At 42.9% G+C, this 64,141-nt stretch overlaps 4 protein-coding genes across 4 annotated transcripts; 3 read left to right on the top strand and 1 right to left on the bottom strand.

Moving 5' to 3' along the window:
• Positions 1-4,635: 4,635 nt before the first annotated feature.
• LOC135171768 (uncharacterized) lies at positions 4,636-5,366 on the bottom strand. Its single transcript, XM_064138341.1, has 2 exons — positions 5,025-5,366; positions 4,636-4,854 (listed from the first exon to the last, which is right to left on the bottom strand). The coding sequence occupies exons 1-2, from the start codon at positions 5,211-5,213 to the stop codon at positions 4,636-4,638; spliced, it is 408 nt and encodes a 135-aa protein (XP_063994411.1). The 5' UTR covers positions 5,214-5,366.
• A 22,680-nt stretch (positions 5,367-28,046) lies between these two features.
• Positions 28,047-31,037, top strand: LOC135171769 (uncharacterized). The gene is made up of 3 exons (XM_064138343.1): positions 28,047-30,451; positions 30,744-30,825; positions 30,945-31,037. Exons 1-3 carry the CDS (start codon positions 28,242-28,244, stop codon positions 31,035-31,037), a joined length of 2,385 nt encoding a protein of 794 aa, XP_063994413.1. The 5' UTR covers positions 28,047-28,241.
• A 4,519-nt stretch (positions 31,038-35,556) lies between these two features.
• LOC135171770 (uncharacterized) lies at positions 35,557-39,375 on the top strand. The gene is made up of 3 exons (XM_064138344.1): positions 35,557-36,795; positions 36,844-39,150; positions 39,205-39,375. The coding sequence occupies exons 1-3, from the start codon at positions 35,557-35,559 to the stop codon at positions 39,373-39,375; spliced, it is 3,717 nt and encodes a 1,238-aa protein (XP_063994414.1).
• A 5,647-nt stretch (positions 39,376-45,022) lies between these two features.
• Positions 45,023-47,772, top strand: LOC135171771 (uncharacterized). Its single transcript, XM_064138345.1, has 3 exons — positions 45,023-45,852; positions 45,895-47,389; positions 47,698-47,772. Exons 1-3 carry the CDS (start codon positions 45,023-45,025, stop codon positions 47,770-47,772), a joined length of 2,400 nt encoding a protein of 799 aa, XP_063994415.1.
• The last annotated feature ends 16,369 nt before the right edge of the window (positions 47,773-64,141 follow it).

The following is a 64,141-nucleotide window of genomic DNA, read 5'->3' on the forward strand; positions in this document are numbered from 1 at the left end:
TAGCTCCATCGCGCAGAGCGCAAACGGTTTCGGATGTGCCGATAAGTTTTGGATCAAACTTCACGTGGCTGAAGCCCCGGTAGGTCAAGGTTTCCTTGAAAACGGCATGAAAAGAGGGTTTAGTAGAAAATGTATCCTTCAGATTTCGAATGAAGATGGCTTGTGTCTAGCCCGATCACTTGTTGTGGCCAAAGCACATGCAGAAAAATTAAAAACCAGAGCTGATAAGGGCAAGATCCACGAGGTATGGCAGGCAATCCGGCAATGCAAGGGAAAAATGCAACGTAAGGAGGCCGAAAGACTAACTCGAAGGGCAGGAGTCATTGCTCCTGACGAAGGCTGTGGTCTACAGGAAGTTGCTCAATATCAGCGATACTTGGCTGAAGAAGGATGCCTTATCAAGGTCTATTCCCTCATGAGAAACGGAAAAGATCACCCTGTGCTCTACGATGGTACACCTGAATTGATTAGCAGAAAGATGACCGTCCGATATACCTTACCGATTGTGTATTATCCTGAAGAGAACCACTATGAGCCAATCCAAAATTTACCTTCATTCTTTGGCGTGAAGTATTATTGCGAGCATTGTAACAAACCTTACACTACGCAAGGACATGTTTGTGATAGGACTTGTGATAGGTGTTTGAAGAATCCTCCGTGTGACTCTACGATTGTTGATAAAATAGTGTGTGACGATTGTAATCGAGAGTTTCACGGGCAATTGTGCTTCGATCAACATAAGAAACCAGGATCTTTCAGTGGAAATAACCCCACCGTCTGTGACTATATAAAATTGTGTGGTCAATGTAATACGAAAATTGATCATCGCAAAGCTCAGAATCATGTGTGTCATAAATATTATTGCAACGTATGTCAAAAGGACGAAGATATTTCTCATCTCTGCTATATGCCCACCTTAAAGAGCAAGAAAAAATTGACTTTGAAACGTGTGGCGTTTGTTTTCTACGACTTTGAAACCAGACAGGATGAGCTTCTGCAAGGAACTACAGATGTCAACGTACACATTCCTAATCTTTGCGTTGCCCAAACTGTGTGTGATCGTTGTGCAGATATGACCGACGATGACATTGTGAACGCCAACGATAATCACGGAAATCCGTGTGGCGTGTGTAAACATCGGGAAAATGTTTTCGATGGTGAGGATCCTGTGCGAGGATTTGTTGATTACATCACGTCGATGGGTAAGACGTATAAAAAAGTAGTTTGTATTGCACATAACGCGAAAGGCTATGATTCACAATTCGTTTTGAGAGACGTCATGAAACGCATTAACAGTCAAATTAAAGCGATAATTAACGGAACAAACATTATCTTGATGGATTTTGGGGATAATAAATTTATAGACAGTTTAAATTATTTTCACATGGCTCTTGCAAGTTTACCGAAAGCTTTTGGATTGGGGAATATAGCGAAAGGCTATTTTCCACATTTTTTCAATACAAAAGACAATCAAAACTACGTAGGGCCTATACCTGATAGAAAATATTATGGTGCTGACACTATGGGAGTACAAGATCGTGAAAAATTCTTATCCTGGTATAATGATCGTGTCGAAGAAGATTATGAATTTGATTTTCGTAAAGAAATTCTTCATTATTGCAGACTTGATGTTACAATTTTGAGACGAGCCTGTGTTGAATTTCGAAAACTGATTATGAATGCTGGAAATGTCTGTCCTTTTACAGAATGTGTAACGATTGCGTCTACATGCATGCGTATTTTTCAAACAAATTTCTTAAAAGACAAGCAGATAGGCATTATTCCTCAGGGAGGATATCGGTTAGGGAAAACGCAGTCGAAAATCGCAATTGAATGGCTCTTGTGGCGCGAACATTGCGAGAATCATCGAATAATACATGCCGGACGAACTCGTGAACACAGAACCACTTCAGGCCTGCGTCTAGATGGTTTTTGGGAGGATACCGCGAATAATAATAAGAAATATGCATATCAGTTCCACGGATGTTATTGGCACGGATGCCCACGGTGTTTCAAATTCAATAGAGATAAAGAGTTAAGTCACAAGGATACACTAGAGAGCCGATATGAGAGAACAGGGGCGATTACACGGGAATTGCGACACTCGGGTTATGAAGTCGTTGAAATGTGGGAATGCGATTTTATTCGTCAAAAAAAGACAGATCATGTGTTGGCGAATTTTGTAGAAAACGTTGATCAGCAAATGTTTATAGCGCTGGATCCGCGCGATGCATTTTTCGGGGGACGAACAGGAAATACCGTAACACATTATGATGTAAAAGATAATGAAAAAATTCGCTATGTTGACGTTTGTTCGTTATACCCATACGTTTTAAAGACAGGGATTTTCCCGATTGGCCATCCCACTGTCCATGTGGGGCGTGATTGTCAGCTTATATGCCCTAATAATAATATTTCGCGGATAGAAGGTCTCGTGAAATGTCGCGTTTTACCCCCTCGTCAATTATTTCACCCTGTTTTACCAGTAAAAGCCCATGGAAAGTTACTGTTCCCTCTCTGTCGATCATGCTGCGATGATCTTGTACAAGACAATTGCCCTCATGATGATCCCGCTGATCGCGAATTTTTGGGAACTTGGGTCGCTCCAGAACTTCGTAAAGCCGTAGAAATGGGGTACAAAATATTAGAAATCAGTGAGCTTTGGGAGTATAAGAGTACTACGCGTTATAATCCTGTGACGCGAACAGGTGGATTATTTGCCGAATACATTAACACTTTTTTGAAAATAAAACAAGAGGCTTCGGATTGGCCTGCTGAGTGTGTAGATGATGAATCAAAGAATAGATATATTGCTGAATATGAGACGCGAGAAGGTATAAAACTTGACAAAGATAAAATTCAAAAGAATGCCGGATTAAGAGCCGTAGCAAAACTTTGTTTAAACTGTCTCTGGGGTAAATTTGGGGAGAGGGAGAACTTGACAAAAAAAGCTATTATTCGAACACATGAGGAATTTGCAAATATAATGTTTAATCCTGAAATTGAAGTAACAGGACTTGTTCCTGTCGATAACGACACTCTCTTCATGTCCTGGAAACATTTAAACGAAGCCGCGGAAATGTCCACTAAGGCTAATGTTGTTATTGCGGCTTATACAACCGCTCACGCGCGTCTAAAGTTATATTCTTATCTAGAAAAACAACAAGAACGTGTTTTATATTATGATACAGATTCGGTAATTTACGTCAGCGATGGATCAAATGAATTACCGCTAGGGAATTTTCTAGGGGATTTGACCGACGAAGTAGAGGGCTACGGAGAAGGAAGTTTCATTACTTCTTTTGTCTCTGGGGGGCCTAAATTTTACACTTATCGCGTAAAAAAACCGGACGGCAGTATCGCGGAAGTTAGTAAAATAAAAGGGGTTAGACTGAATTATGAATCGCGTAAACAAATTCATTACGACTCGATTCGCGCGCTCGTTGTCGATAAAGCAGATCCCTACCAGATCGACTATCATGGTATTCGTCGGACAGTGTATCATGACGTCATCACGAAACCTGAGAGTAAGATCGTACGTGCGACAGGCCCAAAACGGCGGCTTGATGGTTTTGCGACTCTGCCCTATGGTTTCAAAAAACCGCGATTTAACCGCTGCTAGTTGGCGCGCACTGTTTATTTGAAAATTAAGTATTTTATCAATTTAGATTGATTGTAGTAGTTTTGTATAATATTGTTATGCACGAAAAACGTTTGTAGGCCTGCATTATTTAATAATTAATTAAACAATTTAATGAGTAGGGGCTATTCCTCCACTCGCTTAATATTTATTTGTAGACTCGAATAGTTATTATTAATGGATAGGGAATCGTTTGTTGATAATTAATATCCAAATTACATATTTTTAAGTTTGTTTGTTCATTAGATATTAATTTTTTAAAAAATGGGCCCTACAATGTTTACATTTGAGCAGAGCCTCCTGGTGTCAGGAGGCGGCCCTACGTTTTTACCGACACTGTGGAATTCTGGGAATGTACGTTTGTGGGAGGGGTTACCGACTGTCAGGGGGGCGCCACCGTCAACTTTGACGGGGCGGGTTTTCAGCCGTTCGTATTTCGAATTGAAATACGAAGTTTCAAAAACCCGCGGCCCGCGAAAATGAAAATTATCTGTAAGAAAAATGTATGTTATAGAATGAAAAATAAATAAATGAATGAATAAAAATTGAAAAAATTCTCTTTACGCTTATTCCCACCACCCATTTCCTATTTAATAATAATTTAAAAATAAAAGAAGTAAGTGTTTAAAAAAGAAAGACAACAAATATTTATTTAAAAAAAAAAAAACTTTTTATTAAAAAACTTGAAACTAAAATACAATTAATAATAATAATAAATCTAACTCTAAAATACTTTTTTTCTTAATATTTAAACTTAAAACTAAGGGAAAGAAATCGAGGGAAATAAATAAAAATAGAAAAAAGAAAATATTTATATTAAAAAAAATTTTATTAAAAAATAAAACTTAAAACTAAAATACAAATTTTTTTTTTAATAAATAAATAAACAAGTAAATATTGATTTTTAAATTTAATTTTATTCAAAAACTTAATCCTAGAATACATTTTTTTCAATTTAAAATTAAATGGGAAGGAGGGGGGGGGGGGCAGTGGCCTCAGTCCCACTGCTCCAGGGACCAGTCCTCCTCCGTCAGGTCGGGCTGGGTGGGCTCCTCCCCGAAGAGGATCCTGAGGGCCCAGGCATCCTCGACGTCGTATAGGGCGAGCACCTGCTCACCCTCGGCCTCGAACTGGCGCGACTCGCGCCTCAGAGCGCGGATCCACCGCGCTCTCGGGGTGTCTGGGCCGACACCTCCCTCCCAGCGAGCTCCGCGCTGTAACAGAAAAAAAATTAATATTAAATATTTATAAGAAAATGAGGAAAAAAGGGGGTATTTCAGGAAAGGAATGACAGGAAGGGGTTAGAGGGGATAAAGGGTTTACAGAGCGAGGGAGAGAGAGAGAGAGAGAGAGAGAGAGAGAGAGAGAGAGAGACAAAACTCACCATGTAGGCCTCGTCCTCGGAATCCGCCAACCATTTGGCGGCCCTGGCGTGCAAATCCTGGATGGCGAAAATATTTTCGCCTTCCAGGGTTTCACCCTCTGCGTCCTCCCAGCGCAGCCACGCATTGGCCTCCCTCAGGTAGGTCCGCTTCCTCCGGATGGCCTGCATCTGAAAAATAAAAAAAACCATGAATTAAAAACAAAATCAACTAAAAACAAAACAAACACAAGCAGAATGAATGTAAAAACTGAAACAAAAGAAAAAAGAAAAATCAAAAAACTAAAACAATACCGAAAAGAATATGAAAAAAAAAATACGCGAAACGTATACCCCGCGACGGGTAGGTATTTAAACAATATAAAAAAACACACGAGAAAACAGAAAATGAAGCGCGGACGCGAAAAACTGAAAATTAAAAAACGCGAAACACATATCAAAAACCGCGAGAAAACGACATAAACCAAAAACCGCGAAACCCAACGAAAAACATGCAAAAAATATGTAAAGAACTTACCTCGAGGACAAAGTGCTCCTGGCACGCTCCTTGGCAGGTTACAACAACCATTTTTCAATTTTTAAAAAACAAAAAACACACAAAAAACACTAAAACTTGAAGATCACTGTGGTCTTCGGGATGTCGGTGGTGAAAGAGGGCGAATAGTGGGACCTCACGGTTTATATAACTTTTGCCCCACTATTTCGCCCTCAACCCTCTAAGCTGTAAGTTAGAAGGAGATGAGGGTAAGGATATATGCGGGAAAGACGAGGAAAAAGTCAAAATTGTTCTCTAAAACCCTCTAAACAACGAGAAGGAAAGAGACAATAAACGAAAGCCTACAGGATGCCGACGAAGAAGAAGCGAGAGAAATTTCTCCTAGCTTCTACGTGAAAAAAAAGGGCTGGGGACAGGAGAGGGAATATTGGGTCTTGCCTAGCAATAAAAAAAAGTCAAGACTCACAGGTAATGCAATAAAATGTATGACTTTTATTTCAGGTATTCAAAAAAAATACAGACATGTTTAATGAATTTTTAACCCGAACGGTTACTGGGTGATAACGGGGTGAAATCAAGACTCTGGATGACCAATCCTTCATCATCATCATCCCCGCTTTGATCCAATTGCATCGCAATTTGATCAAGCTCTTTTTGGCGCTGCGTTGGAGCCCATCGCCCTTCGTAATCGTCCTCGCGATTCCTTTGTTCTAGATTCGCGCCCAACGCGACTAGAACGGCCTCGATTTCCTCGATAGATTTTCGCGGTTCTGAAACAAAAAAACAATACAAGATTAGCTTAAGTCAATCTAATCTAAAAATTCGTATGATTGATTGATTAAGTACTTACTTGTAGGGGTTGAGGCCGCGAAGTTCAATGGTCCAACCTGAGCATCTTCACCCTCGCGTTCCAGGATTAAATTAATTACCGATGGAGTGCTGGGAATGATCTCGATCGATGAATCCAATTCCATCATGGGCTCAGGGATGATATCCTTCGATGTGTTGTCCTTGGATCGATTTTTTTCTGATTCGCGAGCTCTAAATTGTCTTTGTTTTTCCTTAGCTAGTTCGCGACGTTTTTCGCGAGCGATAAAGTCGGCCTTCTTTTTTTCCGCGAGTTTTAAACGTTTTTCGCGAGCCTGTATTTTTTTCAGATCCTTTTTCTTATCAATGTAGTTCACTTGATTGAATAAATCAAGATCTTTTTCTAACATATTAATCCATAACTTTTTTTCTTCTGTACTCACTTGCATGATTTCACTTGTTTTTTTATTATTGACTTTCAGGATTTTAGAGCCACTTTGAGTGCTACCGGCTGATTTATGCCCCAATCGTCTGGTTGAGTTTTTTTTCTTCATCTTTTCAACCGTTTGGAGGTCAAAGTCAATATTTATGACAGGGGCTGTCTTGGAAATTTCACGTCGTTGGAGTTTCACTTTTTTCACTATTTTTTCAATTGATCTTTTCTCATCACTGTTATATTGCACTACACGATCACTAATTATCTTAATTCCGTTTTGATTGGCCTTGTTTCCACCATATTTAGATTTTTTAGGTTTAAAAGTTCCAGGCTGATAACCTGATTGATAACTGGATTTTGGAGATGAGTTCATTTGACTTGATGTCATTTTGACGTAAAAAACGTAAATGCAGTAAAATGATCTCACTGGGGTCCTTGATGCATCCCTAGTTTAGAGGAGGAGGGGCTAAGTTTTCCACACTTTTTGAAGATTTGCCCTTGGTGGGGGGTCCTTTGCATACCTGATGGGGGCGGATGCTCGAGTTTTCCTTTTTTTTCGCCCCCCCACTTGTTTTGCATTTGTTGGCTATTGAAAGGAAAGGTCAATGATTGGCCCATTTCCTTTCTTGTAGACCAATGTCTCCTCCCCCGCAGGGAGATAATATTCTTCCTCGCACGCCCTAAAAAAGTAGTACCAATAGAGTTTTTCCCCCACTCCTGCTTTGCATAATCTTGTGTGTTCTATGCAGTCGAAAAAACCATTTGACTTCGACATTTTATATAATAATACATCACTATTATGCACAATTGCTTTAGTAACCACAGCCAAAGTTTTTGCATTTTTCGCAAATTTCCTTTCATTTAATAAATTCGCGATTGCAATGCTTCTCAGTGATGGAGGATTATATCTCATTTGAAAATTCGATTCGATTTCTTTATTAGATTCTGCAGGTTCTTCATTGTAACATACTTTAAAAGTCGTACACATGTCTATGCCCTCATCTTGAGAGTGTAATTTATCCCTGCGATATCTGATATGGATTTTATTCCATATTTCACCGAGAAATTTATATTTGCATACACAAGAAGGATCAACAAGGAAATCTTCCACTTCGCATTCCAATCCTGACCCTATCGCGATTTTCCGCGCTTTTGCTGGAATGCACATGTCATCACTGTCTAGGTAATCATCATCGGTATATTTATCAACACATACGCGTACTCTTTTCTGGCGAAATTGAGGCTTTTGTCGTCCCTCATACGATTCGCGACCCGCGAGATATTTTTTAAGGGACTCTAAATCGTAACTTTCAAAGTTTTTAGACATTTTTACTATTGCAATGCCTTTTAACGAATGACAACAAACGCGTCACTCGATTTAACAAAAAAAATCGGTATAGGAAGGTTCCATGGTAAGAGTGGGGGTACCGCGCAACATACAAAAACCGCGAAAGTGGGGCGCATGTGTGACGCCGCCGCCGCAGAACTCCCTGCGGTGGGGGATAATGTGTGACGGTTATAGGTCTGTCATGCGTATAGTGGGGGATTCTGTCCCCTCCACTCTCATACGTAGCGCTATAAAACGCGGGTGCTCGCGGTGGATTTGATTCAGTCGTCCTGATTTCATCCATTCATTTTTTCAACATGGAAAGTACCCAACAAAAGGGATTCAGTGATGCTGAACAGCATGTGGTCTTGTCTCAAGTTATATCTTTGAATAGATCAGAGACAAAACAAATTCGTGTCGGCTTAAAAGTTACGTGTTTCGGTCAATTCGTCCCGGTTGTGCAATTTATGGGCGTACGCCCGAAACGCGCCATATTGTCAATGACACGAGAAGAATGGACCCTTTTTTTCAACGATTTGGATGCTGTAACCGATTACTTTGACCCTGAGAAGTTCCACCCAAAGATCAACCACAATCTACCTGCAAAGGAATTTGGGGCCATAAACGTGAAATTCCACCGCAGTTTTGAAAATCCCTGCGTGACCTTTGTTCGCAATGATGATGCAAATCCGACTCCCATAATGATGATGGGGCAGAGCATCATTACATTGAAAAACAAGGCTGCATGGATTAATCAGTGGCTGGATTTCTTGGAGACATTGCCTCTCAAGGAATATAAGGAATCGCTTGTACAATCAATTAAAGGAATTGCTATGAATTATATGGAATACAATAGAATGCCTGCCACGGAGGATCTTCATCATCGCATACGCGTAAATTTCGAGGAAATTTATCTCTTGGCTCGCGATGATCTTCGACGTACAATACCCCACGAAAATCTTGGTTATTTGTATCAATTATTTGGAGAATTATTCCATAATTGTTACAATTATTTGGATAAATTCGCGGGAGGGGCTTACAGAATGCCCTCATATTGAAAAACCATACACATATGATTTTATGTAACTCATTTGTAAAATGGAACCTACGATTTTATGAAATATAAAAAAAAAGATGAAATTTAAACCCTATGTTTAATTATTTATTACAAAAACCCTCAACATCTTTTCAGGTATAAAAAAGACGGAAGGCAAAAAACATTTTTTATCTTTAAATAAAAAAAAAACCTTTTAAAAGGAACCAACATGCACTAAAAGAGAGAGAAAAACATAGTCAAAAAAAAAGGAGACATCGTTGAGAATTTTTCCAACGGTCTTCCATAGAAAGGGAAAATTTATTACCCTAAAAAACCTGTAAAAAAAAAAGCATTCATATACTGCGCCATTCATGCCAGGGCATTGCGCAATCCTCCATCTAAAAAAAAAAATAATGGGCCAGTTTCCCTTAACACGTGAACGACATTCCATTGCATAACAATGGAATGCTTTCAGGCGTTTTGGGACCTGCCCGCATTCCTTGCCACCCACCCACCACCCACTTCCTGTCGAACAATGACATTTTTTGGGGACCCTCACCCCAGGGGGCCCTAGAGCGGCGACGTCCTCCTCAAAGGACAATGGGGAAAACGTGTTCGGACACGTCTGGAAAAAGGGGGAAGGGGGGCGATTCCTGGAAGAAAATTCGCCAATCGTGCCCACTTACTACTTATATATATATACATTGTAACGTGACATTTTCTATGGGGGTCGGAAAATGCCCGTCACCTTCGCCCTATTTCCCCTTTATCTAATTAGACTCAAAAATTTTAACCAATGGGCGCCAGATACTTTTTGAGCCGGAAGTATCAAACCGGAAGCTGTACAAACCCTCAACCATCAAATCCTAGAATTAACCAGAAAACGAAAAACGTAATCGAAACTTATAGTAAAAACAAAAAAAAAGAGTCAATCAAATTCGGGGGAAAGGTAACGGTCCTCGGGTCGCTCAGTGTGCTAGGTTGTGGAGAGAGGGGTGGGTTTCAGGTGGAACTAGAGGCATTGGCCACAAAAAAGAAAGGTTCAAGGAGAGAAAAATAATTAAAAAAAAAAAGTTACAAAGAATAGTTTAATTATTTATATTTTTCCAAATTCTCCGTCCTCCTAATGATCTCTAAACATTATACAAAACCTCCCAAACTCTATCTTTTCCTCAACATCCCCTTTGAATTTCCTCTATTTTTCACCAGGGAAATACCCTGAATAGTTCTTAACAAACCCCCAAGTTATTACCAAAACTTCGGGGCATATTCCCAATTAACTCGGCATAATTCCCTGAATATACATTCCCAAAAAAAATCTCAGTTCCGATAACGTAAAAGGACCAGAAATTGCTGAAGATCGTGTAACCGAACGTGTGCGAGAGAGAGAGAGATAGAGGGCGAGAGAGACGGACGCGAAACCCACCACGTGTGGGGGAGATTTTCAAAGGCCGGAAATCACGTTTCCGGAAATCCGCGAAAAACGCCTAATCCGCAGAGGCGAAACTCGAAATTTTTAATGCATTAAATAGGGACACCCTCGTAGAGTCTTCCCACAAAAATTCAGAATTTTCTAATCATTTCCACCCGTCACAGGATCACCGTAATCCCGCCGGAAGCTTGAACACACCTCATGCGTCAGACAATGGGCCCACCCACGGTACTACACCAAGGAGGGAATTAACCGGTAAACCGGTGTTTTAACATATCTCGAAAACGGCTGAGTGGATTTCCGAAATCCAACAGCCTATTTCAAGAGAATACTTCTCCGAACATTCTCACAAAATGTGAGAGATTTCGCATCATTACTGGCCGACCGGGAACCATTAGAAGTTCCGGCGGAATTTCGATCCGGACATCGAACGGGTGGATGATGTAATCACCCCTCCCTGTCCTTCACATTATCACGCAGTATCACAACAACCATTTTAACCCTTCGTTTTATTTGCCACACACCAATAAAATATATCACAATATATCAAAATATGTCAAAGGGCCCGATGAAGGGAATTTCGGCCAGGTAAAACCTGGAGAACACCCGTTATTCAGTAACGGGAGACGTATAACACATCGGGAAAATTGTTACTATTTTATCATTATTAACCACCCGGAAGTGGAGAAAGGCGCTTTGGGGTTAGCCCCAAGCGAATAATTTAAACAATTAAACCATTAACTCACCATGCAATCCAAGCGTCTTCGCCTGCCTTTCCCTTTCATTGTCACTCGTCAAAACTATCTTTCACTAATTATCGACCTATCCTTTCGATTCCCAGATCGCGACTGATGGATCACGTCGATGTGATCGAATGGGGGAAGGACCGGGAGGCTCCGCCCTATTTCCCGAGGTCCTCCCGAAATTTTCCGAGGGCACCGGGTAGTGTCACCCTCTCTAGCCTAACCGTGGTCCTTGCTCTCCCCTTTACCGACCGGGTTCTAATCGGGTGATTGCTCACGGGTAATTCTAGGGTTTTGGCGCTTCCTACGGGGTGATTCTCCGGGATCTAGGGGGTTAATTAAATAATAAATATACTCGAAACCTGAAAATAATAATAGAAATCTTAAACAGCCTGGCAATTCGTCAAAGGCAGGGGCTGTACCTGCTTTGCACGACCTTCCACCAAAAATCAAAAACGTAACTAATTAATCCCCTTAAAATCCGCGTATTGGAGCGCCGGTATTTCAGCCGGGCTTATTCAAATGCCCGCAAGATTAACTGAGGGAGAATCCCAAAAAAAACTATCGGATGGCTCGTATTTTGGCCCTTCTTCACAATAATCTTTAGTGGGCCCACAAAACTCGTGCTTGGGTCGGTAAGGGGCGAGCAACTCACTAATTAACCACCTGAGGGTGGAGAATAAGGTATCCTAATGCCTATTTTCCGGTTGTAGCCACCCCGGGGTGGAAAATTACGCGAATCGGGTTTAGCCACACCGTGGTGGAATATTATGCGATTAATATAAAAATATTCTCTCCCTGTTCTCTCTCACTCACGCTTTTCTCTATTTGGTGGTATTCCTCCCGCCTTTGATGGTTCCTAACAGACATCCCCACATGTCTGTTACAACATTTAATACATTCCGCGAGTGAGATTATTAAGTGTTGTTCCCAACCCGTCACCAAGACGCCCCTCCTAGAAGAGTGAACCCGAAGGGCTCACCGAGATCTAGCCGGACGGGGCACGACGGCCCAGCAGAAGGGGACAAGACACAGGAGTGTCCCATCACCATCAGTCCCAAGAGGGAATATATATATACACCAGCTACTAGCAACCGCTAGTAGCATCCAGAAATATATATATAACCCCTTAGTGAGTACACTGGGAAGTAATTGAGTATCAGCTTGGCTATCCAAAGCACCAAAAGAGGGGGTAGCCAAACACCAAACGTCACATTGGCGCCCAACTAGTTTTTGGCACTCATCAGGAGATAGTGCAGAAGAATTATGTGACACTAGAAGTGGGAACACACTGAATTACGCGTACAGAGCCGACGGTCGACGAAGGAAGGAGATTAATAAATAAAAACACAGAACCCCAACCAACACCAGAGAAAATTGAACCGACAACGCAGACCGATAGCCGAGACGGGAAGTATAGCAGTGACAACGCTTGACACCAGCACCAGGAACAACCCAACGCCAAGCCAGGAGCAGCAGGAGAAATTTGGGACAGGACAACTCGCCAACAGCGGTACCGGAGACAACTCAGCGCCAAACCTGAAAAATAAAATCATCATTAGCAGAGACAACAAACGAGATCCGGGACGACAGGATGAATATCGGACTACTGACAATCGTCATGGGACTCACGTAAGTACTGAACAAGCTTAAAAATTCCTCCTATTCGCACACCGCGATCTTTGGCCAGTCGGACCCAACGACGCGACCGACGGAACCGAGACTCGCGACCATATTTAACACACACAGAATTAAATACAATAGACATGGACGGCGCGTCAAACGAAACCACCACGGGAGGACCGACGGAACCGGTCAACCGCGAGACGACAACAAGTAACCCGACGGCAATATCATGCGTAGCAAACACGACAACCACATTCACAACCCTACAGTCGAGAATAACAGCAAGTACGGTCGCACCAACATCAGTCGGTATTCCCCAACCTTTCGCGTTCAGTTCCCCAATACCAGGGAACATTAGACCAGAAATGGGACAGATGGGTCCGCCCTACAGAAATAATCGATCGGATTTGGGATTAGGACCATTTAGCCCTATGCTAGGAATGAATTACGCGATGGGGAGACAAGAGTTGGGACAACAATTTCACAGGGGCAATGGAATCGGTAGATCGGAAAGGGTACCCGGAAGCCCTATGTCGGAATTGAGTGCGAGATTTGGAAGGGCCAATTTCGGTCTCGGAGGACCGAATACGGTCCCTCAAAATACCTTCGAAGACGGGAATGTAGGACAGGGAGCTTTCTAAGGTCACGCACCACAAGCTCACGGATTGGGCTTGGGATACAATCCATGGGCAGATCATGGCTACGGAGAAGATCAACGAGTGAGGAATGCAATAAGACCATTGCCGAAATATGAGGTAGGGGATGATGTAGAAAGATTCATCACCAGCCTGAATATGTCACGAAGACTTTTGAGGCCGGGAGATGAGCTAAATTTTCTGCATCAGTGCCTGCCAAAATTCGGCCCGAAAGCAAGATTGGCGGTAGAAAGCGCGCTAACAAGCATAAACTCGCTCGATGACCTTGTCACAAAGCTTCGCCTATCATTCGGAACTAGGGAAAACCTACGTCAAATTCTGGGAAAAATGTCACGTCTGTATCAACAATACGGAGAATCGGTCACAGATTACGAAGCGCGATTCAGGGCTCTTCAATTAAAAGCACAAAGTCGACTTGACACGGATCCGACGGCAGATTACGGGATCACGATCCACGGTATTAAATTAAATATGAGGGAAGCCTTTCTCGCCGGACTCAGAAGAGACATCAAGACCATGATGTTTCCCCTGACTCCGGCATCTTTTGACGAGGCCGTCGGACTCGCGGTCACGATCGAGTCGAAAATAAAAGAAACCGAGGATTTTGAGCAGCTACGGAGGCTGCATGCAAAACCAAAGCAGTCTCCAGGGCAAGGGAAGATTCGAAGAATCGAATCAATCGATGATGATGCGATTGAGGCTGATTTGAGAGCAATGAACATCAGGTTCACAAACTCCACAAAATCCGACGGACAGAAACGCGCAGTCCGAAACGAAAAGAACAAACCCGAGTACAGAGGGGGAAAACAGTCAGACAAACGGGTGACGAAACCTAACACCAACGATAACGTTTGCTACAGATGTGCCAAACCGGGGCACTATGCACGGGATTGTAGAACCCCCGCTCACCTAATAAAAAAACAACAACGTCCAATGAATAAAATCGCGACTGAAGAAAAAAGAGAAGACCCAAAGAATGACCAAGAGGCGGTCGCGAGTACCAGCCAAAATTTAAACTAAAAACGAGTCCAGAAGAGCTGCGCGATCTAGGACTCGAAGACATGGGCGAGTCAAAAGCGCAGAAAAAGACAATATATAAAACGGCCCATGTAAATTTCCGCGTAATGGACATACCTCCCACCCAAGTACATCTAAAGGTAGATCGAATGAAGGGAAGGGAGGGGAAATTCTTTGTAGACACGGGAGCTGATGTCAATCTAGTACGATCAGACAAACTCAGTCCGGAATTAAGGATAAATCGTGAAGAAATAATAATTATCAAAGGGGTTACACCGGGGAAATCGAGAACGATAGGGTACGTAACTCTGAACGTAGAAGGAATCGAAGACAAATTCCATGTCGTCGATTCGAGTTTTCCCCTTTCAGAAGATGGAATGCTGGGCAGGCCATTTCTGAAAAGCAGGGCAGTCAAAATTGACTACGGGGAAGACACCCTTACAATAGGGGAGGGGATACACACGTTTTTAAATACGGAATCAATTTCCCTTCCGCCTAGGACAATTAAATTAGTCTACGTCAGAGTAGGTAAATTCGACGCAGAAGTCGGTTACCTCCCGCGAAGGGACATCAAATCAGGGGTGTACTTCGGGGATGCGATAGTGAAACCTAGGGAAGGTGTAGCTTTTTCATACGCGTACAATACCCGGGAAACCGAAGAACGATTTAAAATTCCATTTGTCGACTTAGAAGAATAAGAGTCAATTGCAACGGAAGCGGAAATTAAAGCATTCAGCGAATCAGAGAGTTCGGAAAACCGGTCGGAGAGAACCAACAAAATAATGGAAATACTCCGGCTGGAAGGTCTGGATGAGGAAGAGCAGGAAGAGGCAGAAAACTTAATAAAATATAATCCTTGGGTATATAAGCTTGATCACGAAAAACTAAAAGAAGCCAAAATACCGGGATATCAATTTAAACTAAAAGACGACGAACCCGTCGTAGTCCGACAATTCCGCCTGCCCTTCCACATCAGAGACAAATCTAAAGAAGAAATAGATACCATGCTGAAAGCCGGTATCATCGAACCCTCTGACTCACCGTATAACTCGCCAGCGTGGATGGTTGCGAAAAAACCACGCCCCGACGGAGAGAAACGGTGGCGTATGGTAGTCGATTTTCGTCGACTAAACGAAAAAATGGTCGCGGACGCATACCCACTACCCAATATCACGGATATACTCGACCAATTAGGGGGCATGAGATACTTCTCAACATTCGATTTGGTATCCGGATTCCACCAAATCCCTCTAGCCCCGGAGAGTCGCCCCAAAACAGCCTTCTCAACCACGGGAGGACACTATCATTATACCCGAATACCAATGGGCATTGCGAACGGTCCACCAGCCTTCCAGAGGTCAATAGACGTAGTATTATCCGGACTACAGGGGGCAGGCTTATTTGTCTACATGGATGATACAGTCGTCTATGGAAAAACTTTACAAGATCATAGAGAAAAATATAAATCGTTCGTGGACAGACTCCATGATGCACAAATGAGCCTGCAGCCCTCTAAATGTGAATTTTTAAGGGAAGAGGTAGCCTTTTTGGGGCATTGCGTCAGCCACGAGGGAATAAAACCTAACCCCAAAACAATAGAACCCATCCTAAAATATCGAAAACCTAAGGATAGGAAGGGAATTAGACAATTTATCGGATTGGCGGGGTACTATCGGAAATTCATGGAGAATTTTGCGACAAAAGCACGCCCCCTCACTGAACTATTAAAAGAAGAGGTCCCCTTTGAATGGGGAGAAAAACAAGAAAATGCATTCACAGGAATAGCCCGAGAAATAACGTCATACCCCATACTACGACATCCAGATTTTTCTCGACCGTTCATCGTCACGACCGACGCATCAGATTATGCGGTCGGGGCAATCCTCCGCCAAGGCAAGATAGGCGAAGATCTGCCTATAAGCTATGCCTCGCGAGTAATGACAAAACCAGAAAAAAACTATACAACTACAAAAAGGAACTCCTAGCGATAATATTCGCTATTAGGCAATTCCGACCATATTTATACGGAAGAAAATTCACCCTGATAACCGATCACCAACCACTAGTGTGGCTGAGGTCAACAAAAGACCCAGGGGCCCAATTACGTCGTTGGGCAAATGAATTAGAAGAATACGATTATGAAATCAAATATAAACCGGGAAAGTTAAATTTAAACGCGGACGCGCTATCGCGAAACCCGATACCTGAGGAGACAGAAGAAGTCACTCAGGAGAAAACCGTCGCAGTCATAGCCGGAATGAACGCGCATATTTGGGACGTAGAGGTCGGGGACGCGATATGGTACACTATCAGACCAAGTGGCCAAAGAATAGGACCATGTGTGATCGAAGAAATATGGTCAGATCACAAAGTACTGATCATGCGCGGCGATAGACCAGATATCGCTCGGGGGGAAAACATTGTTGCAGTGAATACTCCCCCGACAGATTGGAACACAAGCGAGACCGGGATTGAAGCGGTCTCAGCTTACGTCGACATAAAGGTTGGTGATATGGTATGGCACAAGAAATTCTCACCATATCACACGGTGGGACCACACGAAGTTATCGCACTCCTTTCGCCCGACGTAATTAAAGTCAGAACAGGGAATGTCGATACACACGTGTCAAAATGCCGAGTCGTCTCAGTAAACGAAGAACCATATAAGGGTCCTAGAACGACTTCACACGGAAGCCAAGACGCCGGTCAACCAATAGAAACCCAAGAAAACCGCCCGACAAAAAGGAAGCGAGGACGCCCACGAAAAATTCCTGTTAAATCAGGGATACGAAAACGGCCCTCGAAATTACCAGCAGGTAAAAGAAAAAGAGGACGACCGCGAAAAATCCGACTCGAAGAAATATCTTGTTGGAGGTTTAGGAAATAATGAGAGCAGAAACAATCACTCCAATAAATGATAAATATATTTAAGATTATTAATATAATATCGGATTATGTATCGAGCACGTTATCACATTTATCTATACATTCGCCATGTTGTATCAACCAGGCCGACAAACCGCGTAACGGTAGGACATAGATTTAATTCGTTGTGCGTAAAATCGATTACCGATAAAGGTCGGTAATTAGGCTGTCTTTGACACCATATAACGACACCTCCCCTTCAAAGCAGACTGCGGTAATACGATTCCTGTAACATACAACTTGATTAAACAATTTCAATGCCCAACAACGTTAAACAGTTTAAATGACTTGAATACGTCAATCCCTTGGTAAGAATGTCAGCCGGCATCTGATCTGTCGACATATATTCCAATGACAAGGAACCGTTATCTAAATTCTTCCTGACGAAATTGTGACGAACGTCCATATGCTTTGACCTAGAGTGCGTCGTAGAACCCTTGATTCTGCTTTGAGCACTCTGTGAATCATTCCAAAGTCTGATCTGATCACATTGTAGGCCGATGGATTGCATCCAGTTTCGAAGGTAGAGTGCTTCTCGTGTAGCTTCCGAAATCGCCATCAGTTCTGCGTCCGTTGTGGATAACGCAACGGTACGTTGCTTTCTGGCCTCCCAACTAATCGGACTCGATGCGTAAATAAAAGCATATCCCGAAAAAGATCGACGATCCATACGATTAGCTGCCCAATCTGCGTCAACGAAGCCATGAAGCTCCTGATCGCTCTTGACGTAACAAATTTGGTAGTCCTTGGTACCCTTGAGATACCTTAGAACTCGTTTCGCAGCTTTCCAATGCGTTTGATTATAACATGAATTAAACTGGCTTAGGAAACTCACCGCGAAAGCGATATCTGGTCGTGTCGAGATAGCTAGGTATAGTAACCCTCCGATCAGACTCTGGTACGGCAACTCTGTCATCAACTGTTCATCAAGTACATCAGGCCGCGTTAAAACGCAACCAGTTTCAATTGGAGTATTGGTGGGTTTACAATCAACCATACCAAATCTCTCCAGTAGTTTGTCCACATAATCACCTTGCGATAAACTGACACAGTGATTTTTATTATCTTGATGAAACTCGATCCCCAAACACTTATTGACTCTACCTAGGTCTTTCATTCGGAAACATCGTGATAATTCCGTCTTGATATGCTGAATCCACCCTAAATTATCTGAAGCGATCAGTATGTCGTCAACCTAAATTGTAACCAACAGTAAGCCCTTCACGTTATTGAGGTAGAAGAGACACGGGTCACACGGTGACGAACTTAGTTCCATCCCTAGCAAAACATCCCTCAGACGCCGATACCATTGACGACCTGACTGCTTCAGTCCATAGAGTGCTTTTTCCAATAAACAAACACAATCCTCTTTAACACTCAATGCCTGTCGCCACTGTTTAGCTATTTGAATTATTTTCTCGTTTGTAACCACCTTTTTATTAAGACCAACTGGTTTACCAACGACTATTTTTTCAACTACCTCCCTTAGCTGTACAGGAGTGTCCATGTAGACCGTCTCTTCAAGACGACCATTTAAATATGCAGTAACAACATCCATTTGATGCATCTCCAAATCTTTTTCCGCTGCTAGAGCTGCCATGAGACGAATAGAAGTAGCCTTCACTACCGGAGAATATGTCTCCGTGAAATCTAAACCAGGAAGTTGTGAGCACCCTTTCGCTACCAAACGAACTTTCTTCTTTTCTCTCTCCCCATCCTGTTTGGTGCGAAACACCAATCGATTTTTTATGATTTTACGATTGGCAGGACGATCGACAAGCTTCCATGTCTCATTAAAAATTAGCGACAAGAACTCATCTTCCAACGCTGCCTGCCACGAAACTGCGTCATCCGACTTCACTGCTTCTTCCCAGGTCTCGGGCTCTGATAATACTGAATAATTAACAAACTCGTCGGTATTAGTTTCATTTATTGGTGCTGCTGAATCGTCGTCGAAAACTCCATCGACGATATCACCTGGTACTTGCAAATCCTCAGCTTCTCCTTCATCCTCCTCGTAATGAGAATACACTTTTCTGGGTCTTCCTACTAAACCAGTACGTTGAACTCTTGGTCTACCCGGTTTACGACGAGATGAAGCACTCGGAATTCTCTGTCGAGGGCTCGCAACTCTGTCGTGTGGATTATTCTTTTGCTCCAAAATAGAAGTTACTTTAACCGTTGATGTATCCATAGGTAAATTCTCGATCTCATTCTTCTGCTCGTTATAAAAATCCTGGAAAAAATCTGAAAAATAGAACGTATCCATAAATTTAACGTCTCGACTCACAATTAATTTGCGGCTCCTTGGATTCCATAGGCGATACGCTTTAGATACCGTTGAATAGCCGACGAAAACGCACTCTTCGGCTCGGGAATCAAATTTTCCCTTCTGTGTTTTGTCCAGTACAAAAGCTTTGCATCCGAAAACCCTAAAATGCGCGATAGTAGGTTTCTTCTTTTTCCACATTCCGTAAGACGTCTCTCCTTTCAACGATCTGCTTACACAACGATTTCTAATATAAGCTGCGGTATTAACAGCTTCAGCCCAAAAAATCGGCGACATCCTCCCCTGTCGCAATAAACATCGTGCCATCTCAACAAGGGTACGGTTCATTCTCTCAGCAACACCATTTTGTTCCGGTGTACGTGGTACTGTCAAACGTCGCTGAATTCCATGTTCATCCAAGTATTTATCGAAAGCTCCGTTACAGTACTCTCTTCCGTTATCCGATTGTAAAAATTTGATCTTCTTTCCAGTTTCATTCTCTACTCTTGCTTTATATCTTTTGAAACTTTCTAACACTTCCGACTTCTCCTTCAAAAAATCTACCGTGATCCACCTAGATTTATCGTCTACGTAAACTGCGAAATATCTAGCCCCGGAAATGGAGGCACATCTCATCGGACCGCAAATATCCGTATGCACGATCTCTAAAACATCTCTCGTGCGAACATTCTCAGTCGACGAAAAAGGTAAACGTGTTAACTTCTCACTAGCACAAACCTCGCAACTTTCCATCTCATCTCCACCGTTGAAGTTCAAACCGTGAACAATGTTTTCCTTTACCATCTTCTTCATATCACCCACGTTCAAATGTCCAAGTCGATAATGCCATAATTCCATCGATCCTTCAGGTTTCCAAGTATCAGTCACATCGGCCCCACCAACAGTCTCAACTTCATCTTCAACATAATATAAATTTCCTCTTCTTTCTGCTACAATAAGGGTCCTTCCATTTCTGTCTTTTACTTTTGCCTCATTTTTTCTAAAAATGACTTCGCAATCCCTATCAGTGATTTTGGAAACTGACAGCAAATTAGTTCTTAAATCTTCAACATGATACACCTTCTCTAATTTAATTCTCTGATCGTTATTGCCATTGTTTACTATCATTTTCACTTCTCCTACACCGCTGATATTCGTAATATCATTATTGGCTAAGTTTAAATGTTTGTTCACAGTAGAATATGAATCAAAAATGTTTTTGGATGATACCATATGAGATGTACACCCACTATCCAAGCACCAGTAATTTTTCACGCTGTTAGGTTGAGTGTAGAAGGCAATTTCTTCAATCAAATCCGCATGACTGCCCGTCCCAGAACAATTTTCCCTTCTCTGCTCCTCTTCCACTATTTGTCTTGCTGAATGGCGTGACTGTTGGACCGACTGTGACTGTGGAAACCTGGAATAACAAAAACGAGCTCTATGGCCAAGTTTTCCACAAATAAAGCAACCATTGACTGAGTTCGACCCACCTGATACCTGGCTCTGCGGTTGTGACCGCCTAAAAATCTGTTGCTGTCCTCCTCTATCTTGACCAGTTTGCTGTCCTCCTCTATTTTGACCTCGATAATGTCGGAAAACCGATCCTCTTCGTGAGTTTCGCGCCCCTCTGGCGAACATAACATCCTGCGTTTCCTCCTCTCCTGTGATGTATTTCCTCGACTCGTAGTCCTCTTGGATTTTGATTTTTACCACCTCCGGCGACGGTATTTCATCCCTCGTTGTCATTGCCCGACGAAAAGAATCGAATGACATCGGTAAACTCCATAGCATCAAAAATGTAACTAAATCGTTATCTACTTGCATCCCAATTTCGCTTAATTTATCTACAGTGTCTATAAAACCGTCCAGATGCTTTCTCAGATCTTCACCTTCTTTCATTTTTTGTGACACTAACTGCATTAACAACAACCCTTTTCGGGCCGGTCTGCTTGATTGAAACTCGTCCTTGAGTTTAAGCCACGCTTCTCTGGCCGTTATACACTTTTTCACGTGTTTTAATACCGCTTTGTCTATACTTAGAATAATTTCCGAAAATGCCTTTTCATCTGCTATAGTCCAGGTGGCGAATGATGGTTCAGTCTCTGCTGGTCGACCTCTGGATCCATTCACATAACTCCATAATTCACACTTAATTAGTGTTGCCTTCATTTGCAACTCCCATGTATCGTAATTGTCTTTCGTTAATTTTTCAAATTTTCTCGTAGTGCTCGACATCTTAATTGAAATGATTTCCCTCTTCGGTACGCCAAAAAAACAAAAAAAAATGTATCGTTAACGGTTTTCCCGTGATACGAAATCACACCACGCTGCTCACTTTTACAAGTCGTCTTTTAAACACTAACAACTCGTTTTTCTGGGCCCATAACCTGTTGGAGGTTTAGGAAATAATGAGAGCAGAAACAATCACTCCAATAAATGATAAATATATTTAAGATTATTAATATAATATCGGATTATATATCGAGCACGTTATCACATTTATCTATACATTCGCCATGTTGTATCAACCAGGCCGACAAACCGCGTAACGATAGGACATAGATTTAATTCGTTGTGCGTAAAATCGATTACCGATAAAGGTCGGTAATTAGGCTGTCGTTGACACCATATAACGACATATCTACAGAAGAGGAAAATATTGCAAAACGCCCAAAAAGAAACAGGCAACCTCCTCAGCCAAATGAAGAACCGGAAACAGAAAGAGAGAGCTCTAACCCCGGAAGCGAACCCGGAAGTATATTCGACCCCACACAAGAGCCAATACCAACGTCAGATGAAGATATGGGTCGACAAAACTACCAAGAAGATAACGCAACAGCTGACGAGGGAAACGAGACGACACTCGACAACCGAAACGAGATCGACAATAGTCAAGACAGAGAACCACTGGATGACGCAAATTACGATGCATGGGTGCCGCCGACGGACGCTGATAACAGCGAGGGAGAAGACCCCCCTTTCGTCGACAACGAAGAGCCACCAGAGTATCAACTTTCTGAAGAAGAAGACAACGAGAATGTCCGACACTCTCGAATGCACGTGACGGAAGAAAAACAAAACTTCGCATTTTTTCTCCCAGCATCCGGAGAGCCAGATAACGCATGCCTTAGGGTATTAATCGAAAAGGAATGGATACAGGCGGAAGAACTGACGTCACAACGGTGTCAAACGGGAGAGGTAATTAAAATAAGGAAATCCGACAAATGGGGATTTGGCCTGGTCATTAAAGATGACTCAGAGGCAGAAGTCCTCGAGGATAACATTGAACGAACCCTAGAAATATGTCTCGAACTAATAACAGCCGAAAATATAGAAATAATAAGAATGGCACACGACTATGATTGCCTATCGGGACGATCACGAAGAACAATCAGAACGACCCTGAAGGAAAAATTACGCGGAACCAACATACAAGTAATATTATGCGCAAGATTACTCGAAGTACCGACTACGGAAGATCGCATTTCCATCGTTGAAGAAAAACATACATCAACGATAGGAGGACATAAAGGTATCACCAAAACCCTACACGGAGTGAAACTCCTATACTATTGGAAAAACATGTCCCAAACGGTCCGAGAATACGTGAACCTCTGCCAAACCTGCCAACGCAAGAAACTAACGAGGGAGAAGGCCCGCCACCCCATGATCATTACTGATACACCAATCGACGCGTTCGAGAAGGTGTCTATGGACATCTATGAGCCCTCCGGCAGGAGCTACAGGGGATATGCATACCTATTGACAATGCAGGATTGTCTAACGAAATACGCCTTAGCCGTGCCATTGAGAACGGAACGAGCGGAAGACGTAGCACGGGCTCTCGCACGCAGATTAATATGTACATTCGGCGCGCCACAGGCCCTCTTGTCGGACAGAGGCACAAATTTTACAAATCAGATCACCGCGGAATTTCGTAAATTATTTAGAATTCGCCACTGTCTGACTACCGCGTACCACCCCCAATCAAACGGATCCCTCGAACGCAGTCACCATGTCCTAACCGAATTTCTGAAAACCCAAATTGGAGATAGCGGAGACTGGGACAAATGGATAGATATGGCGATGTTTGCGTATAATACGAGCATACACGAAAGCACGGCATTCACCCCTCACGAGCTAGTTTTCGGAGTAAAACCACGCGTACCCTCAGCAAGGTCGATCGAGGGAATCGGAGGCAAACCCTATCGCGTATTATTCCAAGAATTAACCGAAGGACTAAAAAGAGTACGCGAACAAGCCCGGATAAACCTCATTAAATCGAAACAAAGATCAAAAAAATATTATGACCGAAAAGTGAGGGAAATACCGCTTCAAGTAGGAGAATATGTTTGGCTCTTAAAAGAGCCCAGAACCGGAAAAAGGGACGATGATTGGAAAGGACCATACCGTATTCTAGAAATTTTAGATCACAACAACGTGAATATCCAAATGGAAAAAAAATCAAAAATTGTACACCGCGACAAACTAAAGAAAGCGCGTCTCAGGGAAACCGAAAACCGCCCCGATAACCGAAATTAGAAAAAAAAAACGAAACGACGAAATATTACCCGTTGTTCGAAAATTTCCGGTATAAAAAAAAGGGGGATATAAAATAAAATAATAACTCACCAAAATTGAAGAAGGGGCATCATCTAATTTGGCAGCAGTTGACTCCGGAAACCGAACTGGAGACGAGCTGGATGGGGAAAGAAAAAAAAACAACAATGAAATTTTTAGAAAATAAAAAAAACATATATTAAAATATTTTTAGAAAAAAATTAAAGAAAAAAATAAATCCTGGACGCAGTAAAACCGGGTACGATGGCCGCATCAGGAGAAAAGAGGATTCCCTCAGCCTTAGACACCGCGAAGACGATCCTAGAAAAAAAAAACAAAGTATAAAAGATTGGCAAAAACGAGGATCATGATCAGGAGAGACAAATAAAAAAGGAAAATAAACACATACAAAAGCATCCCCACGAACATACTCGAAGAAAGCAAACCAGTCGTACTCGTCGACAATCTCCTCCCCGAGAGTAGGATCCCCGGACAAATATCGTAGATATTCCAGAGGATCATCCCCGTATTGATACATACGGGGAGCCTAAGAAAAAAATATATCACAAATTTAGCATCAGCCAAGAAAAAAAAGGAGGATAACTCACCACCGGGCAAGGACCCTCAATAAAGAGACGGGGGAGACAAAAATCACCCGATAACCATAGGCGCAGATTATTTTGTCGCCGAACCTCACGAGTAATCCCCATCCTGAGGATACTCTCCACACGATCCCAACAAGCATCGTAGAGAAGGTTAAACAGGAGACACGGGGCAGAATGGGAGAACAGAGGGACGCGATAGTAATCCTCCACCGTCAGGGTAAGCCAGAGTTCAGTAACCTCTTGCACGGTTTCCCAGGGAAAGGACTCCTGAACAACAAAGGGGAATATATATTAAACATAAAAAAAAAAGAGAAAAAAAAAAACTTACCAAAGATACCGGGAGAACTACGTCAAAATCCCCAACCTCAAAACCTGGAATCCAGAAAGGATGGCCCGTCATCTCAGTAGAATGTCGCTGGCTATTGAGGAGATCGATCAACCCCAACCCAAAATATTGGCCAGACCGGATGGCGGGGAGAGTAAGAGCTACGCGGTACTCAAAAATTTCCCGTGGAACCCAAGAGGGAAGAGGCTCTAATAACAACTCGGGGAAATCATAAAATCGCGAACCACCACGAATCAGGGACCCAACGAAGGGAACTGTCTCTATAAGATCCTCCAACACCCGCACAATCGGATCGCCAGCGGATAACACCATTATATAACAATAAAACAAACCACAAACGAACGACGTAACAGACGGACAACGACTGAATGACCACACGTCAACGAAGAACAAAAAGGGAGAAGAAAAGGAAAGATTCCTAGAAAAGAGATTATAAACACCCCACACAGCATAGAGGGTAATGATAAAAAAAAAAAAAGGGGGATCAACTGACCAACTATGGAGCAACACCTGAGTCAGACGGAATCACCGACGACTGTCGGGATTCTGGGAGACGACGTCCGGATCCACGACGACGTCCGGATCCTCGTCGACGACCGGAACCTCGAGGACGCCCGGCACCTGGGCGAGATCAGGACAAATGGATAATCGACTTATCCAGTCCCCGGGCGTGAATCGACGGGACCGACGAGCCGTCTGTCGACCCGATCCATACCCCGATTCGGGGCGAATCCCTAAGAAAACAAAAAAATAAATTAAAAACGAAGGGGAATAAATTATCGTGAGTGATAAATTAAACAAAATTTGACGAGATAATTAATGGTAAAAAGAGTAAATATTTGAGACTTGTCCAGTTTTTTTGCACTGGACTGGCAATATAAAACAAAAATTTTTTAACGAACAATTCAAACGGCATTTGAACACAAAAATCACTCTTTTACATTTGTTATCCCACGAGAAAGTGATAAACAATGAATACTCACTCACGACCCAACTGAGCCCCAGTGTTTAATTTAGAAAAAAAAAACCACCAATTATCGTTTCTTTTTACTTTCAACAAATAAAATAACAAGAAAAATCATCAGTAAGGAAATAAGGGATTGAATGCCAGAAACTCTTCGACTTCGTTGCTCGCAATAACAAAAATAATAATAATAAAAAAAAATCAGATTTATTTCTTTCTCAACTAAGCGGAAGAGAACCCCGGTCCATAAAGCCTTCCCCAAGAAGCACCACTGGAGGAGGAAGAAGCGGGTGACGTAGGCCGTCCCCCTCCTTCCCGCGCTCCCATACTCACGACGCTCCCACTTGAAGGAAGAAGCGGGTGACGTAGGCCGTCCCCCTCCTTCCCGCGGTCCCCTACTCGACACGCTCCCGCTTAAAGAAAGAAGTGGATGACGTAGCGCCCCCCCCGCAGTCCCCTGTTCGCCAGTCTTATTATAAATGGACCCCTCAATTCCCCCAAAAATTAGAGCCGCCCCTTTTTAACCACAATCGGAAATCAACATTGAGCATATATCACCGTAAATACGTTTAATGTTAAATTGACCCGTCCTAATAATTAATAACTAGAAAAAAAAAGGGGAAAATAAACTCACAAAAAAAAATTTTTTGTTAATCATAAATCTACCAGGCTTGGATATAGCCAAATCAAAATATTTAAATTATTACGCCATAAATAGACGAGCCAATTTATCACAAAAAAAAAAACATTTTTCTTTTTCTCTCAAATACCCCACGGCCAAAATTATATATATTTAATGCAATTTAATAATCAAAAAAAAAAGGACTTACCGGTAAAAGCACCGCCGGTGGAAATAGGCTCATCCCCATTTGGTGATCGGGACACCTTGCTTAGTAATCCGTGCTGAGACATCCTTCACCAATCGAAAGAAAAAAATCCTCACAAAAATATTTATACACGCACTCACAAAAATATTTAGATACGCATTCACAAAAATATTTATAAAAACTTCAATGTTCGTCAAGTGTCAGCAAGCGACTGGTGACACACGCCCCGCAATTGCGACCCGATAATCCGACACCCCCCCACCGGAAGAGCATACTCTTGGGCACCAAGAAAGACGTCGGGCGGCGACCGATATCGATACCGAGAAAAATTACCAATCAATCTCGGAGGCGCACCAACGACGATTATTTAAATTTCGAAATTCCCTAGGGACACCCTCGTTCATTGTAAATTTACACTAATTTGTAAAACATTAATCTATTTAGAATTGTGAATTAGGGTAGCGAGAAGATGAATGGAATTGGGCCCAGAAATGATAATACGGATGATTATCGGGTGCTGAGAGAAATTTTACGGTTTTGGGGTAAAGGTTATACATTGATGCATGAAAAAAATATTGCGTATTTTACTGGAATGTAATTCCAGAAATTAGAGGGAATAAAGAGATGGGGTGAATATATGCGCGGGATGTTAGAAATTTTTTTTATTTACTTTGGTGATTACGGAGATATCTGAGACTCATTTTTAAAAAAAAATATAGCGGTTTTGGGAACATTAATTACCACTCTCAGGGTATTTTTAATGGATCAATAGTTCTAGTAACTATTGCACTTGAAAATTTGGTCACCTGAACTTGTTAAAATTTTAAAAAAATTAAAATTTATCAAAAAAAAGAAAATACTTACGTCATTGAATTGAGAATAATAAATTATAGTTTTTGGGATAATGAAATAATTATTTCGAACTGATCACAGCTCCTTTAGTTGTAAAATGTTATACAAATATGTTACCAGGAAATTTAATAGAGGATCCCGCATAATCCCTACCTCTGTCAGGAATATATTTTAATGTTTTCACATTTCGCCCGAAAAATATTCTTATTTCTGACTGATGAACTGTAGAGTACAATCAGCCAGGAATAAGAAGGGGAGTGAAGGACGAAACGTAAACAACAAAATAGCCGTGTATGATTGGATGTTTCAGGCTCGCAGGGAGCCCGGAAACTCCAGGCGTGGAAATCACACGATTAGAGGGAGGAAACGGAATCCTAACCACTAAATATGCGAACCTGCGAATCTATCACACGGTGTGGAATATGATTACACATATCGACATAACAAAATTCCTAGAGAAAAAACAAATCCTCACACGACACTGGTTGGGAATGAAAGGGATCTGTACCCAACTACGAGGCAATTGTAATTTTGAAGACCAATTAGACCAGGTAATTAATCGGCTCGATATATTAGACGGTACTCATCGACACATGAGAGAATTGTTAGCAGAAACACCGGAGAGATCGAAACGAGCGGTCCTCGGATTTGTCGGGAAAATAAGCAAGATTCTTTTCGGGACAATGGACGAAGATGACGCGGACTATTACGACCAATACATAGAATCCCTACAGAACACAACTAGGGAAACCCTAGCCCTTCTGGCGAATCAAACGCACATTATTCGATCCGAATTCGAATCAATCCACCAAACTATTCAAGGTCTAACTAAAGAAATTAAGACCTTGAACGCGACAGTCTACGTAGCCATCGGAAACATCCTCGAACGTATCGACACTATAGGGATTAATGGGAAAATGGCGAGCCTTATATCAGCTTTCGATGCGGAACTGAGCGAATATGAGCTCGACACCCAAATGCTGATTAACGCCATCCTATTCGCGAAAAGAGGACAATTGCACCCGTCAATTATGTCGCCAGAAAATATCCTGGACGCGGCTAACGAAGTAATTCAACATAATCGGGGGGCCGAGTTCCCGGTCCCCCTAGAAATCCCATATATCACCGAATTATTAAAACTCGCGGATCTGACGGCCTATTTTCATAAGGAAAAGGTCGTATTCGTCATCACGATACCGATACTTGAGCTAACAAAATATATCGCGTATAGACACTTGACATTGCCGACAAAAATTAACAATACCTCAACGTCTCTAGTGGCCTTTATAACGCCAAGTTATCCCTACACCGCTATTTCGGAGGAAGCCAATACGTATCTCAAGCTTGACAGTGAAGACATCAACCACTGTAAAACGGGAATGATCGGCCTTATATGCAAGACCGCACGACCCCTATACGAGGTCAATGGGAACAAGGATTGTGAGGTACAAATGATCTCCAATCCCCGTTTTTCGAGCTCCGAAATATGCGATGTACGGGTAAAATCAATGGACCGAACATATTGGGCCCGAATAGGAAATTCCAACACATGGGTTTTTTCCGTCGTCACGGAAGACGAAATACGGGTAAAATGCACAAGACGCGAACCCGCCACGATCATCATTACGGGAACCGGAACAGTCACCCTAGCGCCGGACTGCGAGATTCGATCGCGATCCGTCACCCCCACCCCATTCCAAGAACTGACGTCGAAGTTCGACCTAAAATTCGTGGACCGAGCCATCTTCGACATCCCGACCCTACTAAACAAGACAATACGCGGACTCGGACGGAACAATTTGACGGAAATCTTAGGCGATATAGGCCTACTACAAACGGTACAGGTTGGACAGAACGACGAGGACAGCGTCACAAGGGACAGTCTCGGGCTGCAAGTCATTATCGATAAAGCGCGAGCGCTGTCCAGACAAGGTGATACAAACAGAAGACTGAGGAGGGTTGAACACGGGTTAGGATACGCGGGGATTTCGCTAGGAATTCTTGGGGTGATTACCGCGGCATGTTGGAAATTCTCCCTATGGTCGAAGGTCGCGACGCTATGTGGGGGAGTTGGGGTTTGTTCAGGTACTCGAAGCAGGGAGAACGAGCCCCACCGACCGAGAACCAGGACCCCATCGCCGCAGGCGCCACCACGACGATCACGCGCGAGAAAAACAAACCAAGAAGTACACCTTCCGATGAAGACGCTCGCTCGAGGAGTACGACCGGGGCCTACAGCCACCATCACGGAGATTGTGGAGCTGGACGAACACTTGGAGCCTGTCGAACCAAGTCGCCCAGTCGAGACAGCCGCCCCCCTCACCACTCAGCTTGCGCTGATTCCCCAAAATCGAGTCACGCACACCCAACAATATCAGGCCCTTCCGATGATCAGCGGGCCGCCGGAACGAACAGGAGCCCAGGGTTGGCAGATCGTCAGCCCATACTGGAACGGGGAGATGTCTTACTCCAGACCACCCCTCCAACACTACGTGGGAGGATGGTAACCAGCAGAACCAACCTCGAAAGCACCTATCAACGACCTCGCTAACTTGTTCTTACGCTTATCCGAAAGGAGTTAAATACTGTTCTTGATAAGGATTTTAGCAATAAGAAAAACTGTAAGGGTCCGGTCGATAGGGATAGTTTTAAATTTGCTCATATAGCAGGGATTTTGGCCCTTATGGCAGGGAAGTTGATAGCCCTTTTGGCATAAGCCGAGGCCCTTAAGGCACAGACTATATTAAAATTCGTTTCTCTTAGTTTAGTACTATTGCCACCTGATTGTGAACCAGGGTAGCAATAGTTTTATCAGGGGAGTGTGACGTATTGGCCTCCGCCAATGCGTCGTGTTTGAAAATCGATGCCCAGACATTGGTCAGCAGTCCCACGGTGTCTTGGAGACGCTGTGGTCAGCTGCCCCAGTGTTTGGAGGATCGGTTTACTCCCTGCAACGCCATTTGGACAAAGGACTGAACAATCCAACGGATGTTTAGACCATTGTCATCACCCAAGTGACGTCACAGCAGGGATCAAATCAAGCAGTTTCAGGGCTTTTGGCACGTCCAGTATACTGTGTGACTGTATGAGTCTTGCGTCAATGATGACACAAGACAATATTGGTGCAAAAAGCCGTGGAACTGCTTAGATCAGCGATTTGGACTTGGAGGAGATTTAGAGACTCGCAGAGAGCACAGATACCTTCCAGCAGCAGACCAGACAGGGTCTTCCACTGCTCGTAACCGCGCTCCAAGTCCAACTCATAAACACCTAATAACGCGATACCGACCCACTCGCGCAAGGAGTGTATACCATTAAGATCAAATATATATATATATACATTTAATACATTCCGCGAGTGAGATTATTAAGTGTTGTTCCCAACCCGTCACCAAGACACCCCTCCTAGAAGAGTGAACCCGAAGGGCTCACCGAGATCTAGCCGGACGGGGCACGACGGCCCGGCAGAAGGGGACAAGACACAGGAGTGTCCCATCACCATCAGTCCCAAGAGGGGATATACATATATACACCAGCTACTAGCAACCGCTAGTAGCATCCAGAAATATATATATAACCCCTTAGTGAGTACACTGGGAAGTAATTGAGTATCAGCTTGTCTATCCAAAGCACCAAAAGAGGGGGTAGCCAAACACCAAACGTCACACATTCATTTTTTGTTTTTTTTTTGTTATTTTTAACATTATTATAAGTTTTTAACATTTTTTTATATAATAACTAACTAAATTTAAAGTATTTAAGTTTCAAGTATGCAAAAGAATCCATTCGCTCAGCCATTTAATTTACAATACTGGTGAGGCGCTTTAATATATAGATATGAAAACCTGAAAGAGAGAAATAAAGTTAAAAATATTGATTATTAATTCAATTTCAAGGAAATGGGGCAATTGAGACTTACTTGGATTTAGGAAAATATGAAAAATATGCTATGATATCAGAGAGGGTAGGAACTAATAAAAGCAAGACTCAGTATTTTATCCACAATTCAAATAAAACACTGAGCCTTTGCCAAACATGCCTTGACCTGCTCCAGGAGGAGGTGGAGGACCTCGACGATCATTCCTGGATTGAAAATATTGTGATTTCCAATAGCTGAAGGAGAAAGGTTATTACAATTAACAAGCAGGCAACAGATATTACATAAATCATGTAGCCGGGAAAAATGAATGTGTGTGCCTGTGTGTGTGTGTAAACACCACTTACGCCGCATCCCGCTTCTCCTTTTTTTTCCTTCTCGATTCTTCCTCTCTGGTCCCCTGCTTCCTCGCCCTGCCGCTTGTCCTCTTCCTCGACCTGCTCCTTGTTCTCTTCCTCGTCCTGCCCATTGATCTCTTGCTCGTCCGATCTCTTGTTGTCCTGCTCCTCGTCCTTCCTCTTTATCGGCTTCTTCAGCCTGCCTTTGCAGAACATCCATTTGTTGCTGTAAATTCTCCATCAGCTGATGGATATGCTCCGTACGACGGTAGCCGTGGGGAATTTGCAGCAGACTGCTGCGGACCTGTGCTGGTGGCATCTGGGCTGATGGCACTTGTGCTGGTGGCACTTGTGCTGGTGGCATCTGGGCTGGAGGCACTTGGACTGGTGCCACTTGGACTGGTGCCACTTCGGCTGGTGCCATTTGTGCTGGAGATAGTGAGCCACAGAGCAAGGCATTCTCACGGCTTTCCCTTTCGCTCTGAAAAAAAAAAAATTAGTACGAAATCCGCCATTTTCAATTTTGTTTATGCATTTTCATGCAAACAAGTATGCAAATGAGTGAAAAAAAACAAAATAAACCAAAATAAGCAACAAAATCACTGAAACATGTAAGAGAAAATCATCATTCAGAAATAATTGTGCAAAATCCCGCGGTCAAACGTCAGGATGACCAACCGGATCACCTCGGCCAATCACCATTGACCATCGTAACGAGAGGTCACGATCGATCTCGGGATCGTTACGATGGTCAGTACGCCATTGGTCTTTCGAGCCAGATTCGGGAGTGAAGTGTGTGAAGTGTGCATCGGAAAATTCAACGTGGGAAAAGGGACGCCGGCCACGCGTTAATCTACGGGGCCCACATCATAGACCCCACGGACTCATCGAGGACATCGGCCAAATTCCTCAAGGGATTACGCACGGGACAACAGCAACGGGCTTTGTTTACGTCGGATTCAACGAGAGGTACCAAGGTCGACCACCCCGGGCGCTCAACTCAATATCGAGCGCGTTATCGATCGACGAGGCGGTCGGTAACATATCGGCGGCATATCATCCACAGTCGGTAAATACTTACCAACGCCGATCGGTAAGTCAACCATCTCAAACGTCCCGTGTCAACGCATGCGCTACACATCAAGTAAGGGATAGACATTCAGTTGGGTCCAAATTTAATACAATTTAAATTAAAATTAAAGGGATAAAATATCAAACAAAATGGAACGAGATGCATCCAAATGGTGGACCACCATGATGGAGGAAAACGACAGGATGCTCGCATCGTTGAGAACTTCGGAAAATCCCGCAACGGAAAATCTCGGCAACGCATCGGAGGAGGCCTCCTTCAGGGAACCGGAGTCGGAGCCGGTTACCAAATCTAGGAGGTCCATCACACCCTGGCCAAGCACCGTGGAGAATCGGATCAGGATCCAACTGACCCGGATGAGGTCTCTTCGGGAGATTATTGAGAAACTCGGGAGCGAAGAAGCAGGAGCTCTTCGCTATGATGAGCTCCAATCTCATCGGACCGTGGTAGGGGACGCGTGGTCCAAGTTCTCGGCCTACCACGAGAAGCTAATTGAGGAGTCGAGCGAGGAGGTGATGGATCACCCCTACTACGCTGAAGATATGTTTGCCCTGGCGGACAGAATCTACAGGAAAGCGATGGAAGAGCTAGGCCGCAGAACAGCTAGCTTACCACAACGGGATTCGGGCAGCAATCACGGATCCTCAATTAGCCATCTGGAAAGACTACAGATGCCGGAGTTCCACGGCACTTACTCGGAGTGGAGAAACTTCCACGACGCCTTCGTATCACTTGTCCATAGGCAGACCGGCTATTCGGACATGGACAAGATGGTAAGGCTGAGGAAGGCCCTAAAGGGATCGGCAGCGGAGCTCATCACAAACATCGGAACGGGAGCTGCCCATTATGAGACAGCTTGGAAAAAACTCGTAGCTCGGTACGAGAACGCAAGGCTGATAACGGCAGCTCATCTCAATCGGTTACTGAAGCTCAAGGAGGTAAAGGAGCTGTTCTCCAAGAGTCTCCTTTACGTCATGGACGCAGTGATGGAATCATTGACGGCACTTAAAAATTTCGGAGCTCCAACAGACACGTAGAACATCATGGTCTGTCATCTCATCAGAAGGGCTCTGGATCGGAAGTCCAGTCAGGACTGGGAGCTTAAGCTGGGAGACTCCACGGATCCCCCGCAGCTGGAGAGTTTTCTCGAGTTTCTCAGGGCCCGAGCAAGGGCCTGGGAAAACATTGAGCGGGAAGGGGAGAAATTGAGTTCGGAAAGGCCAAAACAGTCGGCAAAGGCCTACCACGGAAGTTCATCGGGACCACCATCAGAGGCCTCTAAGGGAGCCTCAAGCAAGAAGACGGCATGTGTGGCCTGCGGAGGGCCACACTGGATTGGACCCGAGTGCACCAAGTTCTTCGGCATGAATGCCGTCCAAAAGAGGCAGTTCCAAGTTGGCGAGGGACTCTGTTACAATTGCTTGGGGCCTCATCGGGAAACCAAATGCAAGAGCCCCCGGAGGTGTCGGCATTGCAACGGGTTGCACCACACACTCATACATGAAAGGAGGCATGATCTACCGGAAACGTCAACAAAGGCCAGCACATCATCGGAGCCAAGCACGAGCGGTTAAGTAGCATTTTAATATTCACTATAATCAATATGGCTACATTAACCGCTGTGTACGTTGACAGGAGACAACAACATCACGGGAACCGGAGCGAACATCAAAGTGGATTCTGTCAACGAACTACCGGGACCAGCATCACGCCAAGACCTACAACACGGCGCAACACCATCGGGGAAGAGGGCGACGACCTCCCAGACTCATTTCGGGGAGTCTCATCAAACGGAAGTGTACCACCATTCGGAAAATCTACCGGCAAAACAACATTCGGGTGATCATCTACATTCGGCGGAAAATCAATTCAGACAACAATCCCATGTAGAAGCCATGCCTCATGAAGAGGAACCACAATCGGAACAGCAACAGGACAATCACCACGGGGATCAACATCACTCGGAACCGCGACCGGTTAATCAGGTGGACACACGCAACGTCTTGGAAGCTCAACAGAGCTGTCAGCGGAAAAATCAACTGGTCGTCTTGGCAACGGCAAGGGTTACTGCCCTGAATCACCAGGGATATTCAAGGCCAGCAAGGATCCTCATCGACCAAGGCTGAGAAGTGTCTTTGGTATCTGTGCGCTTGGTCAATCAACTGCACCTAAAACGGAGGTCATCATCATTATCAATTATCGGCATCGGAGATACTTCCTCGGGAAGCACGCGTGGGGTTGTGTCATTCGATTTACAACCGAAACATAATCCTACTGCGTTGTTCAACTTGGAAGCCCACATCATGAGTAAGCTCACGGCAAAGATCCGACCATTTGCTTATGACACACGGACTCCCCAGGAACTATGGGAACTCAATTTGGCGGATCGGAAATTCCTACAACCTGGGGCCATTGACATAATCATCGGAGCTGATTCCTACGGGAAAATTATCACGCACGGAATTATGAGATACAACGGAACGGGTCTCATAGCCCAGCAGACATCCTTTGGCTGGGTAGTATCGGGGCCAGTCTGCTGTACAGGCTGTGCTAAGAAGAGGTCACTAAGGGTGACCACACGGACCATCAATCAACAACTATTGGACTGCTTAAAGAAGTTCTGGACGCAGGAAGAAATACCGGATACTGTATCACCGGTAAAGAGCAAGGCTGACGCAGAATGCGAGCAGCATTTTTTAGAAACTCATAGAAGAGACGCAACGGGACGGTATACAGTACGTCTACCGTGTAAATCATCGTCTGCCGTCCTAGGGGATACAGCATCGACGGCTTGGATTCGCTTACAGAAGCTCAACAGGCGATTGGCGGCAGATCCAGAGGCTCACACTCTATACCGGAAATTCATTGAGGAGTATGAGGCCTTGGATCACATGCAACGGGCACCATCGACGTCACAGACACGTCAGGCATACTACTTGCCTCATCACGGAGTGCTGAGACCAGATAGCACGACGACCACATTAAGAGTCCTATTCGACGCTTCACATCGAAGCTCTACGGGAGTGTCACTGAATGATATTCTTCATTCAGGACCGAAACTACAAACGGAATGCTCCGACGTTCTCATCTGGCTTCGTCGGCATCGGTTGGTCTTCGGAGCGGACATAGAGAAAATGTTGCGCCAGATTCGCGTCCATCACAATGATTGGGACTATCAACGAATCTTTTGGAAGGACGACGACGGCCAGATCATTGAATATCAATTAACAACGGTCACCTACGGGACCAGCTGTGCACCTTGGCTGTCTCTTCGAGTGCTGAAGCAGCTGGCAATCGATGAAGGTCATCGATTTCCTTTGGCTTTATCAACGTTCGCACGGGGGCGATACGTTGACGATATCTACGGAGGTGCAGAAACCGAACGGCATTTAGAGAAAATAATTAAGGATCTATTCGGACTCTGCATGACGAGCGGCATGCCACTGCAGAAATGGTGCAGCAACGCGCCACGGACACTCGGACGACTCGGAATATCAGCGGAATCAGCTCCAACCATCGAATTCGGGGAATCATCAGTGAAAGTGCTGGGCCTCTGCTGGCAGCCTTAGACAGACACTTTCCACTTCAAGGCAAGGAACTTCAGCGGAGACACCATCACCAAACGCGTAATCCTGTCCGAGATTGCGCAAATTTACGATCCTTTCGGACTTATAGCACCGGTCATCATCACGGCAAAAATATTCATACAAGAATTATGGCTGCTCAAAATCGACTGGGACGAGCAAATACCAATGACACATGCAAAACGGTGGAGAAGTTTCAGGGAGGAACTTCAACGGCTGAGCAGCCTTTCAATACCACGATGGCTACATCTTTCATCGGGAAAGGAAATACAACTACACGGATTTGCAGCCGCATCGACCCTAGCAATGGGTGCATCGGGTTATCTTCGCTCCTGGCCAGCATCATCGGGAGCCAACGTCAAGTTGGTCTGTGCCAAAACCAAGGTGGCTCCCCTCAAGAAGATGACCATTCCACGGCTGGAGCTCACGGCAGCTGTCATGGTCACAAATCTAATGGCCTATGTACAGCGAGCTCTGGAACTTGAGGATGCGGAGCTCTACTTATGGAGCGACTCATCAGTAGCCATCGCATGGATCAACGGAGATCCATCACGGTGGAAGGACTTTGTGCAGAACAGGGTTCTCAAGATCCAAGATACCCTGCCCTCTGCCAAGTGGAATCACATCAACGGGAAGGAGAATCCAGCGGACTGCGCATCGAGAGGAATATCACCAACGGAATTGGGGGAGCATCATCTCTGGTGGACTGGCCCATCATGGCTTGTCCAACCACCAGAACAATGGGTAGCAGCATCATCGGAATTAGCATCCACATCGGAATTATCATCAGTGGTGGCAACGGAGGCGAAACCACCCACCACCAGCTCATATCCAGTGCACATTGTCGACGAAGATGCACCGATCAACCGGATTTCGTCATGGAACAAGGTAGCTCGAATCACAGCCTGGGTGAATCGAACAGTAAACAAATTTGAGGGACAACCAATACCGGATTCTCCACAACTCGGAACAACGGAAATAGAGGACGGAAGACTGTTCTGGGTTAAGTACACCCAACAGCGATATTTCGAACGGGAAATCAACACACTGAAGACTGCAAGATCACTCGCAGCCAAGCATCGTATGGCGACGCTGAGGCCATACCTGGAAAACGACGTCATCCGCATGGGCGGATGTCTACGGAATTCAACATTGGATCCGGAGGAGAAGAATCCAATTATTCTCCCACGTCACTCACCGCTATCAACACTTATCATTGCGGAAGCTCATCAGAGGAGCTTCCACGGGGGAACGCAACTCACGTTGGCACACATCCGGCAAAGGTACTGGATCATCGGAGGACGGGCACCAGTACGCTCACACATATTAAAATGCGTCATCTGCGCACGTCATCGAGCTGTGCGAGCTCAACAGCTGATGGGACAGCTGCCATCGCGACGAGTGACACCATCAAGAGTCTTCCTTCACCCAGGAGTAGACTTCACCGGCCCAATCAACATCCTGAGGTGGAGATGCTCAGGGGCAGGCAAAACAATGTATAAGGCGTACATTTGCCTATTTGTCTGCTTCGCCACATCCGCAACACACTTGGAACTGGTAACAGATCTCACGGCGGAAGGATTCATCGCAGCATACAAGCGATTTACGTCAAGACGGGGAATTTGCGCGACCCTGACCAGTGACAAGGGACTAAACTTCATCGGGGCTGAAAAACAATTACGGCAGATTATCCACCAGGCATCCAGCGAATCAGCAACCATCAAGAACTGGCTAGCAACAAACGCAACGGAATGGAGATTTAACCCGCCCTACTCGCCACACATGGGAGGCAAATGGGAGGCCGCGGTTAAATCCACGAAACACCACTTACGGAGAGTGATAGGAAATTCAACTCTGACGTACGAGGAATTTACGACTCTTCTGACTCAGGTTGAAGCCATCCTGAACTCGAGACCGCTCTGCCCGATAAACAACGACCGGCAAGACACAACGGCATTGACACCAGGGCACTTCATCATCGGCGGATCGCTGACAGCGATTCCAGAACCAACTCTGGAACACATCAACACGGATCCGCTAAACAAGTGGCAACTTATCACGCAGAAGGTGCAGAACTTCTGGGACCATTGGGCACGCGAGTGCGTGCATCGCTACCAACAAATCTATCGGTGGAGAAAACCAACGGACGACATCAAAATTGTTTCGTTGGTTCGCATATCAAACGAGCAGGAACCGCCAACCAGATGGCTCCTGGCTCGAGTCATCAGGATCCACCCAGGACAGGACAACTTGACCAGGGTTGTCACACTTTGGAAAGGCAACAAGGAAATGCAGCGGGCAATCCATCGATTGGTACCACTACCAATCAACGACGATCTACTGGAAGGTCCAAACTAACAAGGACAGCCTACATCGTCACCCAGGGGGGTGACGCAGGGCGGGTGGTATGTTCAGAATCCCGCGGTCAAACGTCAGGATGACCAACCGGATGACCTCGGCCAATCACCTTTGACCATCGTAACGAGAGGTCACGATCGATCTCGGGATCGTTACGATGGTCAGTACGCCATCAGCTAGCAATCGGCATAGACATACGGTTTGTCTTACGGAAATTCCAACGGGGAATTATCGGCTACCACTCGGATAACCAACGGGGTTAGAACCGGCAATAATCATTCGGTCAATACAGTCCACTACTAAAGAATAACCTTTAATACCTCGGAGTGCACATTGTGTGAAATTATTTAAACCCAATAAATCGGCTTCTCAACACACCCAGTGTCAAGTTATTCGCCATCCGGAACTTCCTCACCCACCATCCCATACGGCCCAAATCATCCCCGGAACACCTCAAATTAAAAACAATAATTTCATGTAATCATTTAAATAATTAAAAATGATTAGACAAAATCATTAAAATGTGATGTTTTTCCCTACCATTTATTTTCACTGATTTGTTTACCAATTCATAATTTTTGAAGTGAAAACTTCTTATGGCACGTTGGGCACTTTTGTGGGTGAGCATTTTCTCGTGAACTCGCGACAGATCTCAGAAAATCGAAAATATACTCAATTTAGTAGAGAATTTCACTAGGGACATGAATCGACGATCGGAAATTCGGATGGTCGGAAAAAATATATATGCTACGATTATAGCTTTAAAAAAATCTACATTTTTATTTTTGATTATAGATTTGTCTTGAAAATGGATGCGGTTTTATATGAAGAATTTGATATAACGATGTACAATGATCGCAATCTTAGCACAAAAAAATACTGAACTACTAGTGATGCAGTATTCAAAAGACATATAAATATATTTAAATCAAAATTGTTCATTTCACACTTTACTTGTCATAGACCTATTGTTTCAGTTTTAGAATTTAATGAAAATGCTGATAATGATGATGTAAGAGTTGTTGAAATTATGGATGAGAAGTGATAAATTTTGTATTTACTATTTACTAATAATTTTTTTTTTCAAGTTGTTCATTTCTTTGATGTTACAATCGTTTTACTTTGTTTTACATCCTCTCCAGCCTCTCTTAAACTTTCCTTTCCAGCCGCTCTTCTTCTTCCCCCCCCCCTGTACCACATTTGCCAAAAGGGAGGGAAAAACCTCACTCGAGGGAAAACCTGCCCTGGTACAGACGTCCTTTTGACAGGACTAGATAACCGAGGTTGGGACAGTAGTCGGTCGCTGAGAGCGCGATGTGAATCGGCCTTTTTCCCGATTTAACGTCGATTGTGATTGGTCCCGTCATTTTTCCCCTAGAATGAGCCCAGCGACAGAATTTATCATGGGAACATGTACTGTGCCAACCTGGTTATCTAGTAACCTTGGGGAGGAAGAGTAAATTGCATACATTATAATTGTTGCCAACTTGGACGTACAAGTCTAACGCTGAGAAAATAAAATCGCGAAAATATTACATTATGATGGTTGCTATGGGCGGATATTTTTATTTATTATTGTTTATCATGAAATAAAAATATCATTAGAAAGCTCATAGTCAACTTATATAATGTAACTAAGGACGGATTTCGCGAGAAATTTTCGTATAACGAGAAAAAAAATGAAAAACATTCGGGGAGTAGTTGTGTCGTGTACATTATACGCGACAGCATCGGCCTATGACGTCACACGGGTCTAAAACGTCAACTTGGCGGATACGCTCTCGCGTATCTTGATAATTGCAGTTCGATTTTGGACTCTGAAACTTGCCGTAGGGTCTTGATGGAGAGGAAGAAAAGAGTCGGTTAGACCACCGAAGGGTGCGTATCCTAGTGAGAGTGATCGGTGCTGATCGAGTGCGGGGCGATTAGCCAGGAAGGTAATCGCGATGCGTGAGTGATACCCATAAGGAATCACCACGAGAATTTTTAATCCTCTGAAGTAATTGAGACAGATTTGGGGAATTATGATGCCTCCCCATTGGTGGAGGAGTTTACCACGAGATCCGTTCGTTTATAGGGATTTGACGTTTTTCCAATTCGAAGTAGGGATTTGCTCTGAGTGATTCAGAGAGAAAACAATTCAAAGGGCTAATTAGACCAAAAATGAAAAATTTCGAGCCTCATCTTTCGCGTTATCTCTCTCGGCGGACTCATATGACTTATAAGAGATTGTGATGTTATCACTGATGGTTATTTAAAATTATTTAAAAGATAATAGTTTTTTTTGGTTTCTGGTCGTTATTGTTTATTAAAATAATGTATTGGAGTTAATTGAAATATTATCAAAGGCAATAATTAAATTTATTTATTCAAAGTTGTAACAGACATGGGGATGTCTGTTAGGAACACCCAAAGACGGGAGGAAAACCACCCAATCCCGAAAACGACAAAAAAAAGGAAAGCGTGAGTGAAAGTAGAGAGAGAGAATATTCTGTTAACCGCGTACTTTTCCACCACGGTGTGGCTAAACCCGTCTCGCGCAATTCTCCACCCCGGGGTGGCTCAACCCGGAAGATAGGCCTTAGCCTACCTCCCCCTCCACCCTCAGGTGGTTAAGTAATGAGTTACTCGTCCTCTACCGACCTCAGTATGAGTTTTGTGGGCCCACTCAAATTACCGTGAAGAAGGGCCAAAACACGAGCCATCCGGTAATTTTTGTGGGACGCACCCTTTGCTAATCGTACGGGAATTTGAATAGGTCCGGCTGAAATACCGGCGCTCCGAAATACGGATTTTAGGGGGGATTGATTCGTTACGTTTTTGGTTTTCGGTGGAAGGTCGTTCGAAACAGGTACAGCCCCTGTCTTCGACGAATTACCAGGCTGTTTAGGATCCCTATCATTATTTTTGATTTTTGAATTTATTCAACCCCCCCAGATCCCGGAGAATCACCCCGTAGGAAGCGCCAAAACCCTAGCATTACCCGTGAGCAATCACCTAATTAGGACCCGGTCGGTAAAGGAGAGAGCCAGGATCAGGGTTAGATTAATTAGGCTAGAGAGGGTGACACTACCCAGTGCCCCTCGGAAAATTTTGGGAGGACCTCGGAAAAAGGGGCGGAGCCTCCCGGTCCTTCCCGATCCGATCACATCGACGTGATCGATCAGTCGCGATCTGTGAATCGCCGGGTTAAGACATAATCAGTAAAAGTATAGTTTTTGGTCAGAGGAACAACGAAAGGGAAAGGCAGACGTAGACGCCTGGATTGCACGGTGAGTCCATTTGTTTAAACTATTCGCTCTGGGTTAAACCCAAAGCGTCTTTTCTCCACTTCCGGGTGGCTAATGATCCAAAATTAGTGATGGTTTTTCCCGACTTTGGGGTACTTCACCCGTCGACGAATCAAGGGTATTCTCCAGGTTTTACCTGGCTAAAAATTACCTCACCGGATCCTTGGGTGTAGTTGACCGATGTTTTGTTTCTTTTGTGTGTAACCAGCCGTAATAAATTAATAAAAGGAAGGGTGAAATGGTCGTTACTGTGCTGCGTATTACGATAAAGGGTAGAGCGGGGTGGGATTGCGTCATCCACCCGTTCGATACCCCGATCGACATTCCACCGGAATTTCCGATAGTTCCTGGTTGGCTGGTACTGACCCGAAATTCCTCACATTTTGTGAGATTGTTCGGGGAAGTATTCTCTCAGAATAAGCCTTTGGATTTCGGAAATCCACTCAGCCGTTCGCGAGATATATTTAATTACCGGTTGCCGGGTAATCTCCCCCTTGGTGTAACCACTTGGGTGGGCCCATTGTCTAACGCCTGAAGGGCCTTCGCGCTTCCAGCAGGGTCTCGGTGACCCTGTGATGGTTCCAAACGATTGGAAAGTGTTGAGATTTGGACAGGGCGACTTCTAAGAGTGTCGCGATTTGATGGGCCAGAAATGGGGATTTGTGTCTCTGCGGATCCGGCGTTTTCGCGAGTCTCCGGAAACGTATTTTCCGACCCCCAAGGAATCTTCCCCATGCGTGGTGGGTTTCGCATCCATCTCTTTCTCTCTCTCTCTCTTCCCCTCTCTCACACGCGTTAGCGGGATTAGTTCACGCTACGTTATTTTTTTAATTCCTTGAGTATATTTTTCATTATTTGAAGTAAGATTTTTAGGAGATAAATATTCAGGGAATTACGCAAGGTTGTTTGGGAACATATCCCGAAGTTTTGATAATAATTGGGAAGCTGTTAAAATTTATTTGCTGATTGTTATTTTTGGTAAAATATAAGAAACGTTTAAAAGAAATATTTGGAAAGAACAGCATTTGGAAAATTTCATATGATAATTGTAGGTAATTGGGAGGACGGGAAGTTGAGAAAAATATAGTTAATTTAATTATTATTGTGTGACTTTTTTTACAATTCCCCCCTCCTGAATCCCCCATTTTCGTGGCCGGTACCTCTAACCCCACCTGAAACCCACCCCTCTCCCTAACCTAGCATACTGAGCGACCCGAGGACCGTTACCTTTCCCCAGAATCTAATTGGCTCTTTTTTTTTGGTTTGAGTTATTTTTCTTGTATAGGGATTTTAGTTCCGTTTCAGTTCAGAGTTTTTTTTTTCGTTGGGACTTGTTTGAGAGACCCCATGGGAATTCCGGTTTGATGTTTCCGGTCTAAAAAGTATCTGGCGCCCATCGATGTAAGATTTTTGAGTTCAATTGGATGAAAGGGAAGTAGGGCGAAGGTAATGGGCATTATCCAACTCCCATGGAAAATGTCACGTTACAACGTTCTAGGGGTTTTGTTATTTTCTTTTGCGGATGAAAGTCCGACGAACCACATCCATCCGGACTACACCCTGTCTCCACAACCTACCCCCTGAGCAGCGCGGGTATTCAAGGTCTTCCCATGGATTCGTAAACAAAGCTATACGTTTTTCGTTTCGTGAATTTTGGTTTATGTTAAGAATTAGTTTATGGAGACTCCGGTTTATCGTCTCCGGTAAAAAGGGCGGCTGGCGCGCAGCAAATGTTGCTTGCGAATCCAGGGGAAAGGGCAGTTAACGGGTTTTTCTCAACCCCGAGGAAAAATCTCGTTACAGACCTCATCAAGGAATATGAGGATCTGGGACACATGAGACGTGTCTCAGAGCAATCAGAACCATCACTGAGCTACTATCTGCATCATCACGGTGTCTTAAGGGAAGACAGCATCACCACAAAACTCAGGGTCGTCTGCACCGATTCCAGCAAAACAACATCAGGAGTATCACTCAATGAGATACTTCATGCAGGAGGAAAACTGCAAACGGAAGGCTCAGACGTTCTCATCTGGTTGAGAACTTTTCGATTAATCGTCGGAACGGACATTGTGAAGATGTGCCGTCAAATCAAGGTTCATCAAGAAGATTGGGATCTCCAAAGAATCCTGCGGAAGGATGAGGAGGGGAAAATCATCACATATCAACTGACAACGGTGACGTATGGTCAAACGTGTGCACCATGGTTGGCTCTACGATTTCTTCAACAACGGGTGGAGGACGAGGGACATCAATATCCACTGGCGGCTGTCTCTCTAGCAAAAGGGAGATACGTCGACGATATCTATGGGGGAGCTGATTCTGAGGAACAGCTCAAGGAACTCATCAAGCAGCTCATCAATCTTTGCATGGCGGGCGACATGCTACTGCAAAAATGGATCTCGAATCAACAAGGAATCCTACAGGATCTTCAGTTATCAACAAAATCAACATCGGCGGTAGAATTCGAGAACAAGCCGGTCAAAGTATTGGGACTGTGCTGAAATCCTCATTCAGACAGCTTCATCTATAAATCAATGAAGCCATCAACGGAACAAATCAACGAAAGGACAATCCTCTCAGAGATCGCCCAGATTTACGATCCTCTGGGACTCATCGGACCGGTTATCATCAGGGCGAAAATCTTCATCCAAGAGCTGAGGCTTCTCAAAATTGGTTGGGATGATCCACTACCCTTGAGTCACATCAAGCGTTGGAAACAATTCAGGGAGGAATTCCCAAATCTGGATCAAATATCAATCCCACGGTGGCTTCAAACACCATCGACTTCAAGCAACATCCAACTTCATGGGTTTGCTGACGCTTCGAATCAGGCAATGGGCGCCCCAGTATACATCAGGGTGGACAATCATCAATCTGAGCCACTAGTCATCTTGGTTAGTGCAAAAACCAAGGTCGCACCACTTAAGAAAATGACAATTCCTCGCTTGGAATTGACAGCTGCTGTCATCTTAACCAATCTGGTCATCTACATCAGGAAGATGTTGAAGAAAGAGAATCTACCACTCTTTCTCTGGTCTGACTCCACGGTGGCGCTCACATGGATCAATGGACACCCATCAAGGTGGAAGGATATTGTTCAGAATCGAGTTATCAAAATCCAGAACTCATTACCAGCAGCTGAATGGAAACATATCAGGGGAGTCGAGAACCCAGCAGACTGTGCATCACGGGGATTATCACCAGATCAACTAGTAAATCATCAGCTGTGGTGGAATGGTTCATCATGGCTGAAATCATCAATGGAAAACTGGCCATCATTATCATCAACATCAATCGAATCTACGGCAGAAGCAGCACTGGAGGAAAGACCAGTGTCTGCACATCCTGTGTTACTGAATCTGGAGTGACCTCAAGATTTCTTGGAGAGGTACTCTACACTCGACAGGTTGCTCAGGATCTCGGCGAGTGTCCTGAGAGTCATCAACAACATGAGAAGGGAGCCAGTCCCAAGAGAATTAGATCTCTTGTCAGAAGAACTGGAGGAGACCGGAATCTTTTGGATCAACTATACACAACAGGAGAGTTTTGGACCAGTCATCAATCGCCTCCTCAATGGACAAGACATCGCAAATAATCATCCAATGGCACCGTTGATTCCTTATCTGGATGAGAATCAGACCATTCGCCTAGGCGGGCGGCTGAAACGATCAAGTCTTCAGCCAGGACCCAGGGACCCATCAATTCTACCAAGAAAATCAAGGCTCACATCACTGCTCATCGAGGAGGCTCATCGGAAAACTTTTCATGGAGGAGTACAGGCGACGTTGGCACCCATCAGACACAAATACTGGATCATCGGGGGTCGTCATCCTGTAAAATCGCATATTCGCAAGTGCGTGATCTGCGCACGACATCGAGCCATCAGGGGACAGCTGCCTCCAAGAAGAATCACATCAGCACGGCCATTCAAACACGCAGGAGTGGACTACGCAGGTCCTATCAAAATCAGCAAATGGAGAGGATCAGGAGCTCGACAATATCATGGGTATATAGCAGTTTTTGTGTGTCTTGCCACATCGGCAATTCACCTTGAACTACTCACAGATTTAACATCACAGGCATTCATCGAGACATACAAACGATTCATTGGAAGGAGAGGTATCTGTGCTACACTTAGCAGTGATAATGCTAAGACATTCATGGGAGCAGACAATGAGCTGGGCAGGCTTTTAGACGATTCAAGGAAGGAAATTCATTACATCATCAACGAACTCGCATCAAATGGCACAAAATGGATCTTCATCCCACCGCAATCACCCCACATGGGTGGGAAATGGGAAGCTGCGGTGAAATCTGTGAAATTTCATCTAAAAAAACTCACGGGGAATTTGGTACTCACGTACGGGGAACTCAATACACTTATCATTCAAATCGAGGCTCAACGTTACTCGAGGCCCCTCTGCGCTCTATCAGACGATCCTGATGACTGCAGAGCCCTCACACCTAGACATTTCATCATTGAGGAACCCATCAACGCAGTTCCAGAGCTATCACTTATCAATCAGGAAATGGAAGGTCTCACAAGGTGGAAAATGATCGCAAGGATAACTCAGCAATTCTGGGACAGGTGGTCTCGGGAGTGCATGCATCACTATCAAACCATCTACAAATGGAAAAGATCAACGGATGATATCAAGGTCGGAACACTAGTCCTCATCATTGACGAGAGGTATCCACCAACAAAGTGGCCGCTAGGACGAGTATCAAGGGTTTATCCAAGTGATGACAATCTCACAAGGGTGGTAGACATCACCACTGGGGCAGGAGGTGCAAATACCTACACCAGACACATCAACAAGGTGGTTCCGTTACCAGTCAGCACAGAGGAGGAAGTGCCAGAGGATCATTCATCATCCTCCGATGATGAAGGCGGGCGGAATGTAAAAATTTGAGGCTGATCCAGACCACTGGGTCGATCGGACAATATCGGGAGGATTCGGCAAGGGGCTCGCGTGTCAAGGGGGGCTTTGCTGACCTCACTTCACTTCGTGTTCATCTTCCATCAGTATCACAACGCAAATATAGGATATTATCAGGTTTTTGTATCGTGGTTTTTATCGGATCGATTTATCTTTTCTTATTAACTTCCCGATAGGAAGTTATTGGTTTCACTCCGAAAATAAAAAATCGTAATTTTATGAAATGTCGACGTTTCATGACCAGGAGAACACCCCCCGATGATTTTTAGCGTGACGTCTGTGTGTGTGAGTGTGTGTGTGTGTGTGCTCACTTATTTTCCTTCACGCTCCCAGGCGAACGGTAAGCGCGATCGGAATGGCGGTGGTCGCGATCGATAGATGTCATCGAGTATAAGATCGGATTAGTTTGGGAGCGAAATCCCCACACCCGTTTTTGAGTTTTTTCAAAAATAAGGATTATTTTGATCTTTCAATTTCTTTCGTTCACGCTCCCGTCCAAGCGCGTGATGCGATCGAGGCCGTTATGGTCGCAGTCGATGGCCATTGACTTGGTCAAGATCCCATTAGCACGGGAGTGAAATCCCCTCGCCCCTTTTCGGGATTTTTGTTGAAAACAATGGAAAGATTGCCAACTGACATTATTCGATATATGAAGCCTATATTGAGCTGTCATTCATGCTCCCGCGAAGACGCAGAATGCGATCGGAATGGTTTTGATCACAATCGATAGGTTTTGACCTGGTTCGGATCTGATTAGGTTGGGAGCGAATTCCCTCCACCTCATTTTGAGTTTTTTTAGAAAAGAAGGGTTAATTTTGGATTTCTTTATTTCACGCTCCCGCGCAGACGCGTCCCCCGATTGAATTGATTTTGATCGCGATCGATAGGCATTGACTTTGTCTAGATCCCATTAGGACGGGAGTAAATTCCCCCCACACCTTTTCCGTTTTTTTAAAAGTGAAATCCTCTCACCCTTCATAAAACTTATGAACGAAGGTGTCCAAATGTCTACGTTAATATTTCAGCCTATCGGGAAGTTGGTTACGAGGCTCGTCAAGGGCCGAATAAAATAAAAAATCGTGTTACGAATCGTGTTGAGAATTGGTCGGGTAGTTAGTAGTTCGACCCGTAATGGGTTACACCGACTCCAACACAACGCAACAACATTGGGAGCGAGCGTAGCGAGCGACCAACAACTCAGACAGATTTTATCATTTTTGGTTCATTATCATTGAATATTGTATAATTATCATCATCATCATTATTGGAAAGTTATCACGTGTAAATAGTGTACATTTGGATTAAATTATATTGGATCGCCTTACGGTATAATCAACGTGTTTTTTGTCACCATCCCGAGTTGGAAAATCATCTCTCCACTGCGGCTTCCAATCCACCCTACCCGGTTAAAATCATCAAATCCCTAACAAAATGAACACCCAAAGAGAAAAAAAAAATCATCAGCGATTGATCATTCTTTTTCTTCTTCGCTGAAAGAGAAAATGAAAATCTCATAAAGGGCCAATGGGGCTTTAGAAAATTAAATCGCCGGGTTTTCTTTTCCAGCGCTGTAATTTTCAACGCTGTTTTTTTCTTCTTTTCGATTAGATTAAGGGATGGAAGGGGCCTCCATAGATGAGGAATTTATTCTTCCATCGAATGCCCTTGGTTTCATCCCTTGGCATTAATTAGGGGAGGAGTAAATAATTTTTATGTAGCGGGCGGGTGTTCATTTTTTCCATTTCCCTTCCCTTCCTCTTACCCGCCGCCAGCAGTCATCTCTTTCTGCCGCTGCAGGGGAGTAGTACCGTATGCTGGGGACCAAAGAGGATAGACCAAAGTAGAGGCTCAGTTCTGGGGGTTTGACTGACGCCAGTTTCTCCACGTTACCGACATGATTTCACCCCCGAGGAGACGAGGCGCCACGAGTCCTACTGGGGTATCTGCATATCGGCCAAGCCGGTAACGCCTCAGTGGCAGTCCCGCTGCTACGGGGACAAGTCGAGAGTGGAGATATAGGTTTTTGCGCCTTTGAAATGTTTCTTTATGATTTTTCAGCCATAATATGTCGTTTTTAGGTTTGCAAAAACTAATTTAAAAATCTATTTTTCCCGGTCAGGTGAGAAATATTTTCACCTGGCCAATTAGTTAAACATGTACCAAGAGCTAGATAAAATATTTAAATTGATATGTTGGCGCGCAGCCAGCGTACTCAAATCGCACGCTGTGGACCCGGGTTCGATCCCAGCCCCGATTTTTTTTTTATTTCCTATAAATTGTTGTAAATTTTTTTTTTAAGGCTACCATCGCTCGCGTGCCATTGTCGCAGTTATTTTGCAGCATGCCCGTTTAACAAATAAAAAAATTCCATCGGGCGAGAAAATAGTGGGGCAACAGATAAAGTTGTCTAGAATTACTCCCACACCCATTCTACTTTTGGATTAGTTATGTGTTGTCTCGTTTCAACATGGGGTTTATTATAAAGCGTATTAAGATTTAAAACATTAATTTAATTAGCCAGGAAGTGACTACCCTAACTAACCCTAAGGGGGTAATTGTTTGCCAATTAGTATCTACTACCAGGGAAATATTGATTTTCAAGTTGATACGCTAGCTATGAGCCAGCGTGTTCAACTTGCACGCTCTCGACTCGAGTTCGATCCCAGCCTCCATCGTTTTTTTTTTATGTATATTATATCAATTTTTTTTTATAAATGGTTAATCATTAATCGAAATACCTCATGAGAATAATATCAAACGGTAATTCGATTGATGATTCACCATTTTTGAAAAAAAAATTACGTCACGTCACGTGAATAACGGATACACAGCATTACAATATTTATTGCTATTGAAATAATCTTCTCCTTATCACACAAAAGTAATAAATGATTTAAATACTAAATGTTTTTTTCCCCGATAAATTACTCTGAATTTTCTCTCTGCGTGGAGATTTCTATTTTTTTTTTACTTCGATTCGCGCCCGTGTTTTGTTTCGCGACCGTCGATTTCTGCGAATTCTCGTGCCTTTTAAAAACATGAAAACAATACAGGGAGAGGATTTTAAAGGCACGAAAAAGTCGCTCGATCCATTTCAGTTGTCGATTGATGTCGATGAGGACACGACGAATCATTACGAGCTCTTTATCGTTATCGTTATTGTTTTTTACCAATCGCGAACGGTTTCAGTGGGTAAACAATTAATAAGTATCACTGAGGGTTGGACAATGCCGTCATTTAATAGGTGTGTGTACAGTGGGTGTGATAATTCGTCTAGTGACCAGGATGTCATGGTGCATCGGGTGCGGTAAGTAATTAAATCCATTTCAATCACCATTATTTCAGACAAAACGTGCATGGACTGGTAATCTGTTGGCATGAGTCGGGTGGGTTTTGCGGTGAATTTTGGGGTGAATTTTGTGGTGGGCTTCGTGGTGCGTTTAGCGGTGAATTTTTGGTTGAATTTTGAGGTGAATTTTGTGGTGGGTTTAGCCGTGAATTTTTGGTCGAATTTTGGGGTGAATTTTGTGGTGGGTTTCGTGGAGGGTTTAGCTGTGAATTTTGGGGTGCATTTTCGGGTGAATTTCGTGGTGGGTTTAGCTGTGAATTTTGGGGTGAATTGTGGGGTGAATTTTGTGGTGAATTTTGTGGTGGGTTTCGTGATGGGTTTAGCGGTGACCCACCACGACCCACACAATTCCCAATTTGACAGAAATCTTAGGCGATATACGCCTACTACAAACGGTACAGGTTGGACAGAACGACGAGGACAGCGTCACAAGGGACAGTCTCGGGCTGCAAGTCATTATCGATAAAGCCCGAGCGCTGTCCAAACAAGGGGACACAAACAGAAGACTGAGGAGGGTTGAAGACAGGTTAGGATACGCGGGGATTTCGCTAGGAATTCTTGGGGTGATTACCGCGGCATGTTGGAAATTCTCCCTATGGTCGAAGGTCGCGACGCTATGTGGGGGAGTTGGGGTTTGTTCAGGTACTCGAAGCAGGGAGAACGAGCCCCACCGACCGAGAACCAGGACCCCATCGCCGCAGGTGCCACTACGACGACCACGCGCGATAAAACCCAACCAAGAAGTACACCTCCCGATGAGGACGGTCGCTCGGGGAGTGCGACCGGCGCCTACAGCCACCATCACGGAGATTGTGGAGCTGGACGAACACTTGGAGCCCGTCGAGCCAGGTCGCCCAGTCGAGATAGCCGCCCCCCTCACCCCCCAGCGTGCGCTGATCGCCCAAAATCGAGTCACACACACCCAACAATATCAGGCCCTTCCGTTGATCAGCGGCCCGCCGGAACGAACAGGAGCCCACGGTTGGCAGATCGTCAGGCCATACTGGAACGGGGAGATGTCTTACTCCAGACCACCCCTCCAACACGACGTGGGAGGATGGTAACCAGCAGAACCAACCCCGAAAGCACCTATCAACCACCTCGCTAACTTGCTCTTACGCTAATCCGAAAAGAGATAAATACTCTTCTTGATAGGGATTTTAGCAATAAAAAAAACTGTAAGGGTCCGGTAGATAGGGATAGCTTTAAATTCGCTCATAAAGCATAAAAAGAAATAACATGTTTACCTAATTTGCCCATAAAGCATTATACATTTAGCTCATGTAGCAGGGATTTTGGCCCTTATGGCAGGGAAGTTGATAGCCCTTTTAGCATAAGCCGAGGCCCATAAGGCACAGACTATATTAAAATTCCTTTCTCATAGTTTAGTACTATTGCCACCTGGTTGTGAACCAGGATAGCAATAGTTTTATCAGGGGAGTGTGACGTATTGGCCTCTGCCAATGCGTCATTTTTTGGAGTATCGATGCCCAGATATTGGACAGCAGTCCCACGGAGTCTTGGAGACGCTGTGGTCAGCAGCCCCAATGTTTGGAAGATCGATTTACTCCCTGCAACGCCATTTGGACAAAGGACTGAATAATTCAACGGATGTTTAGACCATTGTCAGCAGTCAAGTGACGTCGCAGCAGAGATCGAATAAAGCAGTTTCAGGGTTTTTGGCACGTCCAGTATACTGTTTGACTGTATGAGTCTTGCGTCAATGATGACACAAGACAATATTGGTGCAAAAAGCCGTGGAACTGCTTAGAACAGCGATTTGGACTTGGAGGAAATTTAGAGACTCGCAGAGAGTCAGATACCTTCCAGGAGCAAACCAAACCGGGTCTTCCACCGCTCGCAACCGCGCTCCAAGTCCAACTCAGGACAATCTAATAACGCGTTACCGACCCACTCGCGCAAGGAGTGTATAACATTAAAAGTAAATATATACATATTTAACATATTCCGCGAGTGAGGTTATTTGTGTTGTTCCCAATCTGTCACCATGACACCCCTCCTAGAAGAGTGAACCCGGAGGGCTCACCGACATCTAGCCGGACGGGGCACGACACAAGAGTGTCCCATCAGCACCAGCTCCAAGAGGGGATATATACGCCAAGCTACTAGCAACCGCTAGTAGCACCCAGAGAAGTATATATATACTAGCTGACCCGGCAAACGTTGTTTTGCCATATAAATAATTTCCTAGTAGACCGACTGTAATGGTTGGGCGAGTGTGGTGTTGCTCCGGTGATCATCCAGGCTAAGCAGCGTTCCACTCGGATACTACTTGGATGGGTGACCGCTTAGGAACACCGTTCGCTTGCTCAAAAATTACTGCGTGGAAGGCACGGGTGTGGAGACCCAGTGTACCCTTCGAGTCAGTGTGACGGAAGGGTACACTGGGACCCCCTGCACTATCGGCCGACTGTACGGTAGAGGTTTTCCATGGTTTCCCTCTACTCCTGTGCAAATGCAGTACAGTTGGGGAAAAAAGTCGGTCCCACGGCACCGCAAGGGAAGGGAAAAACACAAAAGTGTAGGAAGAGAGGAGAAAGGCTAAGAGTGGCGGGAGGAGATGTAAAACAACGGAAATACGTTGTAACATCAAGGAAATAAACAAATAATAATAATAAACAATTTCCTAGTAATTTCTAGTGTAGACAAAAAATAGCTTACTTATTCGTGCAAAATACATCCAAAATTGATAATTTAATTATTATTGATAAAATAGGAGTGATTAAAAGTTAATATGAGAGTTACACTGAGATAGCTAAACAATAATTGTCAACGTTACTACTACACTTGATGCATAAACAATAATGATGGCCGACAACTGTGTAGGGAGTGAGAAAGAAAGGAGACCGGCTTCGTTCTCATCCCTACTCCGTGCTGTTTACTGGGTCAGAAGTGACACCTGTAGACATCTGGCGGGGATAACTAATTAAATGACGATGGATCAGTTTTCGACCGGAGAGGAAAATTATTAAATTACTGAAATGCCTATTAAAAAATAAGGGTTGATCGTAGAAGGGTGAAAATTGAGGATTGTATGTATTTTTGTATGTTGTATCATAAAAAAATCGAAATTAAAAATTTTGTCGAAAAAAAAAAAAAAATTAGGGGTGGACTACCCCTACCATTTAGGGGGATGAAAAATAGATGGTGGCCGATTCTCATAGATACCGGATAAGCACAAAAAATTTCATCAAAATCGGTCAAGCCGTTTCGGAGGAGTATGGGAACAAAAACTGTGACACGAGAATTTTATATATTAGAGATAACCCCTTGGTGAGTAGTCTGGACTATTCACTACCACTTGGCTATCCAAAGGATCATCGCAGTGGACAGCCGAAACCTAAACGTCACAGGGTGAATTTTCAGGTGACTTTTGTGGTGGGTTTCGTGGTGGGCTTAGCTGTGAATTTTGGGGTGAATTTTGTGGTGGGTTTAGCGGTGAATTTTGGGGTGGGTTTCGTGGAAGGTTTCATGGAGGATTTTTTAAAATGAAAAACGAATGTAAAAACTATAAATTAATTTTTTGAAGTTGCAAAAACATTTTTCATCTGACTTTTCAAAGAAAATATGGATTTTAAGCCCCAGATTCTTATAGGATATTATTGATGTAGGTGTAATTATTTTCGCAATTCGGACGCGTGGATCGACCGGATGGGAAATGAACAACTTCGCGGTTTATCTCTGACCCAATTACGTGACCGTCGCATTTGTTCGGATCATTTCCAGGACTCGGACTACATCACTGTTGGGGCTGGTAAGAGACGACTAAAAAACGGGGCGACAGCTATTGCGGTAATTAGCAGACTAAACAATACAATCCCAGCTCTATCCAACGTTCCTCTCAATGAGCGTATTCAGGATGAACCTTCTGCTCTCAGAAGAGAGGCGCACAATGCTCATCCTGAAGTTGCGAGTCACACGGTTGAAGCAATTTCTAAACGTAAATTAGATGCAATGTCGGTAAAAATAGATGTACAACGCGTACTTATTGACGAACAAAGGCTAAAAATCATTGAGCAACGCGCAAAAATTAAAGTTTTGAGTCGGAAAAATTCACGTTTGAGGAAGGCTAGACTGAAACCGAAGAAATTATCAGTACAAGAGGTAATTTCCGGTGCGGCGCAGCATTTAAGCGGTGGAAGTCTTTCCATTGTTAAAATGCAACTTCGTCATTCGCGGAAACGGTTGTGGCATAAGGAAGAAAAAGATTTCGCGTCACAAATTCATTCCAGAGGACCTCGAGTTTACCGGTATTTATGGACAAAACAAGGAATTGCGTTACCTTGCGAGACTTTAGTACGGCAATGGATGAATGAAACGGTTATTTCTCCTGCCTTCAACCCTGTAGTTTTCGCTAAATTGAGAGAGAAAGTGGGGCAAATGATAGACTATGAGAAAAATTGTACACTCATGTTCGATGAGATGTCACTTCGCGAATTACTAGAGTATGACTCGCGTTTGGATTGCGTTACGGGTTTTGAAGATTTCGGCGAGTTCGGTAGATCGAGTCAAATCGGTAATCACGCGTTAGTTTGTATGATTCGGGGGTCACGATCGTCTTGGAAACTACCCATTGCGTATTTTATTTTGAATGGCGCAATTCGAAGTCACGTATTAAAGTACATCATAGATGAGGCTGTACATCGGATCCATGATTGTGGGCTTCAAGTTAAGTTTATTGTTTGTGATCAAGCGCAGGCCAATATTTCAGCCATTAACGCTTTGATGACAAAGGTCCCCCGAAAAAAGGAGGCCAGTGTTCTTGCTAGTTCGGGAGATGATCTGACGCAAGTTACTAAGAATTCTGACGATTCTTTCGAACGGGATGCACAATATTACTTATTTGAAGGTCACAAAATCTATTTTGGCTTCGATCCACCTCATCGCCTCAAAGGATTGCGCAATAATCTCTTCGCGTACGACTATTTGCTCCAAGAAATCCAAACTCATCCTTCGACGGAAGACACAAGCCTTTCCGAGAAGGAAGCGATGCTTTCGGACCACGAAGGAATGGCTTCTAATGGGGAAAGTAGTGTTTCTGACGGAACGAGTCAGTTTGTAACGCAAACTATTTCTTGGGGGGCAATCAGAGAGCTTCGCGAAGTCGAAAAATCGAGTGTTGTTCGGGCAGCGCCGAAGCTGACCGATAGACACGTCGAAATGAATTGTTTTTCAAAAATGAATGTTTCAATGGTGGCTCAAGTTTTTAGTCATTCAGTCGCGCAAGCTCTACGTATGGGCCACGTGAGCGGAGATTTAAAGCACGAATCGTGTATTGCAACCGCGGACTTTCTGGAAAAAGTCAACAGACTCTTTGATTGCCTCAATGCACGCGCAAATTCGGATTCGAATCCGTTTCGGCGTGGTTTATAAATTAACGATACGCGTGTAGAGGACACATTGAACGAGGATTTACTTTGGCTCGCGAATATAAATGTTAAAGGTGGGAAAAATCCACCTACCTTCAACAATTTTCAGTTCACGATCAAAAATATTCTAGCTTTATGGCAAGATCTTCGAGCAGAGGGGGTCCCATACCTTCTGACTTGAAATCTCAATCAAGATCCTCTAGAAAATCAATTCGGTTTTTGGCGATCTCAATAGGGTAATAATGTCAAACCATCCGCGAGACAGATTCGATTTTGTGCGCAACGATCTATGTTCCTAGAGGCTGTAATTTCACCTCCAAGAGGGGCAAATTGCCAGAATGATAGAACCGCTTGTTTATTGGCCAGTGATACAGCAACGACCAGTGCGTTGAATAACTCATTGCCCAATATACAAGTAAGCGACAACGCTAATTTTTTTGCAGGCGATAACGACGAAGATTTAGAATTCGAGCCGGTCGAACTAACTATCGATGATGTTCAAACTGCGGGTGATCGCGCTTCCCTCAAAGAGTCCTCCATTCGTTACGTTGCGGGTTCTATTGCCCAGTCGTGTTCGAAAAAATTCCATTGCGATAACTGCCAATCTTTCATGTCGAAGACTAATACGCAACTCGAGATCGCGAATGAAACTTTAATATTCTGGAGAGCGTATTCGTGTCAAGAAGGGGATCATTTTGGGAAATGAATCGTGCCGACCAATGATTTCAATAATGTAGTTTCTGCCGGTTTCAAAATTTTCGAAGCTGCGATCCAGCCAAATCTTCATAATAAAAAACTTCAAAATACTGTCCGTGGGGTGTTTTGAACCGTGGCTTAAACGCGAGTATCCTCAATGGTTTTCAGATGTTTCGGGAACAGTTTGCGAGTATCATCGGTCATTTTGCATCAAATTATTGAGTAGATGCATCGTTTTTTATAATTTGAAATGGCTATCGCAAGATCTTCGCGATAAACCGAACGGGAAAAGACAGTTGGGAAAGGGTATGAAACAAAATGCGAAATTGAAGTTATTTTCCCATGGGTAGTTGTAGATTGTTTGCATAGTTTACTAGGAACATATATCGTTCGGCACGCGCTGGGATTGGTAGCGCTCACAGGACAATTTTTCATCCCGGAATGCATGAAAAATTGTCTGTTGAAGGTTAATTTTTTCCCATCCGCGAATTATTTGTGTCTTTATTTTATCAAAAGAAGAGAACGGGGTCAAATGGGATGCGAAACAATTTTTCAATTGTTAACGATTTTTATTCTACTGAATGAAATGAACTCACTATTCTCTTATTCCGAATTCTGTATTCCAGCTACAGATTTGGAGAAGATTTAGTCAATTCCATCCCATAGCCCTGGAGCTATTAACATTTTACACAAAACTTTCGCGGGCAATTGACCCCATTGTAGTCTTACAATATTTCAGTTAATATATCTATCAGTTGTATCTATCAATGTAAAAATATATTTCTTTGTTGGTTGTTCTGATTTTATTTCACAATACCATCCGAACTCTCCTATTTCCATATCCTTCCTCTCCCGGTGGAACATACCTCACCACCTTCTCGTGGTTTCCACTGAACAATGATGTGAAACTGTTGTATTCGGAGACAATGACAATAAGCGGTTTCATATCATTGACCAAGAGTGAGGACAAATACCCGATTGCTAAGTAGTGATGTCCGAAATGGATTAAAGTATCGATATATATTGTATCGGTAATTTTTGAATATAGCGATATCGATATTCTTATTTAACATGTCGATATATCGGTATGATATGAAAAAAAAAATATTTGGCCTAATCTACTTTCATCATCTCACATTACTAGATAAATACTAATCAATAGACATAATTGTTAATAAATCAAGAACAACAATTCACTGCAGCAACCATGTTAGCACCACCATCAGTGGTAATTGGTAAGATGCAATCCTTTACTATTGAAAACTCGTCGGTAATATTTTCAAAGCATTCTTTTATATAATCAGCAGTGTTTGTCTGCAGGAAAGAAGACCAATATTAGTTCACTTTATGAAACTTTTTATAACTTACTATTTTTTTTTAATTTGATGCTTTTATTTTATACTTTACTTACCTGATACATTCTTCGTGCTATCAATGTCACCATCTCATGTTCAGATTTAGGAGTGTAGTGATTTGCTGTGTTAAGAAAATGCGCTGTTACTACGATGAAACTTCGTGTCGAGTTCATGAGAGTTGATATATCACTTGTTGAAGCAATATTATTTATCTCACTTAATTTTTGTGTTACAATGGCTTTGGTAGTGGCCTATCTTTGTTCCATCAAGCCAGTTATCTGTAATGAGGAATGAATCATAAAATAACATTTAAAAATAAAAAGGATAAGATAATAATTTTATATTATAGTTTGCTTACTCTAGTTCGTGATGGAGCCTTATAGCGTGGGTAATAACGCTCATCAGTCTTTTCAATCCTGATTTTTCCACACAAGATAGATGTATGTTGTCTTTGCAATCATGTAGACCAAAGCTTCATTTATTTGGCTTGTTTTATGACCCTCTGTTAAATTGAGAAAAATAAAAAAATTAGAGCATTCTTATGAACTAAAATCTAAACAATACAGCAATTTGATATCAATAAAAAATATCTTCAAACATACCTATGAGTGTAGTCTGTTGCCCCAAGCCTTTCCTCTGACTATCTTTGTAGGATTCAATCTGAAAAAAACATATTGAACATTTTGTATATATTTCATTACACTTGTCGTCGGAAATAGTATTAAGGTTAAGTGAAAACACTAAAATGTAATCACACATTATTAGGTGACTGGTTACTGGTTATGAAGAAGAAATATTTAGATTCTGAAGCTACAAACTTACACAAATAAAATACTTAGACCAGTATCATCGTAAATCGCAGATTCAGACAATTCCATGAGGTGATTTTCTATCTCAGCAGGCCTATTACTAATGGTACTAGTTGAATTAGTACGCGAAACGGGTGCACAGGTTCTTGATGTAATATTCACTTCACTTGACCTTGCGTTTTTATTTTTAAGTTACAAAAACGCATGATGATGCTTATTTTTTAGATGTGTAAATAAATTCGTCGTATTGTCACTGGTTTTATATGATTTTCCACACCCATTACATGAAATGGTTTGTCTGTCTATTTTTTTGAAAAAGTTCCATACAACATTAGACATGACTGGAATGCTCGAATTATTTAGTTTACGTACGTGAATTGATTATTGATTGAATTACTTAGTTACATTGTTTGACAACTACAATCAGAATAAAAATAGGTAAAAAAACTTTTTAAGTTAAACGGTTTTATGTTAAACATACATTGCAATGTTTAAGATAAATGTACTAAAAACCGAAAAATAATAAAATAGATACAGTCGTGGGAATTATAAACATATGCATAGACTAGACTAAAATAAAACCGTGGGGCACGTCAATAGTCTACAAATTATCGACTAAATGTGCGATAGAAGAATCGTTTAATTCGTCGTTAGGCAGTTGGCCCGCAGACGGTGAGAAAATTACTTACTATTTTCTTTCGCATGGAAATTCCAATAGTTATACACTCCATGTAAATGAAAAAGATGTTTCAACTAGTTTATCGTTGGACATTCACACTGCTGGTTGGCGAGGAATCGTTTCACTGCTCGTAGTTTGTTTTTAATCGACAAAACATATGATAAAAGTTCTACTCGCTCACCACTATGAAACCCTAAAACTCGCTTATAATCGAGCTTGCTAGCTTGTTTCCACATCCTAGCCCTACTTATCACACGTCCATCGTTGTTGGTTGAACAACTGCCTAATTATAGTGTAACATTACAAAACAAACATTTTAATCAGCAATTGTAGACAATTGACGTGCCCCACGGTTTTATTTTAGTCTTGTCTATGCATATGTTTATAATTCCCACGACTGTATCTATTTTATTATGTTTTGGTTTTTAGTACATTCATCTTAAACATTGCAATGCATGTTTAACATAAAACCGTTTAACTGGAAAAGTTTTTTTACCTATTTTTATTTTCTAGTTTTTAGTTTTTATTATAAGCCATTTAGTGGCTGCGCCCATCTTAAATATTGAGGTTGTATAGTGCACTGTATTCTTCTTGTCAAGCCTTTTTATTTGATACCCATATTGGTGGAATTGATAAAAAGTTGTTATCAGCCATTTTAGATTTCAATTTTGCATAGTAAATTGTATTCTACTTGTTGAGACCTTTCATGTGATACCCATGTTGATGGGATTGATAAAACCTAAGTTATCCGCCATTTTGGAGAGGCCGCCATCTTGGATTTCAATTTTTTATAGTATATTGTATTTTGCTTTTTGAGTCCTTTCATTTGACACCAATATTGATGGGATTGATAAAACCTACGTTATCCGCCATTTTGTAGCGGCCGCCATCTTGAATTTCAATTTTTTATAGTATATTGTATTCTGCTTGTTGAGCCCTTTCATTTGATATCCATATTGATGGGAATAATAAAACATAAATTCTCCGTCATTTTATAGCGGCGGCCCTCTTGAATTGATAATGATAATGAGTAAACATAATTGTACTGTCACCAAAATCCAAAGTGTATACAAAATTTCAGATTAATCGGTTGACAGGAAGAGGGTGAAATTTGAATTACTGAATTTGACCCAAGAATAAATAATAAAAATTAAAACAAGCGGGGTGAGCTAAATAAAACCGTTTAAAAAACAGAAATACGCTCGCGCTCGCGGTGCTTGAAATTGTCAATGAGCGAGAGAGAAATATCTTTCCCCCCCTCTCTCGCTCACTTACTATCCGTTATTCACGTGAGGTGACGTAATTTTTTTTTAAAGAAATGGTGAATCATCAATCGAAAAACCCTTTGATATTATTCTCATGAGGTATTTCGATTAATGATTAACCATTTATACCAAAAAAATTGATATAATATAAATGAAAAAAAAAACTCGTCGCACTCCGGGAGTGCAGGCAGAAGTGACAACTTGAACTTATGGCGCGTTGGGCACTTTTTTGGGTGAGCATTTTTAGGTGCGCTCGCGACATGAGAAATTGTACATAAAAAATCAAGTTTATCAAAGCAATGTGGGCACTTTTTGAATGGACATGAAGTATAATAATATAGAAACTATATTCGAAGGAAGTGGTTTTATTTAAATGAGTAAATATTAGTAAATAGTAAATACAAAATTTATCAATTCTCATCCATAATTTCAACAACTCTTACACCATCATTATCAGCATTTTCATCAAATTCTAAAACTGAAACAATAGGTCTATGGCAACTAAAGTGTGAAATGAACAATTTTGATTTAAATCTATTTATATTTCTTGTGAATACTGCATCACTAGTAGTTTTGTATTTTTTTGTGCTAAGATTGCGATCATTGGACATCGTTAAATCAAATTCATATAAAACCGCATCCATTTCCAAGACAAATCTATAATCAAAAATAAAAATGTAGATTTTTTTAAAGCTATAATCGTAGCATATATATTTTTTCCGACCATCCGAATTTCCGATCGTCGATTCACGTCCCTAGTGAAATTCTCGCATATAATACCACAAGAGCTCCGAAATTATCGGATATTTCCCGATAGGTTCGTTGCAAACAAATGAACGTGTCAAGTTTTCCAATTTAAAAATCATGAGCGCGAAGCGCAAGTGATTTTTCTGGAAAACTTAACAAGCTTATTTGTTTGCAGGGAACCTTGAGGGAAATATCAGATAATTTCGAAGTTCGAGTGGTATTCGGGGGATTATTTTTTGCATCCAAATCTTGGCCGATAGAATTGCACCATGAGACATAATTGTCAACGAATTGCCATTTAATCTGTCAGATACAATTGAGGGTTACTTCAACATTTGTTTTTTTTTATATATATCAACATGCAAAATTTCCAGTGAAATTTCCAAGAATATCCGGTGAAATACCGTGTTGGTTATACAAAATAACGTCGAATGGTGCAATCCTATTGGCCGAGATTTGGGTGGGAAAAATAATCTACTAAATTGAGTATATTTTCGATTTTTTGGGTTCTCCTACTTTTCCGGCGTTCCCATAATTTTTAGCGATTTTCCGATCGTCGATTCACGTCCCTAGTGAAATGCTCTACTAAATTGAGTATATTTTTGGTTTTTCGGGTTTTCCTACTTTCCCGGCTTTCCGATAATTTGTAATTCTTAGCTGATATGAGCATACTGATAATTTTCCTAATTCCCCAAAATTTTGAGATTTTCTGTCATTTTGTAGAAATTTATCAACTTTAAACTTTAAATGCAGCGTTTTTTTAAACGCTAGCGCCAAACTTATATTCTTTTAATGTAACTGTTGCTAAAAAAGGAAGTTATTTGCCTAGCGGAAGAAAGAAACAGCTCATATATACCTATGCGTATACTAATAGCAGTGATGCCAGACGGGGGCAAAAATCCCACGCGTGGGGGTTTCATGCGCAACTCCTTCGCGCAACTACTGCTGCGGAGTGGGGCAGTGGGAGACGTGTGAGTTCCGCATCTGGCACCACTGTAAAATCTCATCTGTCGCGACTTCACGACAAAATGCTCACCCACAAAAGTGCCCAACGCGCCATAAGAAATTTTCACTTCAAAAATCACACACTCAGCACGTGTCACCACAAGTCACGTTTATTCAGTAAAAAATACGTCGGTTTGAATAATGTTAATTATAATAAACTATTGATGAGCGGTCCGTTATTACAAAACTAATTACAAAAAAATTATCAGCCTAGAAAGCTAGGCGATAGCAGTGAAACTTCATGGATCTCGATGGGCACTAGAAATGAAAATACACACCCTAGCCAGCAAGTTTTATGAGATAGAATTATTTCCCCGATAACCGAAGCCACTATTCATTATTCGGGAATTTCTAAGTGTGTTAGGTAAATGAAAAAAAAGTTAGTTGACGTTTTCGCCGCCTTTTATAAAAAATCTATTCATTCATTTCCATACTTTCATGTTCAAGAAAAGATACAATTAGTTTGTGATCTAACAAATATAAAATGAAAACTCGGGATTGTAAATTATTTAAATATCTTGAGAAAATTGCATCGATTGTAGTGCCTGATCAGGTTGTTGAGTCTTTGGGATAATTATTCATTTTTAGATTAAATTTACTTTCTAAAAATTGTACAAGTGGTTGAGCTTCTTTCAAGGCAAAATTTACATTAACATCACCACTTAAAATCATGGGCATAGTGTTCAAATCTTCTTCTAATTCTGCTGCGCCAGAGGGAGTATATACCAATAATGCTCTATGTATAAATTGTATGATATCGTTAATTCATTGGTTCCATACTGCAGCCAAACCATAATTGTTCTCTTGTTGATGAGACCACTCAAATGACTGGACTTGGTAATTTTCTTTTTATTAATGTGTACATTGATGCAATGATCGTCATCAAGATGTCGTGGAAGATGTTTCACCATGATATGCACTTCAACTTCAAGATGTTTCACCATTATATCCGTTTCAACAGGATCATTGATGATCTGTCCATATATTCCATATTGTTCATGTCCATGCCGTAATCGCCGGACTTGCATGAATGGAATTCTCGGTGATATCAGTCTTTCTGATACCGAATCGAGGGGTGGAAGATGGGCAGGTATTTGTACACATGAGAAGTCATTATATATTGACAATATTGGGATATAATTAGCGTTGAGTGTTCGAAGGCAGGTGTAGCAAATTGTCATTCCATCTCTATTCATTGTTGGTGCAATTGTGTCTGAAATCTCACTATGTTGATTGGCTGGAGCTCTCGAATCCTCTTGGAACCACAATCGATCACAGATAGAGCAAGAAAAAGCGAAAGAATTATTCTTAAATCTTTTATCAAATTCTTTATGTATATTCTTAAATTGAGTGAAGTCTTTGTAAGGGAGGTTAGCGTTTATGGTTATGCTTCTTACGTCATCCTCTCTTGCCCTGGG

Source organism: Diachasmimorpha longicaudata, unplaced genomic scaffold (genome assembly GCF_034640455.1).
Source record: "Diachasmimorpha longicaudata isolate KC_UGA_2023 unplaced genomic scaffold, iyDiaLong2 ctg00000101.1, whole genome shotgun sequence".
In the NCBI taxonomy this organism is placed as follows: Eukaryota; Metazoa; Arthropoda; class Insecta; order Hymenoptera; family Braconidae; genus Diachasmimorpha; species Diachasmimorpha longicaudata.

Excerpts from the sequence above, each read along its gene's own strand:
- LOC135171771 (XM_064138345.1), top strand. The coding sequence starts at position 45,023 with ATGAAGCCATCAACGGAACAAATCAACGAAAGGACAATCCTCTCAGAG. Across the intron at positions 45,853-45,894 it reads CCTGTGTTACTGAATCTGGA|GTTGCTCAGGATCTCGGCGA; the intron begins GTGACCTCAAGA and ends TACACTCGACAG. Across the intron at positions 47,390-47,697 it reads ATGATGAAGGCGGGCGGAAT|CGTGACGTCTGTGTGTGTGA; the intron begins GTAAAAATTTGA and ends GATGATTTTTAG.
- LOC135171768 (XM_064138341.1), bottom strand. The coding sequence starts at position 5,213 with ATGGTTTTTTTTATTTTTCAGATGCAGGCCATCCGGAGGAAGCGGACC. Across the intron at positions 4,855-5,024 it reads CCGAGGACGAGGCCTACATG|CGCGGAGCTCGCTGGGAGGG; the intron begins GTGAGTTTTGTC and ends TTTCTGTTACAG.
- LOC135171770 (XM_064138344.1), top strand. The coding sequence starts at position 35,557 with ATGAGTAAGCTCACGGCAAAGATCCGACCATTTGCTTATGACACACGG. Across the intron at positions 36,796-36,843 it reads TCGGGGAATCATCAGTGAAA|GCAAGGAACTTCAGCGGAGA; the intron begins GTGCTGGGCCTC and ends TTCCACTTCAAG. Across the intron at positions 39,151-39,204 it reads AGCGGGCAATCCATCGATTG|CCTACATCGTCACCCAGGGG; the intron begins GTACCACTACCA and ends TAACAAGGACAG.
- LOC135171769 (XM_064138343.1), top strand. The coding sequence starts at position 28,242 with ATGATTGGATGTTTCAGGCTCGCAGGGAGCCCGGAAACTCCAGGCGTG. Across the intron at positions 30,452-30,743 it reads CAACACTACGTGGGAGGATG|GGTAGCAATAGTTTTATCAG; the intron begins GTAACCAGCAGA and ends ATTGTGAACCAG. Across the intron at positions 30,826-30,944 it reads AAATCGATGCCCAGACATTG|ACCATTGTCATCACCCAAGT; the intron begins GTCAGCAGTCCC and ends ACGGATGTTTAG.